The following is a 72,089-nucleotide window of genomic DNA, read 5'->3' as shown; positions in this document are numbered from 1 at the left end:
GGCACAAAAGTGGTTTTCTAACCTCCCCTCGGGAAGGATCGTAGAACTTTGACGAATTGGCGCGCCAATTCATAGGGCGATTCCAGAGTGGGATACAGGTCAAGAAAACGGAAGAAACCTTGTTTATCGTCAAACAAGGAAAGAACGAATCGATCGTAGAGTTTCTCAAAAAGATTCAACAAAGTGACGATGGAGATAGAAAACTTGGATGAACAGTAGCCGTAACCGCTCTATTCACAGGACTCACAAATCGGAAACTCCCGGAGTTATTACTACAGGATATACCCACGACTTATGCCGAGTTGGTACAGAGATGCCGTAAGCAGCTGAAGTCATGGAGATTCTAGATGCGCGCCAAGGAGATAATAAAGTCTCCAATAAGGAACAAAAGGCTCCCCGAGCAGGCTAAGCCAAAGAAGAATGTTCGCGATCGGGTTGGAAGATCCCAACCTTGGCGCCAAAGATCCCCCGGTAGAAGTGAGTACACTCCATTGAATGCTCCTCGGGCCGATATTTTGAATATCCTCAAAAGAAAAAATATTTTGAAGTGGCCGCCTAAAATTCTTTTGAAACCCGGAGAGCAAGCAGGATCGGGAAAAGTATTGCCGATTCCACAAGGACTATGGTCATTACACTAATGACTGTCGTCATCTCAAGGCGTATATTGAGAGATTGATATCTCAGTGGACATCTGTCCAGCTTTTGTTAGCAGGAGAAGGGAGGAGCCACGTGGGCCACGTGCGGCTGCCCCTAAAAGGAATCGTTCGGTTAGTTCGTAACGATCGAGGGAGGCCCCGAAGTCTAAAAAAGGCAAGGAGGTGATTGAAGCTGCTACTCGGTCACCGATTCTTACCATCTTCGGGGGTCCAGAGCCCGAATCATTCCGGAGTTTAAAAACCAAATCCAAATTTGTTGGAGCCGGAGAGGCGCAGAAGCGGAAGAAGCTGAATGGTGAAGATTCTATCACCTTTAGCGAAGAAGACGAAAGAGATGTTTGTTTACCTCATGATGATGCTATAGTCATCAAGGTAGAGATTGCACGGCGGGAAGTGCATAGAGTATTGATTGATACAGGGTCTGCAGCTGACCCTAATTTCTTACGAAGTGTATCAAAAATTGAAGGTGGATCAGACTTGATGAAACCTTCATCTACACACCTATATGGCTTTGCAGGTCATCTCAGAGAGCGGGAAGGATCGGTTCAGCTTGGATCTTTCCATTGGAAGTTTTCCTAAAGAAACAACTGTCCGAATCAATTTTTTGGTGGTTCGAGAACTACCAGCCTATAATATGATTCTCGGGCGACCATCTTTATTCAAGATAGGTGCTATTGTTTCGACAAAGCACCCGAAGATAAAATTCCCGATCGATATGGGAATCGGTCAAGTCTCCTCCGACTGTAAGATCTCTCGGCAGTTGTTATGTTGCCTATTTAAAAGACAAGGAGGGTCCGAGGAAGGTTACCGCCCTCCCCATAGAAGTTCGAGATGATCGGGAAGAGACAGAGATGCAAAGGCCCGAACCAAAGGAGAAATCGAGCAAATCCAGCCGTGTACCGAGGATGAGAAAAAGATTACTTATGTCGGGTCCGAACAAATGAAGAGTTTAAAGATGAGTTGAAGTTATTTCTTCAACAGAATAAGGATGTATTCGCATGGTCTCGCCGAGGACATGCCGGGGATCGATCGGGCCATTGCAGAGCACAAACTCGGATAGACCCTAAGGCGAAACCAAAGGATACGTAAAAGAAGAAATTTCTCTATTGAAAAGTATGAAGCCGTTCGGAACGAAGTTGAAAAACTTAAGAATTCTGGTTTCATAGAACCAATCGAGTGCCCAACTTGGTTGGCCAACGTGGTGATGGTGAAAAAGGCGAATGGGAAGTGGAGGATGTGTACAGACTACACGGATCTAAACAAAGCTTGCCCAAAAGATTGCTACCCGCTGCCTCGGATTGACCTCTTGATAGATGCTATCGCAGGATATGAAACTTTAAGTTTCATGGATGCCTACTCAGTGGTATAATCAGATCCTTATGAATAAGGAGGATGAGAAGTATACGGCTTTCATGACCGATCGTGAAAGCTATTATTACAAGGTCATGCCTTTTGGCCTCAAGAATGCAGGAGCAACATATCGTAGGGCCGTCAACAAGATTTTCAAAGAGCCGATAGGAAAGAATGTTGAAGCATATGTTGACGACATGCCGGTGAAAAGCTTTACAAAAGCAAATCACATTGCAGATTTGATCGAGGTTTTCTCAAGATCGAGGAAACATCAAATGAAGTTGAACCCCGAAAAATGTGCCTTTGGAGTCTCCTCGGGCAAATTCTTGGGTTTCATGGTATCACAGAGGGGAATTGAGGCAAATCCCGCCAAAATACAAGCTCGATTGATATGGAGGCTCCCAAAACCGCTCGGGATGTACAATGTTTGACAGGAGAGTTGTCGCCTTAAATCGATTTATCTCCAAGTCCTGAGAAAAATGTTTGCCTTTCTTCAAGGCACTTAAAGACCCGAAGGGCAAGAAGGAAGCAAAGTGGACTCAAGAGTGCCGTAAAGCTTTCGAGGAATTAAAAGAAGCACTTGGACAACCACCGATCCCGTCTGCACTGAGAGAAGGGGGAAATATTACAGCTATATCTAGCGACATCCCTTTCGGGTCGGTCGCAAGACTTGTTCGGGAGAAAGATAAGAAACAAAGGGCCGATTTACTATGTAAGCCACGTGTTGCTAGATGCGGAGACGAGATATTCGCAGATTGAGAAGCAGTGCTCTGCTCTCATGATGGCCGCCAGGAAGCTAAGGCCATATTTTCAAGCTCATCCAATTGAGGTATTTACAACTTTTCCTCTTAGTAAAGTTCTTAACAAACCCGATTTGTCCGGAAGGATGGTATCCCGGTCGGTTGAGCTAAGTGAGTTCCAAGTGAGTTTTAAGCCCAGAACCGCAATCAAGGCTCAGGCATTAGCCGACTTTGTAGTAGAAACTACCGCACCAAAGGGAACCCACCATTGAGGATCCCATTATACCAACCACTTGGGAGGTATATGTGGATGGTTCGAGTAATAAAGATGGAGCAAAGCGCTGGAATTCTATTAAAAAGTCCAGCAGGATTTATTATTCGATATGCTTTGAGATTCGCATTTGATGCAAGTAATAACGAAGCGGAATATGAGGCCCCGATAGCAGGACTTCGGTTGTCAAAGGCATTAGCTATTGCAGATGTTACTATTTATAGTGACTCTCACTTATAGTCAACCAAGTCCAGGGGGAGTATGGCATTAAAGAACCACGCTTGCAAAAATATCGGGAGATAGTGCAGCATTTCGGAACCAATTTCGGAATTTGAAGATATCTCAGATTTCGAGGAATGAAAATTCAAAGGCAAGTATGAGCTATCCCGACTAGCCAATGCCAAGGAAAAGAATCTAGACCCTTCGGTCTACATTGAAGAGGTAACTTTTCCAAGTTATCATGAGAAAGAAATTTCTTATATTGAAGCAGTAACGCTGCCGGATGGATCCAATAATCGAATATCTAAGAGATGACAAGTTACCCGAGGATCCAAAGAGAGGCAAGGTTGATCAAGATTCGATCAGCTAGATTTGTCATTCGAATGGGAGACTATACAAAAGATCTTATGCTGGACCCCTTATGAGATGTATAGGCCCCGAAGGAGCAAAATCAGCTTTGGCCGAGGTTCATGAAGGAATTTGTGGCGCTCACATGGGTGGCGAGAGCCCCGGCCCACAAAATTCTAAGACTTGGGTTATATTGGCCTAAGATCCAAGAGGCTGCTATGGACTACGTTCGTCGATGTAGTAACTCACAAATTCATGCTACAAAGATCTAAGCGCCCGGCGGAAATTATGACTTCAATTCTAAATCCCATTCCCTTTGCAATGTGGGGAATTGATATCATGGGCAAATTCACCAAGGCATCAAAGCGGACGGGAATATCTCGATAGTAGCAATTGATTACTTCACAAAATGGGTAGAAGCTGCACACCGCGACAATTACCGAGAAAAAAGTGGAGAAATTTGTGCTTGAATCAATCATATATCGCTTTGGGATTCCAAAGATAATTGTCACCGACCATGGTACTCAGCCCGACCGTCCACAATTTGAGCAATTCTCGTGGAACATATATGATCGAGCATCGTATGTCCTCAGTGGCATACCCCCAAAGCAATGGCCGGGTAGAGGTTACTAACCGAACGCTACCGGAAGGAATAAAGAGAAGACTCGAAGCCGACAAAGCTTCTTGGGTCGAAGAACTACATAATGTATTGTGGGCTTATAGAACTACGGTTCGAACACCTACAGGAGAAACTCCATTCAAAGTTGGCATATGGATCCGAAGCATTGGCACCTGTGGAGATAATGGCGGGGACGTTACGGGATCGTGAGTTCGAGGAAAAAGCAAATGAACAAGGACCGCTTGATAGTCTTGATTTGTTGGACGAAGTTCGGGCAAAGGCAATAGCACGAACTCAACATTATCAAAGAAGGATAGCGTCTCATTATAATACTCGAGTGAAGAATCGCTGGTACTTAGCCGGAGATTTGGTGTTGAGAAACACCCTAGCTTCCGACCCGCGTCACCAAAGAAAGTTGGACCCTTCCCCGGGAAGGACCCTATATGGTTGTGAAACCGGTCGGTTCAGAGCTTACAAGTCGAAGAACATAGATTCCCGTAAAGAGTTGGATCGCTCGTGGAATGCTAGGCATCTCAAAAAGTTTTATCCTTGAGGATGATTTCGATTTTGTTCGTGATGTAATCATTTTCAACTCAATCAATGCAATTTTTGGCTTTCAACAAACTATCTTTTGATTGGGGGGCATCATACACCACATTCAAGAACAAGATCCAACTATAAGGCATCGGATGAAAATTCGTGTGGGTCCTTCAACACTTCAACGCTTATGGAAAATTTTTCGAACTTTCTTAAGTCGGGGCATCGGATGAAAATCCGAGTGAGTTCCTTTTGCAAGGCGTCGGTTTGATACCCGAGTGAGTTCCTTCGAGACTTATTGAATTTTTGAATTATCCTTAAGTATAAGGCATCGGTTTAAAACCCGAGTGAGTTCCTTCTCGCACTTATTGTATTTCTCCGGAAATCCTTAAGTATAAGGCATCGGTTTAAAACCCGAGTGAGTTCCTTCTCGACTTATTGTATTTCTCCGGAAATCCTTAGTATAAGGCATCGGTTTAAAACCCGAGTGAGTTCCTTCTCGACTTATTGTATTTCTCCGGAAACCTTAAGTAAAGGCATTGTTTCAGCATAACTAAGACCTAATGCAACGGCGATTCAAGTGGCTAGCAAAGTTCAAAGATAAAGTAATTTCTTATTTCTTCGAAGATCCAAAGAGGCCAAAGATCAAAATAATTACAAGAGCTGGATACAATCTTTGATCAAAGAAGAAAGTCATTACAGGACTCGTTAACAAGTTATACAAGATCGACGCGACTTTGCTAGAACAAACATATGAGTCAACCATTGGTGGGGAGTCAAGGAAAAGAAGAGAAGAAATGAGGATTACAAAAATATTTCGATATTCAGAAAATCCTCCGCAATTTCATACTCTTTGTCCAACTTTGTCCAGGAGAAGAATGGTCCTCGACCAAACTCGCATTCGGTACAAGCTCGTCATAATTGACTTCTTCCAGCGGAGAATAAACAGAGAATCTTCCAGATATTGCATAATATCCGGATCGGAAGGTGGAGGATCAATCTTATCCTTGGTCCAAATGGAGGAGGAATACCTGTGTCGGTAAATACTTCAGGATGGCAAACAAAGACCGTAGGGAGTCGTATCAAAATGAGGATCTTTCCTTAATATTGATTCCCATACTTCGTTCTCACCATCCCGGTACGCCCGCAAGTTATAAGCATTCAAGCATATCAACAAAAGGCTTACCGTGTAAATACTTGAAGACGCAGCTCGCGAACATCAGCTTGGAAGGGATTCGGGCAAAGGAACGACAACTTGCCTTTCGGGTAATGTTTCAGCATCCTTTAGCTCCCGACTTTCCAACCGTCCGCTCCAGCCGCCGGATCTTCTCCCCGGCATCATCCAAGTCCGACCGAAGACGACCAATCATCGAATTCTTTTCTCCCCGCCACCTCCCAAGCTAGATTCCGAAGGCGAGCAATCTCAACATCTTTAGCTTCGTAGATTTCCCGAAGCCTAGAAACTTCATTGCTCAACCCACCGAGTCTAGTAACCGCTTCCACTTGGTTGTGGAAGTTACCAAAGAAGACTCCCCGCAAACAACTTTCGAGTTAGCGAGGAGCAGAAAAGTAATTTTTCAAAATCGAGGATAATGAAGAAAGACTTACATCACCAAAGGACTTCGTAAAGACTTCATCCGGAAGTTTGGAAAGAACTGCGCTCTCGTAGTCATTCGAGCAGCAAGACACCATTCCAACGCTTTGTCAAACTCGTTTGACACTAATTCAAAGCGAAGGATGAGAAGGATGAACTACACCAAGCAAAGGCCGAGCTTCATCACTTGTCACCCGACGGCGCTTCCTGGTGGCAAAATCCTCCAACTCGTAAGGAGAGGAGGAGGATGCCAAACAAGCACTAGAGTTAGAAATAGGAGCAGCACTCGCTGGGACCACACCTTCATCGTACGCCAACATAGTTGCCTCGGATGCCCGAAGAGTCTTCTTCGGGGGTGCACCAACAAAGCTCACCAACAAGCTCACCAGAGGAGTGCCGGCAGCACCATCGGCAACGGAGTGATCAAGATCTTCCCGGGAAAGACGAGCGATCACTTCGGGCAAAGGAGGCGTAGGGACGGCATCAACGTAAGCCGCAGGAATCTGACTTGAAGATTCACCGCCAAGCCGCCTTACGCTTGGAGGATTCACTAGCTGAAACCACCACACCGGCCCCAACCACCACCGACGCAACCCTTTTCTTGCAAGATTTTGCTCGATAAAGTTCGGGTTGATCTTGGGAGCCACTATGCAAAACAACAAAAAAACCAGCCGTATCGTTACAGAATAAACGACAAAGAACAATGGGGAAACCCTAGTTTTCTAAAGCTTCCGACTGCACCAACAAACTAAACCCCAAGTATAACTACCGTGCGCAGTTTACTTCGGGGGAAGAGGGGAAAGAGATGAGAAATCAAAAAACTCACTTGTTCGTAAATGGATAGAGCCGTCGTTGGAGTACGAGGAATACGGAAGCAGCCGAAGGACGAAAGGTTGCTTTGGCACTTTAGCAAATCTATCTTGCGTAAGTCGTGATAGATGGAGAGTACCCACGAAGGCTTTAAATAGCCTAAGGTATAAGACGACGGTTGAAGGCTAAGGACAACCGACGACCCAGTATCGAAACGACGCTTCGAAATCCGCAAAAAGCAAGATCAACGGTCGAAGGGATGCCACATGGAAACATGTGGAAGCGAGCACCGATGCAGAGAAACCTCCAATCGTCGCACCGCCATTAAAATAATGGATGTATTTCCGATTCATTGGAAACAAGAATGGTACACAAAAGCAGAAAACGCTTGAACTTCGCAGAAGGGAAACGTGCGGACTTTGCAATAAATGAAGTAGTGGGGAAGATTAACGCATCTTCCCGAAACGCATCTTCACAATATTTCTATAAGATCATTATTCGGCGAGGAATGAAAAGTTAAGTGATAAGTTTTATCATTAATACTTTGATATTCAAGGCAATACTTCGGCAGGAGACGGGGAAATTTTGAGGCCAACATGAATAAAGAAATGTCTATTCATTAAATTGAGGGTACATCTTTACAAAAGAACAACTCCCTAAGCCTTTTCTTCATTGTTGCCCGAGGGACCCCGGGTCGGGATGACTTTTCTCAGACCATGAGAAGAGCCTTCCTCAAGAGTGGCATCGGCTGAATCCTCTACAAAGCAACAACTTGAGACTCGGCTTGTGATTTCTCCTCCGGAAGTGCCGGCTCGTCATTCAGATATGCCTCATATTGAGGGTCACCGAAAAGGATCATCTTCTCCCCGAGCCCAGGCCCGGAAGATCCATACCAACTTTCCCGAAGACCTCTCGGGTGGCATACCTCACGAAAAGGAGCAAGGTCGAAGTCGTGGATCGTTCCAAGGATCTGCTCCCAAACGTCGTTCCGCCCCCATGCGATAAGCCCGAATGTTGTAGAAACCTAGCAATTCGAGAGAAGGTACGCTGTTCGGTATTTCCGAATGCACTCCTTCCGAAGGTCTGGCTTTATATGCTCAGGCTTGCTAGGGATTGCCAACTTCAGATGTTCTTCGAGCTCCCTACTTTTGATTTCAAGGCTGTCACCAAACAACGTGGCAGCTGCCTTTTGCTTCCTGGCCTCGCGCTCGGCAGCAGAGACACGAATTTTCGAAGCTTCAAGAGCTTCCTTGAGGGAGATCACTTCTTCCTCATGCTTTTTCGCAGCAGCTCCACGGTAGCTGCAGTCACTGGTCTATTTCGGAATTGGCCTTGGCCAATTTCTCTTCACAAGTTTGCAAAGCAAGGAGTCAGGTGCGACCAACCCGGCTCAATGCTTCCATGTGTTGATAAAAGCTCAACACAAAGATTCCCCGGGAAGACGGAAGATATCGAAGAAGTCATAAGAAATTATGAAAACATAAGTAAGCAAGAAGACCGGTACCTTGTAGATTGACTAACAAGGGAGGTGTCATCCAGGGCTTCAAACTCCCGGCGATCGAAGGAGCAAGACCGAGGGAGCTCCACTCGCAGCTTTCCTCAGATCCCGAGTGACCCCGTCGGTCATCTTCAGTGGTCCAATGGGGGATGAAGACTTCCTCACCATCCGTCGAAGCTTTGGATTTTTTGTTGGAGGGAGCATCAATTGTGTCATGCCTCCTCTTGGTTCGGACGGAGGAGGAGACGTTAGCCCTCTCCACCATTGGTTTCTTCCCTTTACCCGAAGCATCAGCCACAGCCCGATATTCCCGATACCCCCGTAAGAGGGGTCGGGAGAGGGAAGAGAAGCCTCTTGATCTGCAGTCAAGACCCCGGGCGATCGTTGCTCGGCTGTCACAACGGCCCTAGCGGCCTTCACCCGCAGGCTTTCAGTGGTTCTGCTTCGGGGAGGCACCGCAAAGAAGAAGGACAAGAATCGGAATTCAAGACATATCACTTCACCAAATCAAAGGATGATGGTTAGAAGCTCACAATGAGCCAAGCCCCAAGATCGAAGGATGGAGTTATACTCCATTTCATATCCATGTATCTCTTGATACCACGGAATGGATTTGATCTTCCCGATGGCCGCCTCGTCTTCTTTGGATAAGGGAAGGCCCCGGTTACTTTCGGACGAAGAAGTAAACCTCCTCCAGTGGTCGGGAAGTTAAGATCCGATGGAGGCGCTCGACAAAAAAGTATCGTTCGCGCCATCTTTTGTGATTAGAAGGGCAAGTTCCTTTGACAAGGATGCTGCCCCTCCAATCAAGTTCAGCCTTATTGCGTTTGGAAAGAAAGACCCATCCGGGAGGATGGGAGATAGAAAGAACATGAAAATGTACAAAAAGAGAAAGAGATGGCGTAATGCCAAGCTCAAAACACAAACCCAAGAAGCCGACGATGAGACGCCAGCTATTGGGGAGGAGCATTCCGGGACAAATGTTCCAATGATTCAAAACTGCGGAGAATAAAGGATTAAAAAAGGGAAAGCGAACCCCGCTTTCCAAAGGCATCTATGTACAGAGAAAATTCACCCGAAAGGGATGAATCAACCCTCTCATCAGGGTGGGGAGCCCTAACCTGATATGAGGAAGGAAGGTCAAAATCTTGGACAGCTGAAAGAAGGGTTTCTCCATTATAAATGGAAGGAATGGGAGCCAGTGCCCACCATTGGACCCGGAGGTTTGAGGCTGCCTAGAAGACTCGACAATCTTGGAAGATCCAGACTCGAGAAGGACAGGAGAAGTTTCGGTTTTTCTTTCAAAACCTTTTGAGAAACTTCAGCGAACTCCTGCCAGAGGACGGTTAGGGTTTTGTTATCACTATCCGACTGTTCGGGAGCAGGAGAAGCAAAAGCATCATTGCTATCACCAACATGGGGTACTAAAGAAGCCCTATCGTCCGCCATTACTCGTTACAGTAAACTACAAAAAGAAAAGACCAAGAAACTTACTAATTCAATGAGACGGAAGCTTGAGAGCAGGAAGGCGCGAAGCAGACAACAAAGGTTCAAATTCCAGACAGGAAGAATGAAACCTACGAAGACAATGAACCGCTTTTAAAACTCCCGCACGAGTGTTCGGGAATCTGAACGATCGAGATTGATTCAAAATCAACGATCAAGATTCAAAGACGTTTTGAAAGTTTGAACTCACGAATCCGAAATAGGCGTTCGGAAACCGTCGCTTGGATGACGTGAGCCACGACAGATCAACTGCAACGAAGATACGTGGCCTTACACTCACAACGCTCGAGGAAAAGTGACCACCGCATTAAATGTGATATGACATTTAATGAAGCACGCAGAGATCATCACCTGACGACGAACCCAGTTAAAAACCAAGCCCTCGAGATTGATCGAACGCTTGGTCTGGGGGGCTCGTGATATGGAGAGTTTATGATCTGACCGGGTTCATACCTGGTCCGACCCTCGACCCGGTCAAGACGGAGAAAACCGAATCGCTCCCGAGCGAACCGGAGCCGGAAGATGGCTTGCTGAAGAAGAAAGATTATTTTGCTGCAAGCGTGCCCTAATCTTACTTATGGATTAGGGTAATCACCCTGATGACAGCAGACTCAAACTGACGGCTGCGGATAATCATCATCAAAGGGATAACTATCGCATAACCTAACGGTTATCTCAGGAGTCCTCTACTAGTCCAAACTAGTAGAAGTCTATCGCTCAACGGATCTTATTGATAAGATCCAACGACTACCCGAAGAAGGCTCGAGTGCATCCAACGAAGGAGATTCGAAGGTACACTCTTTATAAACCTCACTACCATACAAGGTGAGGGACGGATCAATCGATCAAAAAGAATACTATCTGAGACTCAGGTTCAGATACATACCGATAGATCCAAACTATCGGCGTCCTACTATCTAGATCACCTTCCCCCCTCCCCCTCCCCCCCCCCCCCCCCCCCCCCCCCCCCCCCCTTTGCCATAACCCACCACCCCCCCCCCCCCCCCCCGCCGCCCCCCCCCCCCCCCCCCCCCCCCCCCCCCCCCCCCCCCCCCCGCCCCCCCCCCCCCCCCCCCCCCCCCCCCCCCACAATAGACCCCCCCAAAAAACAAAAAAAAAAAACCAGTAACTAAAAGGAGGCATTAATTTTAAGAAGTAACTCAGGAATGTTGCCAAAAATAAACATGCAATAAATATTTGTGCGAAGATTCTTCAAAATTGAATTTGAAAAAACCGTCTTCACACATAATAATATTCTTCTTTAGTGACCACCTTCACCCCATGTTCATTCACACATGCTCATCATGAAACAAATTTCTTTGCCTATGAATTGGCCGAATCTTAAACACTATCTCAAGATTGGTTCATATACCACGATACCACACCCCCTTTTAACATGGATCCTGCACTATGACTATCTACAATTTAGAATCCCCCGTGGTTTTCCCTTGAATAAATAAACTTCTCTTTTACACAAAATAAATTAAAAAAAAAAAAAGAATAATAATATACTTCTTTTGGGGGAAATTGAAAGGGCCTTTCAAGTAGATCCATTTGTAATTGTTTTTCGGCATTTTCACTTATACAATACACTGAGTTTCAAAAGCTTATTCTAATTAACTGATAAAATCTGAAAAAATAATTTGAACTTGAAGTCTTTCAAATATTTTATTATTTATTATTTATTCATGGGTAGTTGGCTTGTTATTTCATGGAGAACAAGAATTACAATTGCAAGATGTGGGAATAGTGACACATTTGTTATGTAGGCAATTGACGGTATAATTGCAACACATTTTGGCACACGTAGTTTTGTTCTTATTGCAACATCTACATTTTGCACACTTCTGTATTCCCCGCTTTTGTCTACCTTGTCCTTCATTGTAGTAGATCTCATGTTGCATTACTTCAACGGATACAAATTAGTTCTCCTTCTGCTAATTAACCCAGATTTAACAGAAGCATGAATTATGAATAGATAGTGTATAAAATATTATTTAAAGATTGAATTATTTATTCTTATATATATTTTTATACAAGCGAGCGAGATTGTCTTTATTACCTGGAGTAGCATTAGTACCATTAGAGGTGTTGCCTAGGGCGACCAATAGATGAAGCAAAGCTATAGTTACTATTCTTGTTGCATCCATTGTTTCAGAGGACTTGAGTTCATAAAAGCATTTCATGGAGCTCTAACAATAATTGATTTGTTTTGAGTTTTCTTTGTCAGTTTTTGTTTCTCTTTTTCTTTATGGAATAAAGATTTCTCGTCATCAATAACACCTAACTAATAAAACAAGAAGTCATAAACTATTTAAGATCCGAATCACAAGGAAGAATGAAGTTACATAGCAAGAATTTTTTTAGACAATAAAACAATCAATCGGCGAAAATTACGAAGAAATGATACAGTTTCACCGTAAAATGTTTACTCAATTGGTAATAACCAACACCTCTTAGTGAAGAATAGATATTATAGCATAATTATTACCTTAATTTTTATATTTTTTGAAAATCTTAATCTAGCCTAAGACTTCATCTGTAATTATATATTGACGTCCCTACGGTTATACTCTTTTAGTTAAGTGATAACATGACTGTTTTGATTTATTATAAATCCTCAAAATAATCTTGAGGTATTAGATTGCTTAGCTATACTTTACATTATGTTACGTTACTACCCTTATTAATTAGGGAGAAGCTTAATCTTAAATTGTTAGGTTGTTTTCTTCTCTTATGAAAATACAATAATGGAAAGAATAAAAAGAAAAATAATTGTCTTCTTTTCTTTATCTTGCTAAAATAAAGGTCTTTCATCATTTTCCTCTTGACTTTTTCAATTTTAGGAAGTTCCTACTTCCGATGATTTTCATCTCATTAAAAATTTACTTTTCATAATAAAAATGACAAGAACTAAAAAATGAAATTTGGAAAAAAAATCATCTACTGTACTGGATTAGGTGGTGCATTGCAGTGCATACCTCATAACATGCCATGTGGAATATTAAGATCCAATGTTGAAAAATATTTGGATAATTTTTGTTCTCCTATTCACTTTCGGGTTGATATCTCACCCGCTCCATGGCGAAAGGCGTTGTTTCCATCGATGGATTTCCTCTTGTCTAAGGTCTGAATGTTCCAAATCTAGACCGGAGGCCTATTCTTTTGCTCTTCTTCATCCTTGGCGTCGCCTAAACATGGGAGTAACCGAATGAATGTGTTAGTGGTAATGGAGGTGGCGATGAGGTCCAAGTGGATATTTAATTCAAGTTGTAGAGGAAGAAGGGTTTTGCTGTATGAGGAGACAAATCGATTAAGATTGGATATAGGAGGTGACGAGAGATCGAGTCTACTATGACTAGAAAGAAAGGGATTTTGTTGGGAGAGACTTTTGCTTAATAAAATGAAGAGGGAAGAGGGACGTGAGAATGGCTTCAATTCAAAGATTTGTAAGTTAAAATCTTAAAACCCATTACCATCTTGAGCTTCAAGACAAGATTTCAATTAGGAAGGACTCCGTAAAGGATTGTTGCTATCTGATAAAAGAACTCACAAACTAAAATTTTGGCGGCTCAGAGTTTTCCGTCAACTCTCCGCCACCCAATAGACTCTCCCGTTAACTCATAATGGTTGAAATAACCGGTCATAATGCCACAAAAATTGGAAAATCTGAACCCAATGGGATGAAGCTCTTCCAACGGCGGAACGATATACATAACTCCACCTTCGGTGTTCCCCAAAAATAGGTTTGAGAATATGGCGATATTGAAAAGTGGTAAGTTGCAGTTATGGATTTGGAAGAGGAAAGTGGGACGGGTGAAATCTCAACCCGAATTGACGAATTAAGTAATAAAAAGATATTTTAGCATTTTCTACCGTTTAATTTTATTATGCCACATGGCACAATATGGCCTACGTACTATAGTGCACTACAAGATTCTTGCACAGCAGACGATTTTTTCCCTTAAAATTCGTATTGCATTTTCTTTTCTTTTTCTCCCTAAATGATGGTAATATTATTATTCGACTTCCTAAATCTAGAAGGACAAAACATATATTAATTATCCAACCCAGCAGTCACTTAACACCATCAACAAGGAGAGAGACAATGATAGTTTCATAGAGAATAGGTCCCTTTAGTAATTGAACAATAATATACGGTGGCAACAAAATTTTCCCCAAAAATATATAGTTTCTCATTCAATGATTTATATAATTTAAATGTATTACTAAATTTTTTTTAGGGGGAAAACATTAAAGAGAGAGAAAGAAAGAAGAAAAAAAAAATCAATATGCAAAAATTACGAAAAAAGGATACAGTTTCACCATAAAATGTTTACTCAATTGGTAAGAACCTACACCTCTTAGTGAAGAATAGATATTACAGCATAGTTATTAACTTCATTGTTATATTTTTTGAAAATCTTAATCTAGCCTAAGACTTTATCTGTAATTATATATTGACGTCCCTACGGTTATACTCTTTTAATTAAGTAATAACATGACTGTTTTGGTGTATTATAAATCCTCAAAATAATCTTGAGGTATTAGATTGTTTAGTTATACTTTACATTATGTTACGTTACTACCCTTATTAATTAGGGAAAAACTTAATCTTAAATTGTTAGGTTGTTTTCTTCTCTTATCAAAATACAAAAATGGAAAGAAAAATAAAATAGAATTGTCTTCTTTTCTTTCTCTTGTTAAAATAAAGGTATTTCTTCATTTTTCTCTTGACTTTGAATTTTCGGAAGTTCCTACTTCCGATGAGTTTCTTCTCATTAAGATTTGACTTTTCATAATAAAAATGACAAGAACACAAAAATGAAATTCAGAAAAAAATCATCTGCTGTACAGGATTAGGCGGTGCACACCTCATAATATGCCATTTGGAATATTAAGATCCAAAGTTCAGAAATATTTGGATAATTTTTGTTCTCCTATTCACCTTCGGGTTGATATCTCAGCCACTCCATGGTGAAAGGCATATTATAGACCGTAGCCCTATTCTTTTGCTCTTCTTCATTCTTGTCGTCACTTAAGCTTGGGATAATAACTGAATGAATCAGTCAGTGGTAGTGGAGGTGGGGATAAGGTCCAAGAGGATAGTTAATTCAATTTGCAGAGAAATAAGGGTTTTGCTGTATGAGGAGACAAATCAATTAAGACTGGATAGAGGAGGCGACGCGAGATCGAGTCTTCTTTGACCAGAAAGAAAGGGATCTTGTTGGGAGAGACGGATGCTTAATAAAATGAAGAGGGAAGAGGGAGGTGAGAGGTGGGAATGGCATCAATTCAATGATTTGTAAGTTAAAATTTTAAAACCCTTTACCTTCTTGAGCTTGAAGACAAGATTTCAATTACGAAGCACTCCATAAAAGAGTGTTGCTATCTGATAAAGAAACTCACGAACTAAAATTGTGGCGGCTCTGAGTTTTTCGTGAACTCTCCACCACCCAATAGACTCTCCCATTCACTCATAATGGTTGAAATAACCGGTCGTAATGCCACTAAAATCGCAGAATCTGAACCCAATGGGATGAAGCTCTTCCAACAGCGGAACGATATATAGAACTCCACCTGCGGTATTCCCTAGAAATAGGTTTGAGAATCTGGCGAGATTGAAAAGCGGTAAGTTGCAGTGATGGATTTGGAAGACGGAAGTGGGATGGGTGAAATCTCAACCCGAATTGACAAATTAAGGAATAAATTTTTTTTTTTAGCATTTTCTACCGTTTGATTTTAATATGCCACATTGCACAATATGGCCTACGCACAATAGTGCCCTACAAGATTCTTGCACAGCAGATGATTTTTTTGCAAAAATTCGTATTGCATTTTCTTTAGTTTTTCTCTGTAAATGATGATAATATTCTTATTCGACTTCCTAATCTATCCTTAGACTTTATCTGTAATTATATATTGACGTCCCTACATTTAAACTCTATGAGTTAAGTGATAACATGACATCTTTGATTTATTCGAAAACCTCAAAATAATCTTGAGGTATTATATTGTTTAGTTATACTTTATATTATGTTACATTACTATCCTTGTTAATTAGGGAAAAACTTAATCTTAAAGTGTTAGGTTGTTTTCTTCTCTTATGAAAATACAATAGTGTAAAGAATAAAAAGAAAAAGAATTGTCTTCTTTTCTTTATCTTGCTAAAATAAAGGTCTTTTTTTCATTTTCCTCTTGACTTTCAATTTTAGGAAGTTCCTACTTCCGATGATTTTCATTTCATTAAAAATTTACTTTTCATAATAAAAATGACAAGAACTAAAAAATGAAATTTGGAAAAAAAATCGTCTACTGTACAGGATTAGGCGGTGCACTGCGGTGCATACCTCATAATATGCCATGTGGAATATTAAGATCCAATGGTGAAAAATATTTGAATAATTTTTGTTCTCCTGTTCATTTTCGGGTTGAGATCTCACCTGCTCCATGGCGGGAGGCGTCGTTTCCATCGATGGATTTCCTCTTGTTTAAGGTATGAATGTCCCAAATCTAGACCAGAGCCCTATTCTTTTTCTCTTCTTCATCCTTGGCATCACCTAAACATTTGAGTATAACCGAATGAATCTATCAGTGGAGGTGGCGATGAGGTCCAAGTGGATAGTTAATTCAAGTTGAAGAGAAAGAAGGGTTTTGCTGGATGAGGAGACAAATCGATTGAGATTGGATAGAGGAGGTGACGAGAGATCGATCGAGTCTACTATGACCAGAAAGAAGGAGATCTTGTTGGGAGAGACGGATGCTTAATGAAATGAAGAGGGAAGAGGGAGGCGGGAATGGCATCAATTCAAAGATTTGCAAGTTAAACTTTTAAAACCCATTACCTTCTTGAGCTTGAAGACAAGATTTGGACTACGAAGCACTCCGTAAAAGAGTGTTGCTATCTGATAAAGGAACTCACAAACTAAAACTGTGGTAGCTTTGAGTTTTCTGTCGACTCTTCGCCACGCAATAGACTCTTCCGTTGACTCATAATGGTTGAAATAACAGGTCGTAATGCCATCAAAATCGCGGAATCTGAACCCAATGGGATGAAGCTCTTCCAACAACGGAACGATATACAAAAGTCCACCTTCGGTATTCCTCAGAAATAGGTTTGAGAATTCGGCAAGATTGAAAAGCGGTAAGTTGCAATGATGGATTTGGAAGAGGAAAGTGGGACTGGTGAAATCTCAACCCGAATTGACAAATTAAGTAATAAAAAGATATTTTTGCATTTTCTAACGTTTGATTTTAATATGCCACATGGCACAATATGGCCTACGTACTGTAGTGCACTGCAAGATTCTCGTGCAGCAGACGGATTTTTTCCATAAAAATTCGTATTACATTTTCTTTTCTTTTTCTCCCTAAATGATGGTAATATTATATTCAACTTCCTAATTCTAGAAGGACAAAATAGATATTAAGTTTCATACAGAATAGGTCCCTTTAGTAATTGAACTATAATATACGGAGGCAACAAAATTGTCCCAAAAAATATATAGTTTTGAACTTAGTGATTTATATAATTTAAATGTATTACTAATTTTTTTAGGGAAAAAAAAACACTTGCATGATCCTTAAATATTCAAAAATTTAATTCATGGATTAATTACCGTCCTTATGTAGGAAAAAAAAATTTGTCGAAAAATGGGAAATTTTCATTGTCAGCCCTTAATATTAACACTATCTCCTAAGTTATCCAATTTATCAATAAGACCATCTATTGCTAACACCCGTTAGTCTCAGTTAGTTAATTTTTTTCAAATCCAATATTATCGTCACATTTTAAGGGAAGACGATGACAAATGAGAGAAAATAAAAAAAAATATTTGCACGGCAATATAAATCATGTAGATGCAGAAATAGAATAAGAATGGTTAAAGAAAGTCAACGAAGAAGAAGACAAATTAAGCATCAGAATTTTCATTGGAAGGTGTTTGTGTCTTTTGGAAAAAATTAACTTCCTTACATCAGCATTTAATTTCGAATACCTTATCGCAGAGATGTGATTAATAATATTTCCAGCTATCGAGTTCTAATTGATAAATCAGGTAACTAAAAGGATGCCATTAATTTTAAGGAGTAACTCAGGAGTGTGGCAAAAAAAAAAAACAACAATAAAAGACATTGATAAAATTTTGTGCGAAGATTCTTCAAATTTGAATTTGTAAAGACCGTCTTCACACATAATAATATATTTCTTTAATGACCACCTTCACCGCATGTTCATTCACACATGTTCATTGTGAAACAAATTTCATTGCCTATGAATTTGCCAAATCTTCAACACTATCTCAAGATTGCTTCGTGTACCACTTTGCCCCACACCCCCCCCCTCCACCCCATCCCCTTTTAACATGGATCCTGCACTATGACTCCCTACAATGAAGAATCCCTCATGGTTTTCTCTCGAATAAATAAACTTCTCTTTTACACACAAAATAATAATAATAATAATAATAATAATAATAATAATAATAATAATAATAATAATAATAATAATATTCTTTTACGGGAAATTGAAAGGGCCTTTCAAGTAGATCCATCTGTAATTGTTTTTGGGCATTTTCACTTATACATTACACTGAGACTCAAAAGTTTATTCTAATTAACTTATAAAATCAAAAAAACATTAAGTTGGACCTGAAGTCTTTCAAGTATTTTATTATTTATTATTTATTCACAGGTAGTTGGCCAGTTACATCATGGAGAACAAAAATTACAATTGCAAGATGTGGGAATAGTGACACATTTGTTAGGTTGGTAATTGACGGTATAATTGCAACACATTTAGTAGATCTCACATTGCATTACTTCAACGGGTACAAATAGTCTCCTTCTGCTAATTAACCCAGATTTAATAGAAGCATAAATTATGAATAGATAATGTATAAAAGAATATTTAACGAATGCATTATTTATTCTTATATATATTTTTATACAAGCGAGCGAGATTGTCTTTATTACCTGGAGTAGCATTAGTACCATTAGATGTGTTGCCTAGGGCGACCAATAGAAGAAGCAAAGCTATAGTTACTATTCTTGTTGCATCCATTGTCGCAGAGGACTGAATGAATTTGTATGTGTTTTGAGGTCTTCTTGGTGGGAGAAGCTGGAGAATTCATTCATATTTATGGTAGAGTACTAGTGGAAAAGCTTACACCTAAAAGTAGCAAACAATGTGATAATGAAAAGGAAATAACTGAACTAAGTCAGAGCACCACTCATTCATTCCTCACTTAGACTAAAACCAACGACTCGAGTACATAAAAACATTGCATAGAGCTCTACCAAAAATTGATTTGTTTTGAATTTTCTGTCTGTTTTCGTTTTTGTTTTTCTTTCTTGGAATAAATCTGTCTCCTCATCATTAACACCAACTAATAAGACAAGAAGTCATAAACAATTTAAGATCTGAATCACAAGGAAGAATGTAGTTACATAGCAAAATAATAATAATAATAATAATAAATTAGACAATAAAACAATCAATTGACGAAAATTATGAAAAAAAGGGTACAGTTTCACCATCAAATGTTTACTCAATTAGTAATAATCGACACCTCTTAGTGAAGAATAGATGTTATAGCATAATTATTACCTTAATTGTTATATTATTTGTAAATTTTAATCTAGCCTTAGACTTTATCTGTAATTATATATTGACATCCCTACGATTATACTCTATGAGTTAAGTGATAACATGACATCTTTGACAAATTTGAAAACCTCAAAATAATCTTGAGGTATTATATTGTTTATTTATACTTTATATTATGTTACGTTACTACCCTTATTAATTAAGGAAAAACTTAATCTTAAAGTGTAAGCTTGTTTTCTTCTCTTATCAAAAAAAAAAAAAAGAATTGTCTTCTTTTCTTTCTCTTGTTAAAATAAAGGTCTTTCTTCATTTTCCTCGACTTCCAATTTTAGGAAGTTCCTACTTCCGATGTGTGTTTCATCTCGTTAAGATTTAACTTTTCATAATAAAAATGACAAGAACACAAAAATTAAATTCGGAAAAAAAATCGTCTGATGTACAAGATTAGGCGGTGCACTGCGGTGCATACCTCATAATATGCCATGTGGAATATTAAGATCCAATGTTGAAAAATATTTGGATAACTTTTGTTCTGTTAACTTTTGGTTGGAGATTTCACCCGCTCCATGGCGGAAGGCATCGTTTCCATCAATGTATTTTCCCTTGTTTAAGGTTTGAATGTCCCAAATCTAGACCGGGGCCCTATTCTTTTGCTCTTCTTCATCCTTGGCATCACCTAAACATGGAAGAATAACCAAATAAATCTGTTAGTGGCAGTGGAGGTGGCAATGAGGTCCAAGTGGATAGTTAATTCAAGTTGCAGAGAAAGAAGGGTTTTGCTGTATGAGGAGACAAATCGATTGAGATTGGATAGAGGAGGCGACGAGAGATCTAGTTTACTTTGACCAGAAAGAATGGGATCTTGTTGGGAGAGACGGATGCTTACTAAAAAATGAAGAGGGAAGAGGGAGGCGGGAATGGCTTCAATCAAAGATTTGTAAGTTAAAATTTTAAACCCATTACCTTCTTGAGCTTGAAGACAAGATTTCAATTATGAAGCACTCCGTAAAAGAGTGTTGCTTTCTGATAAAGGAATTCACAAACTAAAATTTTGGAGGCTCTGAGTTTTCCGTCGACTCTCCGCCACCCAATAGACTCTCCCCCGTTCACTCATAATGGTGGAAATAACGGGTCGTAAAGCCACCAAAATATTAGAAACTGACCCCAATAGGATGAAGCTCTTCCAACAGCCGAACGATATATAGAACTCCACCTTCGGTATTCCTAGAAATAGGTTTGAGAATCTGGCGATATTGAAATGCAGTAAGTTGCAGTGATGGATTTGGAAGAGGAAAGTGGGATGGGTGAAATCTCAACCCGAATTGATGAATTAAGTAATAAAAAAATATTTACCATTTTCTACCGTTTGATTTTAATATGCCACATGGCACAATATGGCCTATGCACTGCAGTGCACAGCAAGATTCTCGCACAACAAACAATTTTTTTCCATAAAATTCGTATTGCATTTTCTTTTCTTTTGCTCCCTAAATGATGATAATATTATCATTTGATTTCCCAATTTTAGAAGGACAAAACAGATATTAATTATCCAACCCAGCAGTCACTTAACACCATTAACAATGAGAGAGACAATAATAGTTTCATAAGGAATAGGTTCCTTTAGTAATTGAACTATAATATACAGAGGCAACAAAATTTTCCCCTAAAATATAAAGTTTCGCACCCAATGATTTATATAATTTAAATGTATTACTAAATTTTTTCGGTGGAAAGAGAGCAGAGGAAAAAAAATCTTAAATGATCCTTCAATATACAAGAATTTAATTCTTGGACTAATTACCGCCCTCATACAACAACAACAACAACAATAAGCCTTGTCCCAACTAAATGGGGTCGGCTACATGGATTCTTGCCCTCCAATCAATTCTGTTTGAGGCCATGCTAGATACAAGGCCTAAGCTATATAGATCCTTTCTCACCACTTCTCCTAAGGTTATCCTATGTCTAACCCTAGCTCTTCTAGTTCCTTCAATATGGATTATATCACTTCTCCGAACAAGAGAAGTGAAAAAAAAGGAAATTTTCAATGCCAGCCCTAAATATTAACGCCATCTTCTAAGTTATCCAATTTACCAATCAGACCCTTTATTGCTAACACCCGTTAGTCTTAGTTAGTTAATTTTTTTCAATTCCAATATTATCGTCACATTTTAAGGGAAGACGATGGCAAATGAGAGAAAATAAAAAACTATTTGCGCGACAATATAAATCATGAAAATGCAGGAATAGAATAAGAATGGTTATAGACAGTAGACGAAGAACAAGACGAATAGAGCATCAGATTTTTCATTGGAAGGTGTTCGTGTCTTTTGGGAAAATTTAACTTCCTTACATCAGCATTTAACTTCAATTTCCTTATTGCTGAGATGTGATTAATAATATTTCCTGATACAGAATTCTAATTGATAAATCAAGTAACTAAAAGGATAACATTAATTTTAAGGAGTAACTCAGGAGTGTGGAAAAAAAAATTTTAAAAAATCCCAAAAAACATGTGATAAATTTTTGTGGGAAGATGCTTCAAAATTGAAATTGTAAATACTGTCTTCACACATAATAATATTCTTCTTTGGCGACCACCTTCCGCATGTTCATTCACACATGTTCATCATAAACAAATTCTGTTGCCTATGAATTGGCCAAATCTTCAACACTATCTCAAGATTGGTTCGTGTACCACTATCTTTAACCCCTCCCCCCACCCCTTTTAACATGGATCCTGCACTATGACTCTCTACAATGTAGAATCCCTCGTCGTTTTCTCTTGAATAAATAAAGTTCTCTTTTACAAAAAAAAGAAGAAAAAAAAATAATATTCTTCTTTTACGGGAAATTGAAAGGGCCTTTCAAGTAGATCCATCTGTAATTGTTTTTGGGCATTTTCACTTATACATTAGATTGAGCCTCAAAAGTTTATTCTAATTAACTGATAAAATCTGGAAAGCATTAATTTGAACTTGAAGTCTTTCAGGTATTTTATTATTTCTTATTCATTCATGGGTAGTTGGCCAGTTACTTCATGGAGAACAAGAATTACAATTGCAAGATGTGGGAATAGTGACACATTTATTAGGTAGGCAATTGACGGTATAATTACAACACATTTCGGCACACGTAGTTTTGTTCTTATTGCAACATCTACATTTAGCACACTTCTGTATTCCCTGCTTTTGTCTACCTTGTCCTTCATTGTAGTAGATCTCACGTTGCATTACTTCAACGGGTACAAATAGTTCTCCTTCTGGTAATTAACCCAAATTTAACAGAAACATGAATTATAAATAGATAATGTATAAAAGAATATTTAAAAAATGCATTATTTATTCATATATATATTTTTATACAAGCGAGCGAGATTGTCTTTATTACCTAGAGTAGCATTAGTACCATTAGAGGTGTTGCCTAGGGCAACCAATAGAAGAAGCAAAGCTATAGTTATTATTCTTGTTGCATCCATTGTTGTAGAGGACTGAATGAATTCGTATGTGTTTTGTGGCCTTCTTGGTGGGGGGGAAGATTGAGAATGCTTTCATATTTATAGTAGAGTACTAGCGAAAAAGCTTACACCTAAATGTAGCAAACAATGTGATAATGAAAAGGAAATAATTGAACTAAGTTAGAGCACCACTCATTCATTTCTCACTTAGACTAAAACAAATGACTCGAGTACATAAAAACATTTCTTGGAGCTCTAACAATAATTGATTTGTTTGAGTTTTCTTTGTCAATTTTCGTTTTTCTTTTTCTTTCTGGAATAAAGCTTTCTCCTCATCAATAACACCTAACTAATAAAACAAGAAGTCATAAACTATTTAAGATTCGAATCCCAAGGAAGAATGTAGTTATATAGGAAGAAATTTTTTTAGAGAATAAAACAATCAGTTGATGAAGATTATGAAAAAAGGATACAATTTCACTGTCGAATGGTTACTCAATTGGTAATAACCAACACCTCTTAGTGAAGAATAGATATTATTTGATAATTATTACCTTAATTGTTATATTTTTTGAAAATTTTAATCTAACCTTAGACTTTATCTGTAATTATATATTGAAATCCCTACGGTTATATTCTATGAGTTAAGTGACAACATGACATCTTTGATTTATTCGAAAACCTCAAAATAATCTTAAGGTATTATATGGCTTCGTTATACTTTATATTATGTTACATTACTACCCTAATTAATTATGGAATAACATAATCTTAAAGTGTTAAGTTTGTTTTCCACTCTGATCAAAATAAAAAAAATGGAAAGAAAAAAAAGAAAAAGAATTGGCTTCTTTTCTTTCTCTTGTTAAAATAAAGGTATTTCTCCATTTTCCTCTTGACTTTCAATTTTAGGAAGTTCCTACTTCCGATGAGTTTCACTCATTATGAATTGACTTTTCATAATAAAAATGACAAGAACACAAAAATGAAATTCGGAAAAAAAAAATCCTTTGTTGTACACGATTAGGCAGTGCACTGCGGTGCATACCTCATAAGATGCCATGTGGAATATTAAGATCCAATGTTGAAAAATATTTGGATAAATTTTGTTCTCCTGTTCATTTTCAGGTTGAGATCTCACCCACTCCATGGCGGAAGGCGTCATTTCGATCGATGGATTTCCTCTTGTTTAAGGTCTGAATGTCCCAAATCTAGACCGGTGCCCTATTCTTTTACTCTTCTTCATCCTTGGCGTCACCTAAACATTTGAGTGTAACCGAATGAATCTGTCAGTGGTAGGGGAAGTGGCGATGAGGTCCAAGTGGATAGTTAATTCAAGTTGCAGAGAAAGAAGGGTTTTGCTGTATGAGGAGACAAATCGATTGAGATTGGATAGAGGAGGTGACGAGAGATCGAGTCTACTATGACTAGAAAGAAAGGGATCTAGTTGGGAGAGACGGTTGCATAATAAAATGAAGAGGGAAGAGGGAGGCGGGAATGGCGTCAATTCAAAGATTTGTAAGTTAAAATTTTATAACCCATTACTTTCTTGAGCTTGAAGACAAGATTTCAATTAAGAAGCACTCCGTAAAAGAGAGTTGCTATTTGATAAGGGAACCCACAAATTAACTAAAATTTTGGCGGCTCTAAGTTTTCCGTCGACTCTCCGCCACACAATAGACTCTCCTGTTCACTCATAAGGATTGAAATAACCGTTCATCATGCCACCAAAATCCCAGAATCTAAACCCAATGGTATGAAGATCTTCCAACAGTGAAACGATAACTAGAACTCCACGTTCGGTATTCCCCATAAATAGGTTCATAAATAGGTTTGAGAATCCGGCGAGAGTGAAAAGCAATAAATTGCAGTGATGGATTTGGAAGAGGAAAGTGGGGCAGGTGAAATCTCAACCCGGATTGATGAATTAAGTAATAAAAAATATTTTAGCATTTTCAATTGTTAGATTTTAATATGCCACATGGCACAATATGGTCTAGTAGTGCACTCCAAGATTCTCGCACAACAGACGATTTTTTTCCATAAAATTTGTATTGCATTTTCTTTAGTTTTTCTCCCTAAATGATGATAATATTATTATTCGACTTCCTAATTCTTGAAGGACAAATCATATATTAATTATCCAACCCCTCACTTAACACCATCAACAATGAGAGACACAATAATAGTTTCATAAAGATTAGGTGCCTTTGGTAATTGAACTATAATGTATGGAGGCAACAAAATTTCCCCAAAAATATATAGTTTCGCACCCAGTGATTTATATAATTTAAATGTATTACTAAATTTTTACAGGGAAAAACAGGAAAAGAAAAAAAAAACTTGCATGATCGTTAAATATACAAGAATTTAATTCTTTGATTAATTACCGTCCTCATGTAGGATAAAAAAAAAGAAATTGTCGAAAAAAGGGAAATTTTCAATGCCAGCCCTTAATATTAACGCCATCTCCTAAGATATTCAATTTATCAATCAGGCCCTCAATTGCTAACACCCGTTAGTCTCAATTAGTTAATTTTTTCAATTCCAATATTATCGTCAGATTTTAACGGAAGACGACGGCAAATGTGCGAAAATATAAAAATATTTGCGTGACAATATAAATCATGAAGATGCAGGAATAAAATAAGAATGGTTATAGAGAGTAGACGAAGAAGAAGATGAATTGAGCATCAAATTATTCATTGGAAGGTGTTCTTGTTTTTTGGGAAAATTTAACTTCCTTAGATCAACATTTAACTTCGATTTCCTTATCCCAGAGATGTGATTAATAATATTTCCTGCTACAGAAATCTAATTGATAAATCAGGTAACTAAAATGATGCTATTAATCTTAAGGAGTAACTCAGCAGTGTGGCAAAAAAAAAAAAAAAAAAAAAAAAAAAAAAACCTGGGATAAATTTTTGTGCAAAGATTCTTCAAAATTGAATTTGTAAAGACCGTCTTCACCCACAATAATATTCATCTTTTAGCAACCACCTTCACCGCATGTTCATTCACACATGCTCATCGTGAAACAAATTTAGTTGCCGATGAATTGGCCAAATCTTCAACACTATATCAAGATTGGTTCGTGTACCACCATACCCCACCCCCTTTTAACAAGGATCCTGCACTATGACTCTCTACAACGTAGAATCCCTCGTGGTTTTCTCTTGAATAAATAAAGTTCTCTTTTACACAAAAAGATAATAATAATAATAAAAATGTTCTTCTTTTACGGAAAATTAAAAGGGCATTTCAATTAGATCCATCTGTAATTGTTTATGGGCCTTTTCACTTGTATAGTACACTGAGACTCAAAAATTTATTCTAATTAACTGATAAAATCTGAAAAAAAATCATTTGAACTTGAAGTCTTTCAAGTATTTTATTATTTATTATTTATTCATGGGTAGTTGGTCAGTTACTTCATGGAGGACAAGAATTACAATTGCAAGATGTGGGAATAGTGACACATCTGTTTACTAGGCAATTAATGATATAATTGCAACACATTTCCGCACACGTAGTTTTGTTCTTATTGCAACATCTACATCTTGCACACTTCTGTATTCCCCGCTTTTGTCCACCTTGTCCTTCATTGTAGCAAATCTCACGTTGCATTACTTCAACGGGTACAAATAGTTCTCCTTCTGCTAATTAACCAATATTTAACAGAAGCATGAATTATGAATAGATAGTGTATAAAATATTATTTAAAGATTGAATTATTTATTCTTATATATATATTTTTATACAAGTGAGCAAGATTGTCTTTATTACCTGAAGTAGCATTAGTACCATTAGAGGTGTTGCCTAGGGCGACCAATAGAAGAAGCAAAGCTATAGTTACTATTCTTGTTGCATCCATTGTCACAGAGAACTGAATGAATTTGTATGTGTTTTTTGGCCTTCTTGGTGGGAGAAGCTGGAGAATGCTTTCATATTTATAGTAGCGTACTAGCACAAAAGCTTACACCTAAAAGTAGCAAACAATGTGATAATGAAAAGGAAATAACTGAACTAAGTCAGAGCACCACTCATTTATTCCTCACTTAGACTAAAACCAACGACTCGAGTTCATAAAAACATTTCATGGAGCTCTAACAATAATTGATTTATTTTGAGTTTTCTTTGTCAGTTTTTGTTTCTCTTTTTCTTTCTGGAATAAAGCTTTCTCGTCATCAATAACACCTAACTAATAAAACAAGAAGTCATAAACTATTTAAGATTCGATTCACAAGGAAGAATAAAGTTACAGTGCAAGAATTATTTTTTTAGACAATAAAACATTCAATCGGCGAAAATTATGAAAAAGGATACAATTTTACCGTCAAATGTTTACTCAATTGGTAATAACCAACACCTCTTAGTGAATAATATATATTATAGGATAATTATTATCTTAATTGTTACATTTTTTTAAAAATCTTAATCTAGCCTAAAACTTTATCTGTAATTATATTGACATACCTACGGCTATACTCTACGAGTTAAATGATAAAATGATCTCTTTGATTTATTATAAATCCTCAAAATAATCTTGAGGTATTATATTGCTTATACATTACATTATGTTACGTTACTACCATTATTAATTAGGGAAAAACTTAATCTTAAAGTGTTAGGTTGTTTTCTTCTCTTATCAAAATACAAAAATGGAAAGAAAAAAAAAGAATTGTTTTCGTTTCTTTCTCTTGTTAAAATAAAGGTCTTTCTTTATTTTCCTCTTGACTTTCAATTTTAGAAAGGTCCTACTTCCGATGAGTTTCATCTCATTAAGATTTGACTTTTCATAATTAAAATGACAAGAACCAAAATGCAACTCGGAAAAAAATTGTCTGCTGTAAAAGATTAGGCTGTGCATTGCGGTGAAATTGAAAGGGCCTTTCAAGTAGATCCATTTGTAATTGTTTTTTGGCATTTTCACTTATGTAGTACATTGAGACTTAAAAGCTTATTTTAATTAACTGATAATATCTGAAAAAATTAATTTGAACTTGAAGTCCTCCTAGTATTTTATTAATTATTGTTTATTCATGGCTAGTTGGCCAGTTACTTCATGGAGAACAAGAATTACAATTGCAAGATGTGGGAATAGTGACACATTTGTTAGGTTGGCAATTGACGGTATAATTGCAACACATTTCGGCACACGTAGTTTTGTTCTTATTGCAACATCTACATTTTGCACACTTCTGTATTCCCTGCTTTTGTCCACCTTGTCCTTCATTGTAGTAGATCTCACGTTGCATTACTTCAACGGGTACAAATAGTTCTCCTTCTGCTAATTAACCCAGATTTAACAGAAGAATCAATTATGAATAGATAATGTATAAAAGAATATTTAAAGAATGCATTATTTGTTCTTATATATATTTTTATACAAGTGAGCGATATTGTCTTTATTACCTGGAGTAGCATTAGTACCATTAGAGGTGTTGCCTAGGGCGACCAATAGAAGAAGCAAAGCTATAGTTACTATTCTTGTTGCATCCATTGTCGCAAAGGACTGAATGAATTCGTATGTGTTTTATGGCCTTCTTGGTGGGAGAAGCTGGAGAATTCTTTCATATTTATAGTAGAGTACTAGCGCAAAAGCTTACTCCTAAAAGTAGCAAACAATGTTACAATGAAAAGGAAATAACTGAACTAAGTCTAAGCACCACTCATTCATTCCTCATTTAAACTAAAACCAACGACTCGAGTACATAAAAACATTTCATAGAGCTCTACCAAAAATTGATTTGTTTTGAATTTTCTTTGTCCATTTTCGTTTCTCTTTTTCTTTCTAGAATAAATCTGTCTCCTCATCATTAACACCTAACTAATAAAACAAGAAGTCATAAACAATTTAAGATCTGAATCACAAGGAAGAATGTAGTTACATAGCAAAAAAATAAAAAAATAAAAATTAGACAATAAAACAATCAATTGACGAAAATTATGAAAAAAGGGTACAGTTTCACCATCAAATGTTTACTCAATTGGTAATAACCGACACCTCTTAGTAAAGATTAGATGTTATAACATAATTATTACCTTAATTGTTATATTGTTTGTAAATTTTAATCTAGCCTTAGACTTTATCTGTAATTATATATTGACATCCCTACGGTTATACTCTATGAGTTAAGTGATAACATGACATCTTTGATAAATTTGAAAACCTCAAAATAATCTTGAGGTATTATATTGCTTATTTATACTTTATATTATATTACGTTACTACCCTTATTAATTAGGGAAAAACTTAATCTTAAAGTGTTAGCTTGTTTTCTTCTCTTATATATATATATATAAAAATTGTCTTCTTTTCTTTCTCTTGTTAAAATAAAGGTCTTTCTTCATTTTCCTCGACTTCCAATTTTAGGAAGTTCCTACTTCCGATGTGTTTCATCTTGTTAATATTTGAATTTTCATAATAAAAATGACAAGAACACAAAAATTAAATTCGGAAAAAAAAAATCGTCTGATATATAGGATTAGGCGGTGCACTGCGGTGCATACCTCATAATATGCCATGTGGAATATTAAGATCCAATGTTGAAAAATATTTGGATAACTTTTGTTCTCCTGTTAACTTTTGGTTGGAGATCTCACCCGCTCCATGGCGGAAGGCATCATTTCCATCGATGGATTTTCTCTTGTTTAAGGTCTGAATGTCCAAAATCTAGACCGGGGCCCTATTTTTTTGCTCTTCTTCATCCTTGGCATCACCTAAACATGGAAGAATAACCGAATAAATCTGTCAGTGGCAGTGGAGGTGGCGATGAGGTCCAAGTGGATAGTTAATTCAAGTTGCAGAGAAAGAAGGGTTTTGCTGTATGAGGAGATAAATCGATTGAGATTGGATAGAGGAGGCGACGAGAGATCGAGTTTACTATGACCAGAAAGAACGGGATCTTGTTGGGAGAGACGGATGCTTAATAAAATGAAGAGGGAAGAGGGAGGTGGGAATGGCGTCAATTCAAAGATTTGTAAGTTAAAATTTTAAAACCCATTACCTTCTTGAGCTTGAAGACAAGATTTCAATTATGAAGCACTCTGTAAAAGAGTGTTGCTATCTGATAAAGGAATTCACAAACTAAAATTTTGGAGGCTCTGAGTTTTCCGTCGACTCTCCGCCACCCAATAGACTCTCCCGTTCACTCATAATGGTGGAAATAATGGGTCGTAAGGCCACCAAAATATTAGAAACTGACCCCAATAGGATGAAGCTCTTCCAACAGCCGAACGATATATAGAACTCCACCTTCGGTATTCCCCAGAAATAGGTTTGAGAATCTGGCGATATTGAAGTACTTGCCCCCAAAGCAAGCACTAGTAAGGGTGCAGGCGTTAAGAGCAAGAAGGAAAAAGCTCAACCTCGGTGTCCCGGCAAAGTAACAGAGGTGGGAACAGAAACAAAAGTGGCCCCAAGAGTTCAAGGGGGACTAGTGTTGGCAAGAAGAAAGCATCTTTCATTTGCTTTAAATTCCGAAAGCCTGGTCACTTGCTCGTGATTTCATTGAGCAGGAGATATGTACTGTGTGTTTAACTCATCTTGTTATGTAACAAGTTCTATTATGCTTGTTGAATTAAGTCATTTATGGATTGTTGATTTAGGTGCGATAGAACAAATAACGAGGGAACGCTCGAGCTTCGTGGAATACCGTTGTGTTCCAAAGGAAAGTAGAAGATAACAATGGGAGCAGCTCAAGTGTGGAGGTTCATGGCATTGGCACGTGCAAATTTGTTTTGCAAGGTGGCCAGATGTGTTACTCCATGATGCGTTGTATGCTCCAAAGATTAGGAGAAATATTGTCTCTGTTAATTTTCTTATGGAACATGTATGTAAGGTTGTTTTTTAGAACAATTTTTTGGTTTTGTATCTAAGTGATATAGTTTATGGTTATGGTTTTTTTCATAATGGTTTTATTGTATTAAATACACTGGATTATTTATCTAATTCTAATAGTGCTTTTATTTGTCAAGATACTGTGTGTAATGATTCTAATATATGGCATGCTAGACTAGGACATATTGGCTTAGATAGGATGAACAAGTTGGCAAGAGAATGTCTCTTGGGCCAAGTTTCATTATCTGATTTGCCAACCTGTTGAATCATGTCTAGTAGGAAAAACAACTAGAAAATCATTTAAAAAGGCTTTGAGAGCCTCTCTTCCTCTAAAACTTATCCATTTAGATGTGTGTGGACCCATGAATGTGCATACTAGAAAAGGACATGCTTATTTCATCACATTTATAGATGACTATACACGGTATGGTCACATTTATCTAATTTGTCATCAGTCAGAAGCTTTAGAATATTTTAAGAAGTTCATGAGCTTAGTTGAGAATCAGTTAGATAAAAGAATTAAAACTCTTAGAATGGATAGAGGTTGAGAGTATCTCTCCGATATGTTCAAAGGGTTGTGTGATGAAAAGGAGATATCTATGCAACTTACTATTCCAGGGACTCCACAGAAAAATGCGGTTGCTGAGAGGAGGAATAGAACCTTGTTAGAATCTTCAAACTTGAAACTTGAAACTTGAACTTGAAATTGCATTACATAAAAAAATTAAACATAAACATTCAATCTAAAAATTAGAATCTCATAAAAGCAATCAAAGAAAACTAGAGAAAGCCTAAAATAAACTAAAGAGAAAAGAAAGAGTGCTTCTCCTAAGCTCTAAAACACGTTTTTCCTTGATGGAGTATGCTCTCCTTTTATAGAGTTTACATGGGATATGAATTTTGACAGAGTTTGAATCAAACTCAAAGTTTTTATCTGACTCAACCAATTAGGGTTTTGGCGTACTAATCAGACTGACTTAGAGAGATCAAATGCACAATTCCATCATTGGATTTGAAGATCAAGAAGTCAAGAAGCTCTCCTCCAAAAATCAGCTCGATCGGACACCAGATGACTGTTCGATGAAGGGCTTGATCAAAATTGGACAGAGACATTCAAAAACGGGATTTTCCTCTCTTCCTTCTTTGAATATAATTCTTTTTCCTCTTTTTTTTTTTTTTTTTTTTTTTTTTTTTATTTTTTATCAAGTCCCAAATAGGAAATAAGATATTGAAGTATGCAAGGATTCTTTTTCTCCATTAGGACTCTCCCAAGAATACCTCTGTAGATTTGATTGATAATTTATAATCTCAGCCGCAGATAAAAATTTGCTTCTTTATCTCTAAAATATTTTGGAGTTGGCCCATAATCACATCTCTAGCCCATCAAGCTTCAGATCAAGCCCATTTTTGCATTTGAGAAGTTGAACGGACCTCTTTACATGTAAAATTGCATGTTTCATATCCAAAACTCCAAATGTTTGCTTAAATCTTGAAAAGTCCTAAAATTTGCAAACCCAACATAAAACCCAATGTAACTCAACTCTAAGTGTGTAAAATGCATGATTTATGCCCTAAAATTTCAAGCCCATTTTCACACTTGAGAAGTTGAACGGACTTCTTTACATGTAAAATTGCATGTTTTATATCCAAAACCCCAAATGTTTGCTTAAATCTTGAAAAGTCTTAAAATCTGCAAAAACAACATAAAACCCAATGTAATTCTACTCTAAGTGTGTAAAATGCATGATTTATGCCTTAAGATTTCACACATAAATGTGCCCAACAGATTTCGTCATGCTCATCAGATTCCCCCACACTTAGACTAAGCTTGTCCTCAAGCAAGAATAAAAGAAAAAAAATACAAATGTAGGTAAGAAACTAATGTAACAAAATAAAATCCTAATTCACTTTCATAGCTAGAAATCACGGTTACACTTAGCATGTGTAACAAGCCTTTAAACCACTAGGTTACCCCTAGAGAACGAGTTTTGTCTCGTGGACGTTTGCAGAGAATATACATCCAAAATTCCAATTTAGCTCAAAATAAAACATTGCAAATTCCAACTCTAACAATTGGTAAGTACTCATACAAGATCAATAGCTATGACAATTTTTCTCACCATTGATTTTAACATCCCACACTAGAACTTTATTACCCCATATTGACTCTTGAGACTAAGCATATATCTCAATCAAAGACTCACCTTATATCTTTCAAGTACAGCTCTCCTTTAAGCAAAACCACACATAAAGCTAAGGGACTAAGGACTAAGATTTTGAAGTATTTTTGATAAAACATTTCTACCAAGGCATTGATGACACTTGCATATATTTCTCCCTTTTTTTTTTTTTTTTTTTTTTTTCTTTGAGTAGTGAACTCTACTTTACTCTACTACGGTTGGCTTGAATGACATGGTGGAGCAAACACCATAAACCTAAGTTACTTTGTAGCGTTGCTTTGCATATATCCGCATAGACAGTGATGCGGGAGTTTTTTTCAATAATCTTATTCCTAAGAGTTTCGATCAAGTCACCTCGACTGAGTCAGAGTGCCCTGTCCAGTTCCAAGGAATTCAACTTTTACTTTTTACTCTTTTTTTTCTTCTTTTTTCATGCCATACAAAAAAAAATATTGATCTCAACTCCTAGCCAAAGAACCATGGACCCACAAAACCCATAGATAGTCCAACGCCTTAAGTTAAGGGCCTTTTATTTTTCTAAGGAAATTCTAATCTCAACATACATACAAATTACCTTCCTCTCAACAAGGTTTTTATGTGTTCACAATGGGTACTAAAATCACTCTCATTTCACACATCATAACAATTGAAATGGTATGTACACTAAACAAAAGTCAAAGTTAAAATTTACAAAGAAGATATCCCCCCCCCCCCCACACACACACACACACACTTAAGTAATACAATGTCCTCAATGCCTGCATGAAAAGATAAACAAGGAAGACAAATGAGGGGTATACCTTTCAATCAAGATGTGCTTATCATGGGAAGCTTTAGTCTTATCTTCAATATCAATGTATGATGGGGAAGACACTCTAAATAAGAAAAACCATGAGTAGAAAAGTCATCCCTAAAGACTTTAAGAAAAACCTTTACCATGTAAGAGAAAATTTTCATCATCTGTTGAGGCTCTTTAGAAGGTTTAGCATCCTTCATAAGATGAATATGATGTTGTACAATGGAAGAGCTTAGATTTTTGATATTAGTGATAGACCAATTCAATGCTTCTCGGTTATCATTCAACAGTGAGATCAACTCTTCTGCTTTGTCAGAAGTTAAATTAGAGAGAACAATGACAAAAAGAGAATTATATTGTCCTAAGAAAGCATAATTCAAATGAGAAGGCAACTCTTTCAATTCTAGCTTGGGAGGTTCAATTATTGAGGGCTTGGGAATGGAGATGGAGATGGAGATGGATAGGGGTTTAATAGGCTCCAAAGGTGTGTGAAAAATTAAGAATTCAGAAAAGAAAGTTTCACTATCATCATCCAACATATCCATACATTCTTGAAATTCATAATCAAAATCAATCTCAAAGTTGGTAATCAAATCTTTAGGAAAATCCAATGACTCCTCAAGCATATTGATCTCTTCTTCTATTTGTGGTTGTTTCCCTATCCTGAACATATTAAACTCCACAGTTCGATTTCCAAAAGACAACCGTAAGAAGCCATTTCAACAATTGATTAATGCATTACTAGTAGCCAAAAATGGTCTTCCTAGAATTATTGGGATTTTCATCTTTGATTAAAAAAGGTTTAGTATCTAACACAATGAAATCAATTGAAAAAATAAATTCTCCTACCTTCAGTAAAACATCTTCAACCATCCCTTTAGGAATCTTAATTGATCTATCTGCCAACTGAAGAGTAGTTCTAGTTGCTTTCAACTCTCCCAATCCTATTTGCTTATAAACATGGTAAGGCAAAAGATTCACACTTGCACCAAGATTAAGTAAAGCATGTTCAATGTGCGTATTGCCTATGACACAAGCTATGGTAGGGCTCCCTGGATTCTTATACTTGGCTACTACAGGTTAAGTAATTATGGAACTGGTGTTACCTGCCAAGAATGCATTTTTGGGAACGCTAGTGATTATTTTATGAGTGCATAAATCTTTCAACACTTTCGCATAGGCGGGGATCTAGGATATGACATCTAAAAAAGGGATATTCATTTCTAACTTTTTGAAGACATCAAAAATTTTCTCCACAGTTGCACTCTTCTTCTTATTAACTAGACGGCTGGGATAAGGGGCCTTAGGAGCATAAGGACTCTCATTTGAAATTTGCTCTTTTCTTATAGTTTCTGATAGTGGTTTAACAAACTTAGGTACTGCTAAAGCAATTGGCTCATCCTCAACTTCTATGGACTCCTCAAACAATCCCTTATTAGGAGATACTTGAACATTCTCCTCATCACGATGGTCACTAATCTTGCTCTTTTCATTAATATGTGACTCACCTGTTAAATACCCTTTCCCACTTCTCAACATAGACACAGAATTAATTGAAGCTAAAGAAGAAGGGGAGGATTTAACTTGGTTGACTTGATTTTATAAATTCAATGGTCTTTGTTGAATCTGAATCCTAGGATTTAACTCATGTTGCCTAGGCATTTTACCTTTTTCTCTCTCAGACAAAGCATTTGCAAGAGTGAAAATTAGTTTTTCCATATTATGCATAGAAGTCATAAAGGTGCTGGAAAGTACTTTCATATTCTTCTCTAAGGTAGAGAGACGAGAAAACTCTGGATTATTTCCTCTGTTGAAACTAGGTGATGATTGATTTTGTGCGGTGAGAGGCATACAAGGTACAATAGGTGGATTAACTCGCCTAGCTAAATTGGCATTCTGAAAATTAGGGGCTTGAGGGAACTGAAAATTTAGATTATGAGAAAATTGTGCACTTTGTTGTTGAGAGGCACCAAATTGATTTTGTGTGGAATAGTTGTTTAATCCATTTTGGTTTTGCCCTTGAGACCATGAAAAGTTAGGATGATTCTTCCACCCAGAATTGTACGTGTTACTATACGGGTTTAGAAACATCGCATTGACATTTTCATGTTAGCTTCCAGAATAGCTAGAGCATTCCTTAATTACATGTCTAGGAGATTGACACCATGCACACATAGCAATAGATTTGTCAATAAAATGTGCTTGACTTGGTGGTGGTGGTGCAACTTTAACTACCAAAGTCTCTAAATTTTCAAAAGACTATCTATTTGTGCATCCTTATGAACTTGGCTATCAACAAAATATCCCCTATTAATTCTTTCAGATTCTTGGGTTGACTCCCATTCTCTAGTTCTATTGGCTAGGTCTAAAAGAAATTCCCAAGCTTCGAAGTCATCGGTGAACGATGTAAATCCTGTGGGGCACATAGATTTCAAAAGTTGCTCTGTTTGATAATCAATACCCTCATATATTATTTGGTATAAATGCCATAATTCTAAACCGTGGTGAGGGCATTCTTGGAGAAGGCTTTGGAACCTCTCCATTACCTTAGCTAAGGACTCATTGGGTTTTTGACAAAATTAAAGAATACCATTTCTTATTTTATTCATCTTAGAGAAATGAAATAATTTCTTCAAGAATAGGATAGTGAATTGTTCCCATGTGGTAATGCTATCCCGAGGTAAGCTATAAAGCCACTTTTTGGCTTGGTCCTTTAATGCAAATATTATAAACCGTAGTCTTACGGCATCATCAGTGAGTTGTTGTACCTTCATAAGGACACAAACCTCCTCAAACTCCCTAAGGAACAAATATGCATCTTGATTAGGTAATCCATGAAATTGGGGTAACATAGACAGATAATGAGATTTAAGTTCAAAATTATTACCCCTCACTTCAGGTAAACTTACACAGGAGGGTTGTGCAGATCGAGTTGGATAAAATCTATCTCTAAGACTCTTTGGTGGAGGTAGGTCTTCCATAGTCAAGGTAGACACTCGGACAATTCGATTTGTGGAATCACGAGTCTAGACACGCATGCATTAACCACCTAATGCAATTAAAGGCTCTTATGAAAGAATGAGTTTATTTTATTTTTATTTTTTAGAGCAAATTGCACTGGCATCCCAAAATGGAAGCATTAAAGCACTGGCACCCCACTTTATATTTAAAAAACACAGACACCCCAATTCAATAAACACACTAGTCCATTATGTTAGTGAAACTGTTAATCCACTGTTAAAATTCTTTTAATTCCAAAAATACCCACACTAGGTCGCCGGATTGCAGCAGTGATACATCATCATCGATGGTCTTCCTCTTGTTGGAAGTGATGGTGTGGGAATCTCCGGGAGAAAAAAATGGCCAAATCTATTCTCTCTCTTCTAACAGTGCGGTTGAAGAGACCAAGGTGTTGCGGAGACCTGGCACCATCGATACTGGTACGAGGTGCAAAGATGAAGACGAACTGTTTGAAATTGGGCGCAGGAGCCATAGAGAAGATGAAGATGTGAAAAAGGGTAGAAGAAGAGAGGAGTTGGGGTATCTTCTGGTGGGGATCTTGGCTAGGTAAAGAGCTCTACCAAGCGAGAGATTTGAATCTCTAGTAAGGGCCAAGATTTGCGATTCTAAAGTTGCGTTGCCGTAGATCAAGAGATCTGCAAAATCGAATCCGTTGAAGATGAAGTCCACTGTGGAAATCGAATCAAGGAGAAGGGCTACTAGTAAAACATGTTGAAGAAGCGAAATCGCCATTTTCTAGCACTGCAAGTTCCTGTAGTTGCAGAAGACGAGAGGAAAATCTCAAGCAATCATGGCCTTCAAGCTCCCAAACCCAACTCCTATCACCAACATCTGGAAGAAACGAAAGCCCAGAAGAAGTTCTAGATCAGTCGCAAGATAAATCAATCCGGCTCCTCTGTTTTACCTCCACTACTTGTGGTTTATTATTACTCTTTGTGTAATATTCTTTGCTATAATATAATTCACATAAGAGCATCCAACTGTGATCTTGGTTTAGGGACTTTAGTACGAAACAATCAAATTGCCAAATCCCATTCGAGTCACAGAAATTCTCCATAGAATCGGTAGATGTTTCAATTTATCAGGGAAAAGATGTTTCAGTTTATCCCATGTTTGGGTATCCCAAACATCATCCACCACTATGAAACATCTTCAACAACAAACTCCGTTAGCAACGTTTCTCCAAACCCAAAACCCAATTCCACCGCATTCAAATTGAATTCTCTCTGTTCCTCAGTTTTCTATATGGATAGATGTTCAAAGACGACTAATGTAGCAGCAGTGCCCATATCTCCTTCGACTTCAAGCGCCGAGCAATCCATCGGCAGGAGCAAGAGAAAACAGTAGCGGCGGTGCTAACGGCCGCTGCTACTGCTTCTTTTTTTCTTTTCTGTTTCTTCCTCTTCCAGCAGCGGCGGTGCAGCACCGCCGCTATTGCTTCTCTTTTATTTTCTGTTTCTTCCCCTTCCAGCAGCGGTGGTTAGCACCCCAGCTGCTACTGCTTCTCTTTTCTTTCTCTTTCTTTCTTTCTTCTTCTTCTCCTTCAACCATACAAGAAATTGAAGCATTGGATGATGGGCGAGAACCCTGCTTTGTGGTTTCGGACTAGCGTTTCACATGAGTGTAATGCTGATGTTCTTCCGGTGGGATACAATAGATTTCTTGAAGAATAAGTCAAGGGTATAATAGGTTTTGTAAAAATAAGACTAACCAATTAATAGCCATTCTAACAAAATAGGACCTATGTGTTTTTTAAACATAAAGTGGGGTGTTAGTGCTTTAAGGCTTTCATTTTGGAGTGCCAAGGCAATTTACTCTATTTTTTATAATAAAGTACCTAAAGAAGAAAACAAAATAATAAAAACAAAAGGGAAAGTAGTGATTTCCCACCACAAAGATTGAAACAATGATTCCAAAGCCGTAAGGTTGCTGTATAGCTGAGCGTTGTATAGGTTTGACAGCAAGGGAATCTGTAGAGTCTTTGGATCCACCTACAATCGAATCCTAGGGATTCTGAAGTAGAGTGGGGACCACTATACGTTTTTGTTTCTACTCTAGTTAAGAGTAATATCTTTGAATTTTTTTTTTAAATTACTTCGATTTACTTAAGAATGAGAAAAATAAAATAGACTAATACCTCCCTGGCAACGACGCCAAAAACTTGTTTGTGAAATAAAAATAACCATTAGCTACACGATACCGTGCACTTGCGTTATTTTTATTTCACAAACAGTGATACTCTATACTTGAAACTCAAAAACTTTAGTATTTGTTATTATATAATCCAAAAGTGTACCTTGTAAAGCTTTGGTGTTGCCTTCATGGAACTCCTTTGTAATTTATTGGTTAATGAGTGGGGTTGTCATTATAGCCTTGGATTTTTTGCATAGTCTATCACAATCCATGCTAGACCATCCTTTGTATCTCAATGGGTATGACCCACTTTAAGATAGGTTTTTGGAGACCAATTGTGTCCACACTGTCCACTTTCATCGTAAATGTCATGTTTTAAACATGTCTTCATGGTTCTTGGAGACTAATTCCACTGGTACTACCGTAAAATCTTGTGTTGAGTGTGTTCGGAGGATTAGGAATGGAAAGGTCTGACAGGGTGGGTGGCTAGTGGTTTCTTATTTGGGCCATGAAATGATTTTGTACACATAGATCCTAAAGTGTTGTCGTTGAGTATCTTTTATAGTGTAATCCTAACAGACATTTCTATTTTGCAAGCCTATTATTGCATTCCAATTGTTACTTGTTCAAGAGGTAATTCGTGCTGGTCGAAACATGTGGAAGCCTAACAAGTCCCTCCCAATTTTGGGTTTTGACTTTTGCATTTGGGTAAATGTTTATTTTGCAATTGTTTTAATTTGTCTAATGAGTTCAGCTTATCCCCTTGTTATAAGTCTGCAAATTTCTTTTCTTTGTTTGTCATCTTATGCTAGCCTTGGTGCGTGGATCATTATTGGGTAATTGCAACAAAGAAAGTTTCAAAATCTAAGATCTTCTAGTTCCATTGATGTTCAGAATTCCTCAAAGCTGAAAAACCCATAAGATGGGAATCCTAGCTTCTCTGCTTTTGTATCTAAGTGGTAAACATTCCTCTCTTGTGCACCTATGAAAGTGGGTTTCTCTCTCCTAGTCTATGACCCTATCACCTGTCTGACTCATATTCAAAACTTGCATTAGGGCTTGCCGATTTAACCACATCAGGGTAGGGGATAGAAGGAGTTTTCGCTTGCCATATTCTACTCTAACATTTATGGATGAATGGTTAAGTTTGCTTCATCATGATATTGCTGACATGTCTTTATTTTAAAGACGAAGTATAAGTATTTTCTTATGCACTTAAAACAGTAGCTAAAGAGTTTTTCTCCTTGTTCTCTTATTCTCTATGTTTTGGGCTTTCTTTTTATGTGGTTACCTTTGTGGTTGATGTTAACCTGATACAATTGAATCCTTTTGTTCCTTCCTAAAACTCTCTCTCTGGTTTTTAAATTTTACTTAGTATCCCTAGGTTTCAATTCTCCCATTTTATAGTTCATTATCATATGCTAGTCTTGGTGCTTGCATAACTATTAGGTACTTGCAACAAAGGGGGTTTCAGAATATAAGGTCTTCTAGTGCCAGTCATTTTCAGAATTTCTCAAAAGTTGGCCGGGAGATCCTTAGCATGGGATTCCTAGCATCTCTATTTTATTGTCCAGATAGTAGATGTGCTTTCTCATTAGTGCATCTATGAAAGTGCTATTAGGTTTATTCTAGCCTATACCCCTTTCACCCAATGGTGTCAACAGACTTGACTTTTTGTATCATTTGATAATTGTCTTTTTTTTTTTTTTTTTTGGTAGAAATAGGTCTATATATTAACGCGCGACCCACACAAGGCATCAAGATTACATAAATCTAAATACCTAGGATCCAAATAGGTCTATCGTTTGATAATTGTCTGACTTACATGGAAAAACTTGTGTAGGGATTACTGATTGCAGACAACAACCACATCAGGGGAGTGGCTTCATGGATCTAATTAACTTTTCGTACCCGAACCTAACTGAAGATGTATGTATGCTATATACGTAATTTCACACTTAGAAAGTGCCTTTTTACTCTGTGGGAGAAGCATCTAGTGTTTAAAGTATACATTAAATGTTTTTAGCTTGTTGTTTCAAGTCAAGTAAGTTGACTAGTCCCTTGACATTAAGAATACACATTGCTGGAGGTTCCTTGGTATCTAAACTCCAATTCTCCAAGCCTACTATGAAACCACTCTTCCACTTCAACCTACAAGTTGCTGCATTAAAGATCATATCCACAATGACCCAATAAAAATCCTATTTTAAATTATGCTCTTCTTGATCAGATATTTGACGATATAGGTCAAAAGCATCGTATTATCTTTCATGATCTTACAGTCATAAGCACATACATTGCCACTTTGAACAATAAGGACTTTACTTCAAAGCATATGATCTTAATAAATTAATAATAAAAGTGGAATGGATTCTTTGGTACCGAAATTATACCGCACTATATATTGTTTTAAACCATTTTCCCGCACCAATTTCATATCAAAACTGTACCATACTACTTTTGCAAATACTGAAAAAGTATCGTATCGCGTAAATTCGGTACGCTACGATTTCGATTTTCGGTATTCAAAGTCAATATTGTACTGAAACCGTACTGAATTACCGAAACTTTAATGATTGACATCCTTAGGTGCGGCCCATCAAGGTGTTTGTATGCGCAGTTTTGATGGGGTGCTTTCCATTGGGGGACGAATTGGCATTAGTTTCTTGTGGGAAAGAGTATTTTGATCATGTGGAGGGAAGGGTCTTTTAGTCATCGGAAATATTTGCCATAACTGAGTGTGGTTTCAGCAGTCAAATTGAGATCTCGGTCAAGATTTCGATCACAACAAAATCTTGCCTGTTGAAAATTTTCATTGAGAATGAAATCTTGACGGAGATCCTGATTGAACAGCTCATGTTGTATCGCTTAACGATTCAGTGCATTAATGGCGCTAAATCAAAGCTAAATCCATGATGGTACGATTGTATGATATAATGAGTAGAGGGTATTGGTTCTTTTCCGAGGTTGCCACATTGGTTCTTTCTTTAGTAAACTAGTAACAATTTAACACCAACTACAAATCTATCGGATAACATAGATCTGTTAATTTTGCTTTTGATGAAAACAAGTTGAATTTTTTTCATTTTGCCCACTTAAGTTGGGCTCAAACTCTTGTTTGCCCACTTAAGTGGCCAACATTTCAATTTACCATGAACTTGAAATATTTAAAAATTAAAATAAAATCCAATATTAGTTTTCTGTTAACTTTGACTTTGAAATTATCATTTTGCTCATAGGTGAAGGGAAAATATAAGCTTTTTATTTCACAAGACCTCACTTAATTTTTTCAGATTAAAAAAAAAAAAAACTCATGTGAGCATGGATTCCCTCTCTCTCTCTGACGGAGAATTATGAACAATACCTTACTGCAAGACTTTGATCTTCGACAACACTTTGTCAATTTTCTCCTACTCTACCAACCTAATAATCTCCAGCTTCTCTTTGCTAACCAAACTTGCAGGGAGCTTTCCAATTGAATTTCATGAAATTGAAAAAAAAAAAAAAAAAAAAAAAAAAAACATTTTAGGTGAGAAAAGGTTTGAGATTTAAACTAAAATTCTTATAAGGTGATGAGACTTACATGGTGTGTTAACAAAATCTCTGGAAATGCAATTGACATGAACAATGACAAAAGTGATGGATTGTCCAAACCATTTCTAATTCCCCTCTTAATGTCCCCAATCCTTTGTTTAAATCGTGACCTATTGACAATATATGTCTTTTTAACTTGACTATCCATGGTTTCCTCAGTTGACCTAAAATTAGCTAGAACATAACTAATGCTTGAATGGAGCAAATCTCATGGTTTCATAGTTTAGGGAGTTTTTTTTTTAAGAGAGAGAATCCATGCTCACTGGGAGTTTTTTTGTAGAGAGAGAATTTAATGGAGAGGGAATCTAGGTTCATAGGGAGATTTTTTTGTAAATTTGAAAAATTAAGTAGGTTTTGTGAAATAAAAAAATTTATATTTTCTTTTACTTATGGGCAAAATGGTAATTTTAAAGTCAAAGTTAACAAAAAAAAACTAACGTTGGTTTTTCTGTAATATTACAAGTTTACCTGTAAGGGTAATCTAGTCATTTCCAGTTCGGTTAATCAGTTCAATTGAACCGGCTGGTTCACTTATGTTGTATATGTTATCTCTGGTCTGGTTTATTCATTATGTTATGCAATCAATTTGGGTTTCTGATTTGGGGAAAAATTGAGGGCTCTGGCGATTCGTTAATGGTGATGGATCTTCTCTTTGTCTTCATCCTTGTTCTTCGTTCTTGGAGGATTTATGAAGAGCTGTGATTGGATTGTGTTCAACACAAGGAAAAGAAGACTCGACGGTGGTTTAAGGAAGTAATGTTGCCTATTTTGTTTATCCTGTATACAGATTAGTTCCTTGATCTTGTAAGTTCTTTTTAATCCCATAGAAGATCCGACTTTATTCAGAGTCCCGGAGAGTAGGATCATTTGAACCGAACTCCGTTATCAAAGTTCTTGTGTTAATCTTGCTTTAATTTGATAAATTATACATGTCAATCACCACCAGCGATCACATTACCAAATTTGGGCAAACTGAAATATTGTAAAAAATATAATAATAATAATAATAATAATAATAATAATAATAATAATAATAATAATAATAATAATAATAATAATAATAATAATAATAATAATAATAATAATAATAAAATGGACTCACAATTCACAACGGTATGGAGCCAACTTAAATATGGGCAAACTGAAAAAAGCATTGCCAATAGGCATATGTGAATGTGTGATTCATCTCATCGTCAATTTTCCAAAACTCCTTTGTGCGAAAAAAAAAATAATAAATAAAATAAAAAAGCCTCAACGTAAATATATTAAACTCATCTAAACCCTGGTTGAACTCACCCTAAATCGTTCACTCTAAAGCCCCATCAAAACGCAAAGCCCATACATTTTCAGTGTTTCAGACTTTCAGTTCACTTTCGCCGTTTCTCTCTTTCACGAAATCAAGGTTTCACCGTTCCTGGTTCTGCTTTGCCGGCGACTCCAGCAAGCAAGCAGCGGGGATCTGCTTTACTGCTCTTCATCTTCTCGGTTCTTTTTTCTTTATTTTTGTTTCCTGCTGCGGCCTGCCCCAGGTATGTATGTCTACCATATTGCAAAGAAAATTTCTTTTTCTTGTTTTTCAGTGAAGATGAAATACCCCAAACATGAGTGACAGGGAGGCAAAGTTTTTAAATCCAAAAGGTACGAATGCTTCTCAGAATCCCAAGTCAAAAAAGTTAAAAGAAATTCACAGCATCTGAACTAAATTAGGGAAATCTTTAGGGAAAAAAAAATGGGGAAATCCATCACTGAGTTTAGATTTTTCTGCTAATTCCCATTTCCTTCCTTCTACTTTTTTTCCCGACTCAACCTTTGTTGAGGTAAACGGCTTCCGAACTTAAGTTTCCTTCTGATTTTGTTTCAAAATGGCACTTCTTGCTGAAATTCAGTGCTGCTTGTTGCTATTTTGCCATCTTAGCTCGTTCCAGTTGTCTTGAATTTCCAGATCCTATCGAACACCATCACCTGACATATGTCCTCTCTCGTCTTGGTTGGTACTTACAAGCTTATCACTATGAATTGAACATAAATAATTAACTAAGGATAGACTAATACCTAAGTGTAGAAGGAGCTTTTGTCTTTTTAAATCCTTAATAGCAGGATCTCTGTCTTTTTAAATTATATAAATCATGAGATTGAAACCCTCTATCCCAACACAATGATAGCAATAACAACAATAGCAATAATAATAGTAAATCAAAATATAAGTGATCAGTATAATCACATAGGAATCTTTTGGTAGAATTGAAGAGTATATTTTCTTCCGAATTCTGTGGTGTGGGTGGTGTTGGGAAAGGAAGAAGACGTTGAAGACTGAAGAGTATATTTTCTTCCAAATTTTGTAGTGTTTGAGAAACCATGACTTGGAGTTGAGGAATGTTGAAAGCTAAATTTGAATGTTAACCTTTTAATTTATTAGTCCAAACCGCTAGTCAACCCGACTCAAACCACACCAAATTGAAACCACACCAAAAGCGTTATCTTTCAAAAGGGCTGTGTTTGTGTTGGGCATTTCTCAGCTCAAAATCGTTAAGCCCAGTGCAAAACCCCTCCAACCCCTTTAAACCGCACCTTTGACAACCCTAGGCCCAAACTCTAGATATTCAACTGGCGGCTAGTAGCAGCAACCAGCGGGAATCACTACTGCTTTATACATGAAACCCTCGCAAAGGTACTCTTGGATAAACACTTCTTTTTTCTTATTCTCTTGTTCTGTGTTTTGATTATGGCCTCCATATCTCGTTTCATTGTAAGATTTTTCAATTTCCTTGTCTCCTCTTATCTCTTCTCCTATGGAGTTTTATCCTGTAAGCTTAGCTCTGGTTAGGGTTTATGCTTTTAGGTTTGAATGGTTCTTGTACTATGCTTTTTTTTTCTTTCTTTCCTTTCAAGACTAGAAGTTCTTTTGGTTGTGAATTTTTTATTTTATTTTTTTTCGAACTGAATTTGTGTTGATGCAACTTTTTTTTCTTTTTCTCCCAGCAAGTACGCTAAATTCAAACCTGAACTGACGCTTGTATTGCACCAATAACTAGAGATGGTGAAGAGGAGCAAGAGTAAGCAAAACGATAGTTTTCTATTGTTCACTGGGTGTTTGTATCGAATTGATTCTAAATGTTGTATCCTAATTTTATTTTGTAGAGAGTAAGAGTAAGAGAGTCCCGCTGAAAAAGAAGTACAAGATCATAAAGAAGGTGAAAGAGCACCATAAGAAGAAGGCCAAAGAAGCGAAGAAGCTTGGCATAAACAATAAGCGGAAGGTTGAGAAGGATCCAGGTATCCCTAATGATTGGCCATTCAAGGAGCAGGAGCTTAAGGCACTGGAAGCTCGCAGGGCCCGGGCTATTGAAGAATTGGAGCAGAAAAAGGCCGCTCGGAAGGAGAGGGTATTGCTCATTTATCATTACTTTTCTCACCAACTCTGTTTCCATTCTTTCTTTTGGGATTTTTTTTTGGGTGGGAGGGGGGGGGTTGTTTAAACATGGGATAGTCTGCAATTCACTTCCAAGTAATTATCCAATGTTTGCATCCTGGACTGCTGGCTATTGTTGAACTCTAGGATTCCTATCAAGTTACAATGTTTTTTCTTTTCAACTTGGCTATGTGTAATATTTCAGGGTTTGAGAACAGATACTGATGTATGATGCGTACATTGCTTGTCATTATATTGTAATGTTGCCATTCTAATACTTCAAATTCCTCTGGAGACATGTGTTCCTTACTTATGGACTTGGTTGCTTTAATCTATTCTGCTCATACTTATCATATACATTTTGTCATATATGGTCATGATTGAATGGGACCTCCTGTATTTCTAGGCCCAAAAAAGAAAGTTAGGATTATTGGAGGATGGTGGAGCTTCTGAAGAACAAAATCTTGGAAAGAAGATTGATGGTGTAGTTTCGTCAGGAATGGCTAAAAGCCAGGGTAAGTTGAGTGGAAGGTTTTTCCATAGGAGAATATCTTGACTAAATATTCCCCTTTCTCCCATCATGTCTGATTTGCCTTCTTAACTTCTTGCAGATAACTCAGATAGGGCATTCTACAAGGAATTAGCCAAAGTCATAGAAGCGTCAGATGTTATCTTGGAAGTTCTTGATGCTCGGGATCCTCTCGGTACCAGATGTGTTGATATGGAAAAGATGGTTTTGAAGTCAGGCCCCAATAAGCGTCTTGTTTTACTTCTGAATAAGATTGGTAATGGCTCATTCAATCTGACATCCTGTCTTATAAAGATGCACCAGTAGGCGCTCTTCAATCTCAGAAACCTAACATCACTATAACTTTAATTTATTTGTTTATCCTTTGAAGATGTAAATCCTTGTTCCTAATTTTGGTACTTGGTTAGCCCCATATTTGAGACCCTTAATAATATATTGGAAACTGCATGGCTTTAAAATTTTTTAGGTGATTGTGCATGACTTTTTTATTTGTCCTGTCTTCTTTGTAAGATTGTATGATGGGGACTTCGGTTGGTCCTTGTATTTACCATTGCATTACTGCCTTTTTTTTTGGGTGTTGTATTTAATTCCTTATTCTGTAAGCCATTACATGTTAATTTCAATTTTTAATTTTTTTTGTGTGCTTCCTTCCTCCTTTCTCGATTCGAACCTATGTCTCAGATCTTGTACCGCGAGAGTCTGTTGAGAAGTGGCTTAAGTATCTGAGGGAGGAACTACCAGCAATTGCATTCAAATGCAGCACCCAGCAACAAAGGGCAAACTTAGGGTGGAAATCTGAGAAGAAAGCTGCAAAACCAAGCAATCGTTTGGAAACTAGTGATTGTTTAGGGGCTGAGACTCTCATAAAGTTGCTGAAGAACTACTCAAGAAGCCATGAGGTAGTATTGTTGTTCATTTACTTGTGACATATGGTTATGAGAACTAGTTTAAGTTTTTCATTTTCTCACTTTTCTTTGTTAACTAGCCCCCTAGTTGATCACTTTAATCTAGGGCGATCAGTTGTCCTCCAATAAGCTCTATTTGAGGTCGTATTTGGCACCAAGTCCAAACTATGAATTGCATTCCTTCACAATCTAACCGACTGTAGCTCTTTCAAATCCTTAAGTTGGATTCCAATTACTCCTTGTTGGGGCGTCTCCAGGCCCCCTCACACATGGCCGAACTATTCTTCATTCTCAGAGCTAATTGCTGTTTGAGGCAACCTCACATTTATTTTATAGGCTCATTATGCAGATCCAGCCCCTAATAGAGCCTCAGACTTATTGCCTTCCCTAGAAGCCCAGGTGAAGTCCCTAGGCTTGCTGCCAGCAGCATTCCTAGCTGACTACATAGTTGACCCAAATAAACTAACTTTTAGGAAGCTCTGCTAGAAGTATGAGTTAAGAGCTTGTAAAACCAGGGTGATGCACTTCATCAACTAGTTAACCAAACCCTTGGGGCCACAGGGCCTACCAACTTGGGCTGGAATGGTATTTGGCTGGTATCCCAAACCAGAATTTTGGGGGGGGGGGGTATAATAGTCTTTAAGGAATTAGTTTGTTCAGTCTTTAGGTGAAGAGCAGTCTTGTCATTTGTAGAATTTATCGGATTCTATTTTATCATTCCTAGTATCTATTCTTTCTAATTTTTTTCCCACCTAAAACAAAAGTTTCTAATATGGTGGTCTAGGGGCCTTGCTGTAATTTTGTGGGGGAAAAAAATTGTCATATGTAGGTTTTCACTTTCAGCCTGCAGAGTCTGTTATTGTAGCATTTAGTAAACCAGGAAAATACAAGTGTTCTACTCAATTCTTGAGTTTGGGTGCTTAGATGATTCATGTATTTATTTTCTTTGATTCTGTAGATTAAAAAGTCAATAACAGTTGGTGTCATCGGGCTTCCTAATGTTGGTAAGAGTAGTCTGATTAATAGCTTGAAGAGATGCCATGTCGTCAATGTTGGGGCTACTCCAGGATTAACAAGATCGATGCAAGAAATTCAGCTAGATAAGAATGTGAAGCTATTGGACTGTCCTGGAGTTGTAATGCTAAAGTCTGGGGAAAGTGATGCATCCATAGCTCTTCGCAATTGCAAAAGAATTGAGAAGCTAGATGACCCCATTAGTCCAGGTAAAAGCAATCTTTTCCATCCTTTCTGGCATAGCATGATTCTTGCATTTTCTTTTCTACAAGTCATGATCTTATTAAAACCAGAAACAGTGGACACCACTATGTGCTTGAATTGTTCAATTATTGCCAAACTTGTTACAGTTTCTTTTTAATTAACAATGTTCACATACCGCCTTTTCTACTGGGGCAAAGACAAAGCACCAACTGGGAAACATTTCCAACATTGATTCTTTTTCTGCTACTTGTGCTCGTGATTTTGCATTCTGACTGTTTGAATGCCTATGGTCTCCAGTTCCATTTTGAGTTTATGAATTAGTTACAGGACACCTCTAGTAATGGTTAGAGTTGTATTAAAATATGAAATAATGAAAATATGATGGAAGTGAAATAATTTTGGGTGGGTGCCTTGGCCTACAGTGGAGGGTCTGTGAGTTCCGTGGTTAAAGATGAATTTGTAAAACTTTTCTACTCTTCTCAGAAAATCCAAGTTTACAAGCTGGGCCACCTCGCTGTTCTGATTTTCACAACTTAAGTTGTAGAATTTGCCTGTTAAGTTGATCATTAATTTGGATACATAAGGGACAGGATATTTTATTATCTGCTATTCGATAAGATTTGGAGGAGAGCCATTTCAGGGTGTATGGCTGTAAGCCTGTAATATGCACTTCTCAATTCTTGAGCATGTGTTTACGCCCCCCACCCACACTCCACCTCCTTCCTGGGTAGGAAGAAAAAACTTTATTTTTTTGATATTTTTTTTCTTGGTTTTTGACTTCGCTTGTTTATGGATGTTGCAGTGAAAGAGATTCTTAGGCTATGCCCTCCCCAAATATTGATAACGCTGTACAAGCTCCCAGCCTTCGATTCAGTTGATGACTTCCTATATAAGGTGGCTACTGTGAGGGGTAAGCTCAAAAAGGGTGGTGTTGTGGATGTTGAAGCCACAGCAAGAATAATTCTGCACGACTGGAATGAGGGTATGTATGCTATATACAGAATTGGCTTTTGATATGTTTTATTCATGGTGTTAAAAATTGTTGGTTTTGTAACTAGAAAGTTCTTGGCTAATAGTCTTTTCTTATTGATTCATCTTAGGTAAGATCCCATATTACACAATGCCTCCATCAAGGAAGCAAGATGAGCACTTGCAGGAGGCAGCAATTGTCTCAGAGCTTGGGAAAGAGTTCAGTGTTGAAGAAGTTTACAATGGTGAATCTTCATTTATTGGTAGCTTAATGTCTGTTGAGGATTTTAGTCATATTGAAGTTCCTCCAAGCTGCCCTCTAACTTTTGATGAGAAGATGCTGGAGGTTTGTGCCTTCTAAATTCATCTTTCTATCTTACTGGTCTGTGCATCAAGTCTCTAATGTTTGGCACTAACCATCCAAACATACCAACAGTTAAAAGGAAAAAAGAATCCTTTTGTTTCAAATTGCTTTCAAGGGGTCTAACAAGTAAAGTGTGTTTTTTCCCCTGATTGATGTACAGTCCAAAGTAATCGCTCAAGACAATGAAGCACCGAAGGAAATGAATGTGGATAATGGAGACCAGCCCATGGGAAGTGATGAGGAGAATGCAGAAAAGACCGTGGCCAAGACTGTCACTAGTAGGCAGAATGAGCAGCTCTATGTGGCGGAAGGCATTCTTAATACAAAGCTGCGGAGAGCAGAGAGGAAGAAAAGGAAGAAAGCTAAGTCATCTGGTACTACTGATGATATGGATGCCGATTACGATTTCAAGGTGGATTATTCAAAGAGTGAATCTACTATGGAAGACGGTGGTGACAGTGGCGATGACGGTCAGATCCAAACCGAGGTGCTTCCTGGTGATATGAATGAATAAGCAAGTGATACCTTTCAGAATTCAGGTGGGGGAAGATTATGTGCCCCTACTTGGTCAATTTTGTACTTATAATAGGAGTCCTGGGAATGTAACGGTCACTGTGGTTTTCTCATCTGCAAAATAGTTAATTCTTGCTGAAGGATATACCATTCGTGTTATGGTTGCTAACTTCTGGCTTTCGCTGTTGGGGTTATGCTTATTCCCGGCCTGAGGTTTTGCCTTTCCGATCATTCTAGAGTGTGATGTCTTGCTATGGTTGTTTTATGTAATTTCCCTCCTATTTCCAAATGAGATTTCAGGTTTTTTGGCCTGAGGCATTGTGCTCCCTTTCGTAAGTTAGATTTGCTTGATGTCCTCTTCTTGTTAAACAACTCTCTTTGGTTTTGCCCTCGAGTCCGGATCACCGACCCCGACGGGGAGCACAAGGTGCTCCCTGACGCTTCCTAACCACATATATCAGTGGGGCCCACGGTGAAAAACAATTTTTTAGAAAAAATAAAAAAAAAAAATTTTCAACACCAGTGGGACCCACTAGTTTTTGTGATCAGGAAGCCTGTGCTCCCCGACGGGGAGAAGATCCGGATTCTAAGGGTTGCCACCATGGAACTTTTAGCTCACAGCCGTTCCTTCTAATTGTTGCTGTCTTTTTGTCCGTTTATAGATCCATCGTCGATGAACAGTTGATCTGTAAATGGATAGATAAAATCTACCTTTAAATTCATATTCGCATTTGTTTAATGGTGCTTGGGTTCATAATTTTTTTTTTACCAAAAAATATTTGTATCCGTCTTATTGGTTATCGGATTCGGATGATTATTTATCGGATCTGACAATATTTGATTAGAGTAACCAATGTTTTTGGTTCAGAAAAAATGTGTTAGGTTTTGAATTTTGAAATGGTATTTCACCAAGTGAAATTTTGACCTTCACGAAAGTTGAACTGCTTAACCCTAAGTAATAGGTTGAACTTCTGCTGAACCCCATTAATTATACATAGCATATGGCCAAACTATGGTAACACCATTTGATAAACATTTTTTTTCTCTAAAAGGGGCTGATAAGAAACTGGTAATCGGAAATAAAAAAAAAAAAAAAATCAGAAATTGAAAGATGACAATCAATAATCAGTAATTAGATAATTTACAGATTGGATAATTATTGAATATTCGATAAAGTCTTGGATTTGAATTCAATATTTTCTGTAAATTTTTGCTAGACATTGGATCGGATTCAAATAGTGATTTTGCTTATTGGATTAGGATACTGATAGTGATTAGTGATGTATCAAAGCCATATTGATTCATTTACAGGTCTAATTAACAGGAGACTTAAATCAAAATTAGGGAAATACCAAACTAGGATCATGAATCTAGCATTTGTGATTAAATTATATATGGGCTCTTAATCAAAGATTACAACTTGACAGAAGACGAACTCTTTCTTACCCCAAAAAAAAATAATAAAATAAAATAAAATAAAAATAAAAAGAAAAGAAAGAAAGAAAGAAAAGAAAAAGAAGAAAAACAAGAAGAAATAAAGAAAGAAAGAGTAAGATTGTCAGTGGAGCTTTGGTAAGTCTGATGCGGCAAGGCCAGGTCAGGCCCATCAAATCTAAGAAACCCATGATCCAGTTGGACTATAGACCCAAGAAGGAACCGGGCACCAATTTTTAGACAACTTTTCAATCCCAACCACCTAGCCCTTACTTGAAAGAAATCCATTTCACCCAAGAGGCCATGGGTTCCTAGTAAAAAATTCTGGTCAACTCACTTCATCCTATGGCTATTAGCTTGGTCTTCTATATATAAGCACAACATGTGAATCTCTACCTTTGTTTTTTTTTTGATAACCAAATCTATTGAAGAGAAAAAAACAAGCAAGGCCGAGCCAAGCTCTAATGCATGGGAACTTTCTCGGTCTATATGAGTTCTCCATGACCACACAAATTAATCTTTTAAGCATAATCTATATGAATCTCTACTTACTCCATAGAAGCTTGCATCAATGCATGGGAATTTTCTTGGTCTATATGAGTTCTCCATGACGACAAACTAGTCTTTTAAGCATCATCTTCAGAAAGGTAGATCTCCAATTCCACAAGAGGGATCGACCCAACTGATCCAATACCAACCAATCCTTCTCTAGACAAGAGGATGAGTCCCCAAAACACAAGCAAGCTAACATTCAAAGCTTCAGTTTAAACTTCTTTAATTGTTTAGCAGTTGGGGGGTACAGCATGATATTGACATCCCACCATACAAACTTGGTCCACTCGAGTGACCAGTAATGGCATTCAAGCCATGAATTCAACCTACCTCTTGTGGGTCTGTTTTGTTTATATATCATACACGACACCCTACTCAGCTTGGCTGTCTAAAATAATAAACCCCTGAACCCACAACCTAGCATTAATTAGAGTTTTAATTTTTTTTTTTTTTTTAATTTTTATAAGAAAGGGAGAAAATATTTACAGTTATGAAGAGAGCTTAGTTACTAAGACTATGGACCAGTGTCCATAGGAAGAGACTCCAAAATCGAAAGTCAAGTCAGGATGAACTTCAGTGCTGTGCATTAAATGAACAATACTGTGCTGCTGAAGATCCAAATCAAATCTGGACTGTAGATTTCGATTTTAAACACCTTTGAAAACCAAAATGGACTATCGACTGTCGGCAGCACATTAATATGCAGCATTTAAGTTTGATGCCCAATTAACAACCTTAGAAACAAAAGGGTAGAGAGTTTAAGAACCCTGCACAGCAATTTACAGAAGATTTCTTACTTATTGCTTTGGTAGAAGTAACACAGGGAAGGTGGTCTCCAGTTCAACAAGAAGCCAAATACTGGATGGTTGGAATTTGGAACTGTTAATTGGACCGGATGGTTGGACGTGTTGACCAGCAGCCCAAAACTGTTCAAATCCGGACTTGAAACCATGCAAAGAAGGCTTGGTGAGGAGGAGGGTTTGGTGGGAAGGTGATCAATCATTACTACGGAAAGTAGCAAGAGAAGCTCACCATCTATTGGTGCTTTTTTTTTATATATAAATCCAGATACCTTTATGCACCATGTTTAAGTTCTTTTGAATTCTTTATTCTCAGTCTCTCTCCCTCTCTTTCTCTTTCTCTTTCTCTTTCGCTGTTTCTCTGTCTATTTATTGGAAGACGATGATGAAGTGGGCTTCTTCTTTGGTGTTTCTTTGGTTCTTTCAGTTAATTTCTCCCATCATTTGTGAAGTGGACCGCAGCCAATTCTCTCCATCTTTTCTTTTTGGTGTTGCAACTTCATCTTATCAGGTAAAAAAATCTATACAACTCTCTATAACAATGCTTCTTATGTTGTGTCCATCTTTCTTGTTTTAGATCAATACAAATCAGACGCGACTCGGGAGAAGGTTAAAGTAGATAAATTAGGCTTCGTTCACAGAAAAGAACGACAATAGATAAAAAATGATGAGGATGCTATAACAAGAATGGTAGACGTAAGAAACAGTGAATGGTAGATGTAGGAAACACAGAAAACCTAAACTTTAGAAGAGAATGTTATCCACTGAACCCAACTTAATTTTGTTTCTAAGTTTTCCTTTCTGATTGGTGATGATACTCTCCCAAAGGCTTTGCTCTCCTCTACTAAACAAACAAAAATTTTAACCTGTCGCCATTAACATTGACGTTCACCTTTTGATTACCACACCATTTCTACTCAGATTGATTCACCAAAAGAATAGCAACCATTTATTGCTGTTGAGAACTTGTAGAGGAATTTGCACGAATACTTGAAATGTTGTACTCTAGGAAGGTTACTTCACTACAAATGTGTTTTCACCCTCAAGATCAATCACCTCAAACCTTTAAGGTTGTACTCTGGAAAGGTTACTTCAGTGTAATCAGGTTGTTTTCACTACTTAATAGAAAGACAACAGGGAGAGAGGAGGAAAAATTCATTGCAAAAAATGAAGTTGAAAATGAATTAATACAAAACCCCAAAGGTGTGGGTGAGAGGATAAGACCACCTCCTTTTTGAAAGTGCCTCATTAATGGCATTTCCACACTTCCACAGACTTTCCAAATTGGGGCATATGACAAAATGGGTTTTTTTAGATCAAGGCCTATATGACTCACTACTCAAGTCATATAGAAATATTAATATTAATTAGTATATAGTTATATAACTATGTTTGGGTCACATCAGGGTTTAGGCTTGCTTCGCGTCGCACATGAGTTTGCACTGTAATTTCAAAAATATATTACATAGGTCCTACTATATATAAACAAGATAATCAACTCGTTTCTGCTTGATGTGGGATTAAAGTTCCCGTTATAGAAATCAAAGATGAAAGACATAATTAAAAAATGTATTTAAATAAAAAAATAATATACACAAAATTTTAAACATTTTTCAACAATTACTTAACTTATACTTATAGTTGTCATTTCCCATCAGATTGAGGGTGCTTACCTTGCGGGTAACAAAAGCCTCAGCAATTGGGATGTTTTCACTCATATTCCCGGTAACCTTTGTTTTCTTTGCTTTTCTCTGATATTATATATTTCTTGGCATTAAATGAAATAGTATTTGTTATTTTTCCTTCTAAAGGAAAAATTAAGGGTGGAGGAAATGGAGACGTGGCAGATAATCACTACTATCTTTACATGGTAAGAAATTAATCATTTTCCCTGCTTTCTTGAGTAGAACTAAACACCTTTCCATGCATGAGAGCTTGGAAGTTTTCTAATCTTAACTCAAAAGATTTCATGCATAATCATGTGTAATCTGCATTAAGATCAGGTTGGCAAATCTAAAACGAGCAGAAATCTGCCTTAAGCATCAAGAAAACAAATTTATCTTTTCTGGATCTATCTCTGAATGATGGTCAATCTCAAACAGCATGATGTGGAGTTAATGGCTTCTCTTGGAATAAATGCTTATAGATTCTCCATTTCATGGGCTAGAGTCCTTCCAAGTGAGCTATTGCAGTAATTCTCTTTTACTTTTCAGTTTTAGATGAATTGATTAATTTACATATTGAGTTTAAAAGAACTAATTAAGGTCTGTGTCTCTAAAACACCAGAAGGTAGATTTGGAGAAGTGGACTCTACAGGAATTGAATTCTACAACAACCTTATAGACGCCTTAATAAGCAAAGGTAAAATTATTTCTTATTCACAGTCAAGTCTCCTTCTTAACACTGGTCCACATTTAATTTCTCTCCAAGTAATGTGGCCTTAATTTCTATGGGTCCCTAGTATGGACCCAAAAAAAAAAAATGCATACTTGTATTAACTTGCTCTCCATTTTGCCAATTGAACCAGGTATACAGCCATTTGTGACAATAAACCACTATGATCTTCCTCAATATCTTGAAGAACGATATGGGTCATGGTTGAATATTCAAATTCGGTAACTCTAATCATTTTGTATTCTTCCTATTTGTATGTGCATTTTTTGGGATTTTACAATTGTGTTGTGTGTCTGACGTGGTGGTGCCTATGTTGCTCACCGTTGAATGCATGCCACGTGGATTCTATTAAAGTCCAACCGCTTGAAACATGGTTTGGTTCATTTTAAAGAAAAACCGATTATATTTTACACATGGTATTTTGAGCGGCTGAGATTTAATAAAATCTACGTGGTGTGTATCCCAACGGTAGGCACCACAGGCACCACCACGTCAGATGCACCACACAAGCACGACACATTTTTTTGTTATTTATATGGACCAAGTTCTCTTTACACATGGAGGATATTTAATTCACCCTCTATCCTAGCCAAAATTCTTCAAGGTCGGCTGTCTCTGACAACCCAATTTTAGTTTACTTCCAAGAATTCAGCTGTATCGATCACCATTAGTTCTTGTTCTGCTGGGAAACTATCTTCATCAACTGTATTAGTAAAAACTCTGTCATCAAATGCAGAAAGTCATCTTCCCAATCTCTGAACCTATTAAGAAAGACAAAAATAAAGTTCCAAATGCCATGACTGTAAGTATGTAGAAGGAAGGAAATGACATGAAGAAGATTTCTGAAGAGTTCTTGGATTGGCAAGACTGAAACAAATTTACATTTTTAGGTTGAAAATACTGATCTTCAATGCTACTTACAAGAATTATAAACAATTTTTGTACTATCAATTTCTCATCTTTTCGTCATGCAAGCCTAACTTCATACTTTTTTTTTCTTTCTTTTTTCTTTCTTTTGACTTTTATATATAGGCAAGATTATACATATTTTGCAGAAGTATGCTTCAAAGCTTATGGTGATAGAGTGAAATATTGGACCACATTCAATGAACCAAATGTAACAATTACACTTGGTTATTTGAGCGGATTATATCCACCAAACCATTGTTCATATTCTTGTAACTCTGGAGACTCAGAAATTGAACCATACATCGCTGCACACAATTTAATACTAGCCCATGCTAGTGCTGTCAGCATCTATAAAAACAAATATCAGGTACTAGTCCCTTTCTTTTTTTTTCTGTAAGATACATGTAAAATTATACTATTCCCCTCACTGAAGAGAAAAAAAAAAAAAAAAAAAAAACTGAATATCATAATAATTGAAATTAGTAGACCCCATTATAAATTACCATAGTTATTTTTGGGCATAAATATTTGTATTATTATATGTAATTTTGTGTTGGAAATTTATATAAACAATTTATAATTTTTTTTTTCCCAACAAGGTCAAGCAAGGAGGTGTGATTGGAATTGTGGTAAATGCTGCATGGTATGAACCACTTAGAAATACTCCAGTAGACCGTTGGGCAGTTCAGCGGGCTCTTGCTTTTGATATTGCTTGGTAATAAATTTTACATTTTTCTTTTAATTATTTTTTGAAATTTTAATTATAATGGTTTAGTATAACTTGGCTTTGAGCTGTTTGGAAGGCAACTGTTCATATAGTTGACCCCATATTTGGGATGAGGCTTGTTTTTGTTGTTGTGTTCCAATTTTACTTCGTTTTGATCTAGTAAATACATAGCCTCTTCTTCTTCTTCTTCTTCTTTTCTTTTTGTAAAATTTTTTGGTTTGTCATTATCTTACAAGTTTTTTTCTCTTTAAATTTGTGGGGTTTTGAAAGAAAAATTTATGACTTGATTTATAGATCCTTAGTTTAACAAGCTACTACTTTTTTGTTTATTTATATGAAAAAATGAATATTAAAAGTAATCCCATTTTTTTCATTTGAAGTTTGCAGGTTTATGGACCCCATAATGTATGGTGATTATCCTCCTGAAATGCGCCAAATTGTGGGTTCTAGGTTACCGGTATTTTCAGAAAAAGAGAGAGACTTATTAAGCAACAAATTAGATTTTATTGGAATCAATCAATATACAACACTATATGTGAAAGATTGCTTGTTCTCTCCGTGTGATATGGGTAATCCTCGAGGAGATTCCTTCGTGCAACTTGCAGCAGAAAGAGATGGAGTTCCTATAGGAGATTCAGTAAGAGGGATTCTATTACATTTTTAATAATTTATCGTTGCTGTCTTTCTTATTGAATTTTCTTCTTTCTTCATGGTTTTGATTAAGTTTTGATAGCTGTTTAATTTGAATTCTATACAAAACATTTGGATCAGAGAGATCTAGAGACGTAGGGTTTTGAGTGATTTGGTGATTAATGAAACCTAGATCCACTATAATGTAGGTTTTGTTAGGCATGTTGATTGCTGTGTCCATGCCTCCTTGTAGAAGGCAACGTATGGGGTTTACATGAGTTTGAATAGGAATGTTGTGTAGAGTAGTTAAAAGTAATTGGATTAGGGTTGTACAAGTAGGTTTGCTATAGGAGTCCATCTTTCTCTTGAAAATTCCAGCTGAACTTGATTGAGTGTCCAACTCTCTTTTGGAAACCTAATTCAAACTTGGTCGATACGTCCAACATTCTCTTGAAAACCCTAGTCAGGTTCAACTTTGTTATCGCATTTAGTAGTTCAATAACCTTAGCAGAGTTTGCTATTATCACATGTGAGAATCCATGCTTGTCTCTAACAAATTCTATTGACTTCCATCGATCTTTCTATGGGAATTTTTTTTAAAAAAATTTTCATAAAAAAATTTGGATATGGTACTTAATTTTGTAAGGAAATTCAACAAATTAATATGAATAGATCCTCAACAAAATCAATAAAATAAAGCTTATAACTATTGTGTGAATGGGAATCTGGGGACTTCCCTTAACTGGTTGAACTAAGTGTGGATTGTAGTTGTTACATTGCTACTTTGCAGAAGATTATGGAATTTATATATTTACTGATGTTCTGTTTTTGCTTTAGACAGGGATGCCAAATTTTTACGTAGTTCCATATGGTATGGAGAAAATAATTATGTACTTTAAAGAACGATATAATAACACTCCAATGATCATCACGGAAAACGGTATGATCTACTCTACAAACATGAAAACATGATCATCACGGAAAACTCATCGATTCATATTCTTTTTTGCAGGCTATGGCCAAACTAGTTATCCAGGCGCTTCAATCAAAGAGTTACTCAATGACACAAAAAGAATAGAATACATAGAAGTTTACTTGGAGTATCTCAGTAAAGCTTTAAGGTACTTTAAGTTTCAACAATAAAAATATGTTTGAAGTAAATGTCTAACTAGTGCAATTGGTAGCTTCTGCTATCAATGTTGCCAGTTCTCATCTTCCCTTCTCATAAGAATAGAATAAATAAAGTCTTATCAAGAAGAAGGAAAAAAAAAAGGGAAGAAGAAGAAAAGAGAATGTTGATATATTCACTTACTTACAAAATTCATTTTTATGATCAATTACAGACGAGGAGCTGATGTGAGGGGATACTTTTTATGGTCTCTTCTTGACAACTTCGAATGGGTATATGGCTATACCTTGCGATATGGACTTTATTATGTTGATTGGGTTACACTGGAGAGGATACCAAAACAATCCGTAAAGTGGTATAAGCAATTTCTGAATGGAGAGAAGACATTAGAGCAAGAGGGCACTGGTGTTACTACGATAAGCCGTATATCCAATTTGCTCAACAATGTTAAATGAGAAAATTTGTTAATTTATTGTCTATCTAATTTAAGAATATTTCTAAAACATTAATTCTCAATGCATTAGATTGTTATTTTTAGATTCTTAATTTCAATTATAATAAAGACAATGTAATTGTAATTCAAACTAATATTGATTAAAGACAATGCCACTATTAATTTATATCTTGGTGTGCATGTTGTGTGTGTATTAAAGGTCCATATATGAGTGTCATGTGCATTTTTATTTTGGTAACTTTCATTTGGACCCCCCTTCAGGTAGGGCTGCAATAGGGTTGAGTTGGGCCGGGATTGGGTTTGAAAATTGGGTTGGGCTGGGCTTTTTCAAACCCAATCCCGGCCCTAAATACTAATAGGTAAGCCCATTCCCACCCTTTAAGGCAAAAGATCCTTGCCTTTGACCTTGAGCCCTAATGGGCCAAATCTGTCCCTGCCCCACCTTGATTGTCCTTGATCAGGCCAGTTCGAGACGGGTTTGCCTTGTCTCAGACCCTGATTGCCCATGTAATAACCCCCGTAATTCAAACTTGGGATCCGTTTTGCAGGTCTGAGTATCTGAAGTTTTAGCCGGAAGAAGCTCTAGGCTATTTGAATTGAAATCCATAATCCATACACTGAGCCCATAGATCTGGATACACCTGGTGAAGAACCTGCCTTACTAGGAACTCGAAGAAGGTTCAGTGGAAACCCTAATGGACTGGGCATATGGATTTCTAGCTTGAGTCAAGTCGAGTTTGAAGATGTCTAAGATCAAGGTAAGGACACCCCACGTGTTGGTTTAAGTTAAATTGGTGTTGGGGATCAACCGGATGAGCAAAGCACTCAAGTACTGAAAAGTACTGAGGGGGCGGTTGCTTAAGGCAGTTGATTGACCCAACCAACTGCCCCAAGCGACCGGTCGGTCTGTTTGCAAGTTTTAAACATCGTTTTGCCCCTGACCCTCTATAAATAGTCATCCACGACTTAATTTTGTATTATTTTATTCGTAGAGGCTGCTGTGGACGGTTGGGATACAATGTACACATGGTTGATGGTGAAGAACTCTCGAATCGCAGAGAAGGCTTGAATATCTCTTGGACTTTCAGATCTTTTAGAGGTTAGTTAAGCACACTCTCTTCTTATTTGAATTCCTTATTGTTAGAGTGTTGTTCCTCCCTCTAAAATTCTGTAGTGGTGAGTTGGAATGTTTAGAATCCTTCCCATCAATGATCTCGACTAGATCACGCCAGAAGATGGATTTCTATATCTGAATCAAGGGCTGATTTTGTTGAATAAGATGAAGTGGATTCTAAATCTTCCTCTTTATAATCTGGAGTGTGATGACCTTTCAGAAGTTAATTAGTTATAAATTTGAATCTTCTCAATCTCGCGTTACTATTAAGAGGGTTAAGTTAAAGTGATATATCTCCTGAGATCGACTCGCTACACTATACCGTGCGCTTGCAGTTATTTTTATTTCATGAATAGATACACAAAAATAAATAAACAACATAACTTCCAAGATTCGTTTACTATTTGTATCCTTGACTAATTTGATATCAATAATATCTCAATTATATAAATAATAATCTTATAAAAAAAATTTATATGAACAATAAGAAAGAGTTCTAATAATCGAAGCTATTTTTAAATTTGAATTATTTAATAGATAAAAGAAAGCAATAAACTACTAAAATGCTAATTAAATCTTATATAAAAAATATATCTTAGCAAACTGTTGTTTCCGTACTCGCAAGTGCAGGAGGTCGCTCAAGTAATAAAGAGGTAAGAGAGATATAATTCCCATGAGGATAAAAAAGAGTCAAATTACGTACTAACTTAAAGAATACTTATAATTATCTATTGATAAAAACTGGGGATTAACTACTAACTATACTAACAAATCACAAAGGAAAATGCTAAGCAAACCAATTAACAAAAAAAAAAAAAAAAAAAAAACTTTAGTTTTGATTTCATCAAACATATCATAAATTATCAATATCTCCCCTCAATACAATCAATTTACTCTCTACCCTTGCCGACATGATTACTAAATTAGATCACCCCACTTGTTACGCTTGAGGTTCCCTAATACATTAAATCCCCCCTATCAGTTATGCTTAGAGGATCAATTCAATGCATTGCATGAAATATAGAATCCCTAATAATGTTGAATAAACTGTCTAACCTATTATGCCTTAGATGTAATTTATCATTCTTTAACCTTAGGTCTAGCATGCATTCATCATTGTTACATGATTGAAAACATACCACGAAATTCATGATTGATCAGACATTCAGACATTAAGAACAAAATTAAAGAAAGCAAAGAGTAGAGGATTGTATAACATGAAAGAAAGAAATCAATAAATTAATTCATGTAATGATCCATCTACATTCTAGCAATAAAAGTTTAGAACATCATAAGAGAAGAAGAAGAAGAAAAAGTTAAGAGAAACATCACTCTAGAGGAAGAAGAAGTAGAAACTTTAGAAGAAACTCTTCAAAATTCGTCCTCCACTCTTCTCCAAAGCTCCAAAAAACATTTTTCCTAGGGTACTGTTTCCTATTTGTAGGTTAGTCTCTATTTGATACAATTCTAGTTTCCTAATCTAACTCCACCAATAAGGGTTTTGGCATACAAATCGACTGACTTAGAGAGCTCAAATGCACAATTCCACCATTGGATTTGAAAATCAAAATGTCACGAAGCTCTCCTAAAAAATCAGCTTGATCGGACACCAAATGACCATCCAATAAAGGAGTTGATTGAAACTAGACAGAGACACTAAAAAATGGGATTTTTCCTTATTCTTTCTCTAAATAGGACTATTTTTCCTTTTTTTCCTTCTTTGATTTAGTCCCAAATATGAAATAAAATCTTGAAGCATGCAACGAATCCCTCGCTCCATGTTTTTGACTTTAGGAAGCTTTTAGAGTGCACTGTAACTTGATGAACAAAACTTTTCTTTCTGGAGTGGAATAAAATTCAGCTTGGTTCCATTAAGTTCTCTTCATAGAATTATTCAATAATACCCCTACATATTTGGTTGATAATTTTCTACAAACAAAAGTAATAAATCTTAATTAGGATTTGCTAGTAAATATATAAAATCACCAAAATTAAAGGAAAGCCTGCAAGCCTGCAACATATTCATTTTCATATAATATTAGGGTAAATTGATATAAACACATGAAAATATAGTAAAGTAATCATCTAAAATAATATACATGAGACCAACTTATCACAATCTAAGAATAAAATGCATAAAAATAATAATAAAAGAAAAAAGAACTCAAAACTTCATATTGTTTCATTGTCTGTCAAACAATAAAATAATTTATAAATCTATATTGTTTCCTTGATCACAAAAATAAACGTCATGATCAGAGCCAAAATCATATTCATGATTAAGACCAAAATCAGGTATGGGTCAAGGCGAGCTGGGCGGAACAAACACTAATCCCACTAATCCTAGGCATGTCGTTGGCCTAATTTAGTGTCAAAGGTTTGATCCAAGTCATTCTTGATATACATTGTAATAGATGATAACTTCTGGCTTCTGCCACCATTTGTAAACCGTGTCATCCCATGCTGTTCTCCATCTCAAATCAATGATGTGACACCATAACCATACATTCACTCATGAGTCACTCATGGCACAAATCACAGGCAAAGAATAAAGAAAGTATAATAATTTCATTTGTTTCAACAAAGTCCAGCAAGAAGGTAGATTTGACTTGCAATAAAAATGCTCCTTGGCATGAACATGGAAAGAAATTTCGGTGAAACGATATTTACCAGATATCGTCGATTTCATATTGCGATATTCGAAAAAATTTATTTTTTAAATTTTTTTGTGTGTGATTTTTATACTATTCTTTGCACTTTTTAGGCGATTTTCTCGCGATTGTATCACAATCTTACCAATTTTATCACAATGATTCAAGACTCAATAGTTAATGTATTAAATGTAATTTGGAAGAAAATCTACATAGAATAACTTATAAATAGAAATTTTTTTTATAACAAAATCATCAAGATTAATGAGCAATCTTACCAACTATATTCTAGTGATCTAGTCCTCAAAAGTCAACATGCCAAATGTGGTTAGGGAAGAACATATACATGAAATAATTTATGGAAACAATTTACATTATGAAGATATTTTGTAATAGAATCGTCAGTTAATCTTTCCAACAATATCTGAATGATTTAGGCCTGAGAAGGTAACACATTAAATGTAGCTAGGCAGGAGATTTAAATGGAAATATTTATTAAGAAATAATTTAAATTATCAAAGTCAACATGCTAAATGTGATTAGGGAAGAGTGTATACATGAAATAATTTATGGAAACAATTTAAATTATTAATGAATCTTATAAAAGAATCTTCAGAGTGATTTGATAATCGTTCCAATTATGTCCTAATGATGTAGGCCTCATAAGGTAATATATTAAATGTGACTAGGTAAGAGAATTTAAATGGAATAATTTTTAGAAATAATTCAAATTTACCACATATTTACATCAGATTAGGATAAGTATCAAATATACCAAAATTATTGGTTAAAATACTCAAAAAAATTTGGGGGCGAGCCAGTTTCTTGGGGTAGCGAACCGGCGAAATTTTCAAAATTTCTTTCCCTGGGCATGAACACTCATAAATACTCCAACAAAATAACGGACTCTTGCTTCCTACATCGCATTGTACTAAATTCTAGTTCTTTTTCTTTGGTTTAATTATTTCTTAGAATTTTAATTGTGATGGTCTAAAATAACTTAGTTTTGAGCTGATAGGAAGGAAACAAAAGATTTCTATGGCCGATCCAATTTAGCTGGAATAAGACTTATTATTGTTGTGGTTTAATATTACTTAATTTCTCTAATAACTTCGTAGTGTGTTGTTGTTCTTCTTCTCCTTTTTTTTTTTTCCTTTGTACCCTTTGTCATTATTTTACAGCTTCTTTCTTAATTTTTATTTAAGGGGGTTTTGAAAGAAAATTTTATGATTATCTATGCATTCTTATAAATTTGACAAGCTACTATTTTTCTTGTGATCTTATGAAAAATGAACATTATGAATGACCTTGAATTATTTTTAATTTGAATTTACATTTTATTGACCCCATAATTTATTGTGATTATCCTCCTAAAATGTATTAAATTATGGGTTCTAGCCCATTACTTTCATAAAAGAGGCAGACTTATTAATTAGCAACAAATTGGATTTAATGGGAATGAATCAATAAACAACTGGGGCTAAATGGATAACTGAAATCCGCTCTCGAATTCGCATTTGCATCCACATCCGTTTAGTGGTATCTGAATCCATCCGATTACCAATAGGATGTAGATATGGTATACCCCTTTCTTACCGACTGTTATCTATTCGATAAAATTATACGATTAAGTTACTTATTTGAAATTATTTTTCTTGATTTTATAACTTTTTACTTGAGATATGTGACTATTTTTATAGACTTTCCACTAAAATAACTACCAAAGTTGTTAAATTCTTAAATTTCAAACCTAGCCTCACAAATAAAATGGTAAAGATGTCAATAGGTAGTCGAAAACCAATATTCTCAATCTACACATGGCCATTTAGAAGAATCTACTTAAGAAAATAATTATCCGATTATCATCCGAATGAATCCGTCTGAAAACCCATAGGATATTATCCGAATCCATCCGAATGTAATAGGATTCGGATATGGTATTACCACTATCCGATTTGAATCCGATATGTTTACACCCCTATATACAATGTCGTATGTGAAAGATTGCTTGTTCTCTCATTGTGATTTAGGTAAGCCTTGAGAATATTCCTTTTGAGTAACTCACAGTAGAAAGAGATGGTGTTCCTATAGGAGATTTAGTAAGAGGGATTTTATTACATCTTCGTTTTGTTGTCACTGTCTTTAAGCTTTTGACTATCATGTGTGTTAATGGTCGAGATGGCCACAGTGGCTAAATCCGGTCAAAGGAACTTGTACGGCTTAGTTCAGTGAACTAAACAAATAGCTGGTCCAACCAACCGGGTTTGAGGTTCAAACTAGTAGTTACCTATGACACTTCAAATACGAAGATAAGGGAGGCAGACTCGATGATAGGGTAAAAAAAACTCTATCCTAAATGGGCTCTTCTTTTTTACTCCTTATCAAACTCCATCAACTTGATTATATAAACCTTACGAGCAAGCAGAGGAAGGTAAGTCTTTGGATTTTAGAAGTAATCGTGTTTACATCCTCTGGGTAACCAATTTGCTCATCGGAGGCATACCTAGACCAACAAGGTCGAGCACGTTGTTGTAGGAACTGAGCTAGGAAGGACGAGCATGATTTCGTATCATCAATTGGCACCGTCTATGGGAAACACATCAAGAAGTCATGGTGCAAACCAGATCCGGCAGAGTGGTCGAAGAAGCGTCCAGCAAAGGCGAGCAAGAAATTAATACAGGGAACATTCCCCCAAGAATCATGAGGATTCCTCGTCATAATGTTCAAACACAATAACCTAATCAATTTGTTATTATAGATTAGTTCAATGAGCTCCATAAGCAAATCTTGAGCCTAAACGAATTGGTTAGGGTAAGCATTCGCCAGCCGGTCGCCCCAGGAGCAGGTTACCAGGTTAATTTAATTAACCCTGATGAGACCAGAGAGGGCCGACCACCAAAACAAAAAGAAGTTCTAGCCTCAGTACCCGATCACTCAACCCAACCATCTTAGAGAGACCAGGAAAGGGGTAAGGACAAGATAGGAGAAAAGTCTAGAGCATTGAAGGAGGCAACTCCTAAAGACATTCCTCCCGGCGATAATGATGAAGATCGGGGAAGCAGCTCTCATCCGACCAAAGATCCACAGAACAAAAACAACAGTAGTGGTCCAAATAAGCATGAGCACTACTTAAACAAACGTTTCGAAGAACTGGATGAGAAGCTGAAGAAGTTGAAAGATCCAGGTAAGGATGCACTGTATTCTGTTTTAAAAGAAGATCCTTTTATTCGAACCATCTCAGAAGCAGAGATGCCTAAGAACTTCAGGGGCCCTACCTTTACCATGTTTGATGGGACAAGATGCCCGAGACACCATATCATGCATTATAAATCTGTCATGTCTTCATATAGACATAGTGAAACGACTATGTGTAGAATCTTCCATGCCTCTTTGATCGGAGCTGCTTCAGAGTGGTTCTTAGGACTCCTGAATGGTTCTTTAGAAAATTTTGATCATCCTGGTCGGGTCTTCTTATCATGCTTCCAAAGTGGAGTAAGCATGAAGAAAAGAGAATATATTTTATTCTCCATTAAACAAGGTCGAACATAATCCATAAGAAGTTATCTCCGAAGGTTTAACAACCTGACTATTCAGATTGAAAATTTGGATGAAAAGATAGCTTTTCATGCATTATATCAGGGACTTAATCACGAAGGCTTGCTCGAATGGCTTATGTTGGATATGCCAGAAACATACGTGGAACTGCTCGAGTGTTGTCACAAACAGGCAGAGATATTGAAGACCATAGAATCCTGAAAGAAGGAGCCGAACACAGAAGTAAAATGCAATAAAGAGAGATTCCAGTCGACAGGACATCCAACTCAAATCCAATCAAGGCTAGTTGGGCAAAACCAACCAAACAGTTTGAGAGGCACTATACACCCTTAAATGCCAGAATGTCAAAGATTCTAATGCAAATAAAAGGCCAAGGGTTACTCAAATGGCCGAACAAGATTCATGCTCGACCAGAAAGTCATGATAAGAACAAGTATTGTGAGTTTCACAAAGATCATGGTCATTGGACTGACAATTGCAGAAACTTGAAGATGGAAATTGTAAAATTAATTTCTCAAGGGAAACTCAAGAAATACGTCCAAGCTAAGCAGGGAGCTTGACCACCAATTAAAGCAGGTCGGAAAAGAGAAAGATCGACCAGCCGAGAGGGACGTAGAAGCCCGAGCAGAGTCCGAACAGAAGTTGAAGATAATCAAAGAAAGAGATCACCCATATACACGGTACTCGGTGGACCAACAAAAAAGAGTCAAATCGGCAGGCAAAAGGAAAAGCTCGGTATGTAGGGAATGCTGAAATCAAGAAGCCAAATACAGAGAAAACATCAAAGCCTATTATTTTTTTCCTCCGAAGATATGCAAAGTATAAAGACTCCTCAATGATGATGCCCTAGTAATAAATATCATCCTAGCAAGGACAGAAGTTCATAGAGTTTTGGCGGACACTGGATCTTTGGCAGATATATTATCATTGGAGGCCTCCAGGAAGCTTAAATTGAGTGAAGATATGCTCGTTCCATGTGGAACCCATCTATATGGATTCATGGGATCTTCCACCCAACCTGAAGGGACTATCAGATTAGACCTCCGAATAGAAAAACATCCCAAAGATAGGGTCGTACAATCTAATTTTATGGTTGTTCAAGATCTGTCAGCATATAATGTCATTCTTGGACGACCAACTCTTTGTGCTCTCGGAGCAGTGGTTTCCACCTTACACATGAAGATGAAGTTCCCAACCAAAGAAGGAATTGGAGAGTGCGTTGCCGACCAGAAGTCAAGCCGGCAAAGCTACAACAACTATATGAGAAAAAGGGCAAAAACAAGTTCCACTATGTCTATAGAAGTCAGAGATGACCAAGATGAAGAGGCCATGCAAAGAGTAGAACTAGTTGAAAAACTTGAAAGGATTTGTCTAAATCCTTATAAAAAATGCAAGGAACCATGATCGAAGCCGAATAAGAGGCAGATTTCAAATGCAAATTAATTCGCTTTCTATAGGAAAACTTGGATGTATTTGCCTGGTTGACTAATGATATACCCGGGATTGATAAAAGAGTAGCCAAGCACAAATTGTGTATTGACCCCCAAGCAGTCTCAATTGTACAAAAATGAGGAATTTCTCTATCGAGAAGCATGAAGCGATCCGAATAGAGGTACAAAAGCTAAGACAATTAGGTTTCATAAGGTGAACCGATCACCCAACATGGTTGGCCAACATAGTAATGGTCAAAAAAGCAAGAGGCAAGTGGCAGATGTGTACAGACTATACAGACCTCAATAAAGCTTGTCCAAAGGATTATTACCCGCTTCCTGGGATTGATCTTCTTATAGACGCAACTTTTGGACACGAAATGCTTAGCTTTACGGATGCTTATTTCGGGTACAATCAAATCTTGTTGTATCTAGAAGTACGAGAAGCATACAACCTTTATGACTGATAGGGATAGCTACTACTACAAGGTGATGCCATTTGGTCTAAAGAATGCTATTGGGCAACTTACCAGAGAGTAGTGGATAAAATTTTTACCGATCAAATTGGCAGGAATATGGAAGTATATGTAGATGACATGCTTGTGAAGATTACCTCGAAGAACGACCACTTGGCTAACTTGGCAGAAGTATTTGATGTACTTCGAACGTATAGGATGAAACTAAATCTTGATAAGTGTGCCTTTGGAGTATCATCTGGGAAATTCTTGGCTTCATGGCATCCTAGAGGAGAATTGAAGACAATCCAGAAAAGATAAAAGCTATTCTGGACATGAAGCCGCCAACAAACATCAGAGAAGTTCAGTGTCTGACTGGTTGGGTAGCAACATTAAATATATTTATCTCCCGATCAGGGGAAAAATGCTTGCCTTTCTTTAGAGCTCTGAAACGTGTAGCCAGTAAGCAGAATGAGAGTTGGAATCAAGAGTGCCAAAGCGCTTTTGATGAGCTAAAGGAAAAATTGTCATGTCCACCATTGCTCGTGAGGCCTACCAACAAAAAGGAGTTACAATTATATATGGCCACATCACCGGTCGCAGTTAATGCAATACTCATCCAAGAATAAGGTAATATACAGAATCCAGTTTATTATATTAGTCATGTCTTGAATGATGCAAAGACTCATTATCCAGAGGTGGATAAACAAGCATTGGCTTTAGTCATGGCAACTAGGAAAGTTTGTCCATACTTCCAATCTCACCCCATTGTAGTAATGAAAAACTTACCTTTGAAAAAGATTTTGCACCGACCAGATTTGGTAGGGAGGTTGGTAACATTGGCGGTAGAATTGAGTGAACATCAAATAGAGTTTAAACCCTGACCAGGTATCAAAGCTCAGGCTCTGGCAGACTTCATCGTTGAAACACCATAGCTCAAGCAAGAGGCTAGCGAATCTATTCCCTGAATCGATTAAAAGATGGATTTTGTACGTGGACAGATCCAGTAATGTGCAAGGAAGCGGAGCGGGGTTACTTCTAAGGGGTCTTGGGGGATTCGAGATAAAATATGCGCTTCGTTTCAAATTCAAAGCTTCTACCAATAAAGCGGAATATGAAGCTCTGTTGGCTGGTCTCAGAGTGGCTATAGCTCTCAGGATTCAAAATCTATAAGTCAAAAAGGATTCACAACTGATTGCAAATCAAGTGAAAGGAATATATGAAGCAAAAGCAAAAAGGATGGGCAAATATTTGGGCTTGGTTGACATTTACAAACAATACTTCAAAGATCTGGAGATCACTCAAGTACTAAGAGCATAGAATGATCAGGCAAATGCACTATCCCGTCTAGCCATAGAGAACCTGAACATTAATAAACCAATAGTTTATTTAGAAGAACTTGCGAGTCCAAGTATATATATGGTCAACCACATGCAAATAACCACCGAGCAAGGGTGGATGGAGCCGATCATCCAATACTTGGAGAACGACTAGTTACCAGAAGACAAAAAGGAGGCCCGAACAATTTAACAAAGAGTTGCTTGGTATACAATAAGAGCTGGATGACTGTACAAAAAGTCTTTGACCCGACCGCTTCTTAGATGCTTGGGATCTTGGATGCGATTAAAGTCTTAAGAGAAATACACAAAGGAGTTTGTGGAGCGCATATAGGAGCTCGAGCACTAGTTGACAAAGCTTAGCAACAAGGCTTCTATTGGCCGACCATGCACAAAGACGCAAAGAACTTTGTCCAAAAATGCGATAAGTGCCAACTACATGCAAAGATCCCTCACGCACCTGCAATTCCTCTAACATCAAATTTTGTCTCCTATACCTTTTGCAAGTGGGGAATAGATTTGGTAGGGAAATTACCAAAAGCGTAAGAGAAAGAGAATATTTGGTTGTGGTGGTTGATTATTTTACAAAGTGGGTAGAGATAAAACCCTTAGCAACCATCAATCCCAATCAAATGAAGCGTTTTATCACACACAATATCATACACAAGTATGGGATTCCAAAGATTTTAGTTACCGACCATGGGAAGCAGTTTGAAAATGTAGCATTCGAGAAATTCTGCAAAGATCAAGGGATAGAACATCGATTCTCCTCTCTAGCTTACCCACAGAATAATGGCTAGGTCAAAGTTACCAATAGAACCATGCTCGACGGGTTGAAGAAAAGACTCGATCAACTCAAGGGAAGGTGGGTCGATGAGTTGCCCAGCGTACTCTAGTCCTACCAAAAAAATCCAAGAACGACCACTGGGGAGTCACCATTCAAGCTGGCCTATGGAGTAGAAGCAAGAATACCTGTAGAAATTCAGGTCGGCTCACTCAGGGAAGAAGAATTTGAGGAAGAAGCTAATATCGAAGGGATGAAAGCCAATCTAGACCTCATTGATGAGGTAAGAGACAAAGCACAATTTTGACTCAAAGAGTATCAATGAAGAATAGCAACGCATTATAATGCAATGTCACATCCCCCCAGCCGGTACCCCATCGGGCATACCCGGGTATGTGATCCACAGCCCCAAGGATCAAGTATCGAGCAACCATGCCTCCCACATACACGATAACACAATCATGAACAATAATAATCAAAGGTAAAAGCGTATAATAAAAGAATCATGGATAAGATAAATAGATAATCAGAGTACGGAATAAAATGATACCAAAATATATATAATCCAAAAAGAAAGAGAGAGTGAGTGGAAAGTCACTCCCTCAATGGCAGCGGAAAGTAGAAAATCAAAGTTAAGTTGCAAATCCAAAACTTAAAGAGTATATCAAAGAAAGTTATAATTACAGATCCAAGTCTTAAAAGAAGAATTTAAAAAATGGACAACTAAACAAATGTTTCCTCCATCTTATACAATATGTCCTCATAATCATAAATATAAGAAAACCAGCACGCCGCTCCCACACCAGTACCGAACTAATCCTGGTACAAAGCGTGATCCTCTTCGGTACCCTCACCGTCATCTTCATAGTAGCCACTACCCTGAGGGTAGTATTGTAATAACCCACGTATTTCTAACCCGGGATCCGTATTGCAGGTTCGAGAACCCGAAGGTTTAGCCGGGTAAATTTGTGGAATGTCCGGATAGAAGCCCATGATCCATACCCTGAACCCATGGATCTGGTTTCTTTTGATGAAGAGCCTGCCTTGC

General features: G+C 37.1%; 2 protein-coding genes across 6 annotated transcripts; both read left to right on the top strand.

Moving 5' to 3' along the window:
- Positions 1-44,089: 44,089 nt before the first annotated feature.
- Positions 44,090-51,030, top strand: LOC149022935 (guanine nucleotide-binding protein-like NSN1). Of its 2 annotated transcripts, none has more exons than XM_089150807.1 (10): positions 44,090-44,308; positions 45,759-45,832; positions 45,918-46,162; positions 46,595-46,703; positions 46,800-46,973; positions 47,399-47,616; positions 48,581-48,845; positions 49,643-49,822; positions 49,941-50,155; positions 50,334-51,030. In XM_089150807.1, the coding sequence occupies exons 2-10, from the start codon at positions 45,814-45,816 to the stop codon at positions 50,685-50,687; spliced, it is 1,779 nt and encodes a 592-aa protein (XP_089006933.1). In that variant the 5' UTR covers positions 44,090-44,308; positions 45,759-45,813; the 3' UTR covers positions 50,688-51,030. The 2 variants fall into 2 exon arrangements, with proteins under 2 accessions (XP_089006933.1, XP_089006934.1); XM_089150808.1 differs by lacking the exon at positions 44,090-44,308 and adding an exon at positions 44,326-45,447.
- A 2,447-nt stretch (positions 51,031-53,477) lies between these two features.
- LOC149022934 (beta-glucosidase 18-like) lies at positions 53,478-59,942 on the top strand. Of its 4 annotated transcripts, none has more exons than XM_089150803.1 (12): positions 53,478-53,983; positions 55,131-55,197; positions 55,284-55,342; positions 55,575-55,650; positions 55,762-55,833; positions 56,000-56,087; positions 56,899-57,142; positions 57,375-57,490; positions 57,890-58,139; positions 58,970-59,072; positions 59,145-59,253; positions 59,476-59,940. In XM_089150803.1, the coding sequence occupies exons 1-12, from the start codon at positions 53,855-53,857 to the stop codon at positions 59,714-59,716; spliced, it is 1,554 nt and encodes a 517-aa protein (XP_089006929.1). In that variant the 5' UTR covers positions 53,478-53,854; the 3' UTR covers positions 59,717-59,940. The 4 variants fall into 4 exon arrangements, with proteins under 4 accessions (XP_089006929.1, XP_089006928.1, XP_089006930.1 ...); XM_089150802.1 differs by having other exon boundaries at positions 53,479-53,983; positions 55,759-55,833; positions 59,476-59,939; XM_089150804.1 differs by lacking the exon at positions 53,478-53,983 and having other exon boundaries at positions 55,183-55,197; positions 55,476-55,650; positions 55,759-55,833; positions 59,476-59,941.
- The last annotated feature ends 12,147 nt before the right edge of the window (positions 59,943-72,089 follow it).

Source organism: Hakea prostrata, chromosome 3 (assembly GCF_041222555.1).
Source record: "Hakea prostrata isolate BN-2017 chromosome 3, UWA_Hpros_2, whole genome shotgun sequence".
Lineage (NCBI taxonomy): Eukaryota > Viridiplantae > Streptophyta > Magnoliopsida > Proteales > Proteaceae > Hakea > Hakea prostrata.
This window is presented reverse-complemented; position numbering and strand designations above follow the sequence as displayed.

Coding starts and splice junctions, on each gene's coding strand:
- LOC149022935 (XM_089150807.1), top strand. Junction 46,163..46,594: donor AGGCCGCTCGGAAGGAGAGG/GTATTGCTCATT, acceptor CTGTATTTCTAG/GCCCAAAAAAGAAAGTTAGG. Junction 46,704..46,799: donor AGGAATGGCTAAAAGCCAGG/GTAAGTTGAGTG, acceptor AACTTCTTGCAG/ATAACTCAGATAGGGCATTC.
- LOC149022934 (XM_089150802.1), top strand. CDS start 53,855: ATGATGAAGTGGGCTTCTTCTTTGGTGTTTCTTTGGTTCTTTCAGTTA. Junction 57,143..57,374: donor TCTATAAAAACAAATATCAG/GTACTAGTCCCT, acceptor TTTCCCAACAAG/GTCAAGCAAGGAGGTGTGAT. Junction 57,491..57,889: donor CTTGCTTTTGATATTGCTTG/GTAATAAATTTT, acceptor TGAAGTTTGCAG/GTTTATGGACCCCATAATGT.